The sequence below is a fragment of the Panicum virgatum genome, chromosome 1N, assembly GCF_016808335.1.
Source record: "Panicum virgatum strain AP13 chromosome 1N, P.virgatum_v5, whole genome shotgun sequence".
Taxonomy (NCBI): Eukaryota; Viridiplantae; Streptophyta; class Magnoliopsida; order Poales; family Poaceae; genus Panicum; species Panicum virgatum.
The window spans coordinates 33,206,524-33,278,612 of NC_053145.1; the positions used below are offsets into that span (position 1 = coordinate 33,206,524).

At 45.0% G+C, this 72,089-nt stretch overlaps 2 protein-coding genes across 7 annotated transcripts in view; one reads left to right on the forward strand and one right to left on the reverse strand.

Moving 5' to 3' along the window:
- The first annotated feature begins 15,303 nt into the window (after positions 1-15,303).
- On the forward strand, positions 15,304-42,936 carry LOC120655641 (synaptotagmin-2-like). 6 transcript variants are annotated; one of them, XM_039933562.1, is made up of 13 exons: positions 15,331-15,833; positions 16,817-16,915; positions 17,017-17,067; positions 17,159-17,282; positions 29,305-29,464; positions 30,181-30,299; positions 30,439-30,540; positions 30,619-30,693; positions 37,059-37,135; positions 37,223-37,469; positions 37,546-37,899; positions 38,064-38,192; positions 42,544-42,936. In XM_039933562.1, exons 6-13 carry the CDS (start codon positions 30,183-30,185, stop codon positions 42,670-42,672), a joined length of 1,230 nt encoding a protein of 409 aa, XP_039789496.1. In that variant the 5' UTR covers positions 15,331-15,833; positions 16,817-16,915; positions 17,017-17,067; positions 17,159-17,282; positions 29,305-29,464; positions 30,181-30,182; the 3' UTR covers positions 42,673-42,936. The 6 variants fall into 6 exon arrangements, with proteins under 6 accessions (XP_039789494.1, XP_039789496.1, XP_039789499.1 ...); XM_039933561.1 differs by lacking the exon at positions 29,305-29,464 and having other exon boundaries at positions 15,400-15,549; positions 15,660-15,833; XM_039933560.1 differs by lacking the exon at positions 29,305-29,464 and having other exon boundaries at positions 15,304-15,833.
- A 27,575-nt stretch (positions 42,937-70,511) lies between these two features.
- The window catches only part of LOC120655642 (AT-hook motif nuclear-localized protein 24-like), a 1,804-nt gene continuing 226 nt past the window's right edge, over positions 70,512-72,089 (reverse strand). The window contains exon 1 of the mRNA XM_039933566.1: positions 70,512-72,089. This exon is cut by the window's right edge and continues 226 nt beyond it. Within this exon, the coding sequence (XP_039789500.1) occupies positions 70,806-71,759 (954 nt within the window). The 5' untranslated portion in view covers positions 71,760-72,089 and the 3' untranslated portion in view covers positions 70,512-70,805.

A 72,089-nucleotide genomic window follows, 5' to 3' on the forward strand; every position in this document is an offset into this window, starting at 1 on the left:
TTAGAACTGATCATAGGAGCCTGGCATACTTAACTGAACAGAACTTGCATTCTGAGTTACAGAGAAAGGCAATGACTAGGCTGATGGGACTTCAGTTTAAGGTGGTTTATCGTAAGGGCAAAGAAAATGTGGCTGCAGATGCCTTATCTAGAGTGGGTCATATGTTGGCAATACAATCTGTGTCTTCTGTTCAACCTCAGTGGCTCCAAGAGATAGTGAACTCTTATGTGACAGATTCCCAAGCTCAGTCCTTATTGGCCAAACTCAGCCTATCTAGTCCTGATGAGCAGGGGTTTTCTTTGGATAAAGGTCTGATTACACAACATGGAAAACTATGGGTGGGTAACAATTCAGCCATTCAGACCAGAATTATTGATGCCATGCATGCTGGTCCAGTGGGAGGGCATTCTGGGCAAAAAGCAACATTTCATCGTGTTAACCGAATGTTTGTGTGGAAAGGACTTAAAAGGGATGTGATCACCTTTGTGCAGCAATGTGCCATCTGTCAGCAGGCTAAACATTCTAACAAACACCCTACTGGTTTGCTACAACCTTTACCTGTTCCACAAGGGGCTTGGCAGGACATCTCCCTAGATTTTGTGGAAAGACTACCCAAAGTTGAGGGTTACAATGTTATTCTGGTGGTAGTGGACCGTTTTACCAAATATGCTCACTTTATTCCACTCAAACATCCCTACAGTGCCTTGTCTGTGGCCAGAGTGCTCTATGACAATGTCATTAAGTTACATGGGATGCCTTTGTCTATGGTGTCTGACCGAGATAAGATTTTCACAAGTGCTATATGGACTGAGCTCTTCAAGTTAGAGGGGGTCAAACTGAAACACAGTACTGCTTACCACCCCCAAACGGATGGGCAAACCGAGAGGGTTAATCAATGTTTGGAGATGTACCGTCGTTGTTCCATCAGTGCAGCTCCCCGGCAATGGAAGTCCTGGTTACCACAGGCCGAATTCTAGTACAATACCTCTTTCCACTCTTCTCTAGGGTGTACTCCTTTTAAAGCATTATATGGATATGATCCTATGGTTGGTGCTTTGGTTGATGCAACCATCTGTCCTCCTGCATCTATTGCTGAATTTGTCACTGACAGATAGTTACAGACTAGTTTGTTAAGAGAGCAATTGTCCCGAACTCAACTCTGCATGAAGCAAAAGGCCAATCGGCACAGGTCAGACTTGGAGTTCCAAATTGGGGATCAATTTTTGCTCAAGTTACAGCCTTATGCTCAATCTTCCCTAGTGAATTGTCCTTTTCCAAAGTTGGCACTGAAATATTATGGCCCTTTCTTAGTTTTGGAGCGCGTCGGCCCTGCTGCATACTAATTGGACCTTCCTGAGGAGAGCCGAATCCATCCCACTTTCCATGTTTCCCAACTGAAACCTTTTCGCCCCGACTTTACCCCAGTTTACTCTGAATTACCATCTCAGGTTGATTTACAGGCAGCGGATGTCGAACCAGAACGCGTTCTTGATCGTTGTCTGGTGAAGAAAGGCAACACGACAATCCCACAGGTGCTGATCAAGTGGTCACACATTCTGGATATGTCAGCGACTTGGGAAGACTACTATGTGATCAAGGCGCGCTTTCCTGCTGCTGCGGCTTGGGGTAAGCCTCGTCTTCAGCGGGGGGTGATGTCATGCACAGGAGGAGGCGTTATCAGATGACAAAGGCGGGAAATTGAAAGTGCGCATGAGTTGTTGTGTGGGCCTGGAGGGTCAATGAGGGAAGGAAGGGTATATGTGTTGATGCCGTGTAAGAACGAGACACTATTTTATTTCTGAAAGAAGAACTCATTGTTCTTGGGTGTCAGGGTCCTCGCCCTGCCCCGCTACCAAATCTGCGCTGTGATTTGTATGATCTCACACCTCGATCTCGATTTCTTGGCCACGGGTAGTACACGAACTTAGGGGGCGGCCTAGCAATCATGGCCCCGCCACCCGTATTTCTGGTATCACTTGTATTGGAACAACTCACTGGTTGAGTAATCCCGGCACCCTTTGACGGGTCCGCTGTGGTGGAAGGTACGGTTTGTGCCACCACAGCATCATCCCTAGATGATGTAATCCACGGCATCTTGGCCGTCGGACCTGAAAAGCAGAGGTCCCAAATCAGAATAAGCAAATCGACAAACTTGGCAAAGTATTCGATTTTAAGTAAACTAGTCACTTACCTGTTACTTGTAGCTTGTGAGGAGCCAAGACGCTTCCTCACTGTTGATCGGGTACCCTTCGGGTGCCCCGCTTGGGTATCCGTGCTAGGACTGGGGCTGTGTTCCCCATTAGAGTCTTCTCCAGCTGCCTCTTCACCTGCACAACCAAAGTTAGACATTAGTACTGCCTACGTAAAATTCCATGAGAAGATTCTTGGACTTGGTTGACAGTATAAGAGCGCTTGGAAAGATAAAAAGGATGATTAGTGCCTGGCAACGAAGGACTGCTCTTAAAAAGCTCCTCGTCCTCCTATAGAAAAACAAACTCTGTCAGAATCCTACTAGATCAAAGTACTCGATCAATACATTTCGACTACTTTAGTCCATACTTGCTTTGTAGGGTTTACAACCGAGAAGGTATCAAGGACAACATGTACATCCTTTACATTTTTTAGTAGTCGCTGAATTGGACTAAAAAATTCTTCATCCGAGATCTCTTCCTCCGAGTCTACAGCGGTTGGATTCTTCTTTTCATCCAGTCAAATACAACAGTTTCTCCAGTCAAATTCTTTTGCCTAAGCTCAGCAATCCTTGCGAGTAGCTTGGGGACTTGGCTGTTATCGTCTTGTTTTTTGTTCCACTCAGGCTGCTGAATTGGATGGCCTGGAGTAATCACTGGTACGCTCTCCCACTGGTTCTCTATGTAGAACCATTTGGGTTTCCAGTCGATTACCTTGCTACTAAGTTTATAGGGGATATACACTTTGTCCTTCCCCTATCTAAGCTGGTGACCCGCACCTCCTACTACATCTAAATCATAGGAATCTGGATGCGGCTTAAGATGAAAAAGAAATTGAAAAAGCTCAAAATGGGGCTCGATGCCCAGAAAAGCTTCTCACAAATGCACGAATATGGAAATATGAACAAATGAATTGGGCGTCAAGTGGTGAAGCCGGATCCTGTAGTAACGCAGGAGCCCAGAGAAGAAAACCGAACAAGGGAGCCCCAATGCCCGTTCAAAACAAGGGGCAAAAGATATAATTTTGCCTGTATTTTCATACGGACGACCCTCACCCAAGGCAGGACACCATTGAATAACGGATTTATCCAGAAAAGACTAGCAGAAACTAGGGTTTCTAGGTTAGATTCAGAACACTTACTTGGTACCCATCCCTCCTCGCGGGTTGGTTCCGTAGCTATGCCCTTGCCTTTGCTCGACTTCTTGGGAGCCATCCAGAAATTCACAGGGCGCTTCACGTGCATACACTGGTTAAAACCCTAATGGATTTGGGAGTGAGAGAGAGAGAGAGCAAGGAGTTTTTGATCTGGAAGTTTGAAGCAAAGAACAAGAACAAATCTAAACAGTAAAAGGGGGAATGGCGGCCGGTGGGGTAAAACCTAGTTACCATTCTATTTTATAGTAGCGGTGGCAACATGGTAAATACCCAGAAGGGTAACAGTCAGTTACCAATTGTGGAAAATACGGGATTTTCTGAGACATTCAGGAGGGCGAGAGCAAGAACACCATATGCAAATCATGGCTCTGGATCGCTGGTGCTTCTGGCAAAGCCTCTCACCCATGGTGCTCCACTGGAGGACAGCCTATGATGATACAGTGCCAGCACTCACGGGTGCAATAATGAAGATTCTCCACACAGTGAAATCCCATGTGAGCGTATAGTAAAGAGATAAACATCTCGAGTTTTATTTTTGAGGATATTACGAGTGCAATCAGTGTGGCATATCCAATCGTATTATTTTTCTAGAATTCTACCCGAAAAAGGGGTCTTTTTGGATATCGGATCTGATTAAACCTGCAGATATTCTTAAGAATAAAATCTGATGCCACATCTTAGATCCTTAATTCTAAATCTTTGCTCGGGTGTTACCCGCAAGATATGGGATTTTGATTTAAGGCTCGGGGGCTGCGGGATATGTGCATCAGAGATTTATTTTTCAATTTTTTTTGGAAAATAAAGGAAGAAAAGAACTGAAGTGACCCTCAGCCTGATTCTGCGATTCAACCTAAGCCTCGGGGGCTACTCCATATGGAGCGCGAGTTCTTCGCGCACCATATATGATCAAGATTTCGGGACTTGAGCACCTCACACCCTCGAAGCAACTGCAAGTACTTGAAGAACTACTCAACATACCTGAAGGAAGGCCCAGAAGCAACCAGAAGGATGTTCAGACTACCTGAAGTACTCGAAGACATCCTGCCAAGTACTCGACACCTGCAGGACTCGGCTACGAAGAGCTCGGGGGCTTGTCAGACCCGGGGAAGCGGGACTGCTTATAGACATAGAATGTTCTAGAGAAAGGGATAACCCATGGATGTACCTTACCTCTCTTGTAACTACCCGAATAGGTGTAGAACTAGCTGCAGTACAAAGAAAACTATCTAATTGTGTTGTAGTAGGACTCCAACTGGACTTGGTTAGGACTTTCCATGTAACCCTATCCCCCCGAATATAAGAGGGTGGGCAGGGACCCCCTCGAAACAACATCAACACCTAAGGCAACACAAATAACCACACAGGACGTAGGGTATTACGCAATTCGCGGCCCGAACCTGTCTAAATCTTTATGTTCCTTGCACAATCGAGTTCCAGAGCAGTCGATCCCTACCTACAAACCTTACTGCTAAGTGTATCCCTGAGCAGGCTTGGCGATAAATACTGACAGCGTCTCCACCATATAAGAATTGCCGATGATAACCTTGATAATTTTGTACGGTCCTTCTTAGCTTGGCGACCACTTGCCAAATTTGTTGCTCTTTGTCCCTAGAGGTAGAATTGTCTTCCAAACCAGCTCACCAACCTGAAAAGATGTGGCTCTTACCTTCTTGTTGTAAACTCTAGCCACCCGAAACTTGTCCATCTCAGTTTCCTTTAAATCTTGCAACCGCTTGTCGCTCACCACATCAATATTATCCATCATCAAATTATGGTAATCAACAGCGGAAACATCATTCTATTTAGCCAATCTATAAGCGTCCAGATTCACCTCAACATGCAAATCAGCCTGTTGACCATATACAAGCTCAAAAGGAGTAACTTTAGTAGCACCATGTCTAGTGCGATAAGCCCACAATGATTTGGATAAAACCTCATGCCACCTCCTAGAATTTTCTTCTATCTTCTTCTTGATGAGCTTTAACAAGATCTTATTACTAGACTCAGCATGATCATTGGCCTGAGCATAATATGGAGATTGTGACAACCCAGGTTTTTATGGGCTAAAACCATCTAGTCAAAAAAATAAAATTTTTGTGCTTGTTTAAACCATGTTTATCTTAGCAAGGGTATTTTTGTAATTTTGGAAAAGTGCAAAGTGCTTTTTACAAAATAGTTTTTGCAAAAGGCAAAATTTCAAATTTCATGAGGGGTTTAAATGCGTATTTTGTTTTTTAATTTTACCCTCTTAAAAACAGATATGCTTAAGTCTACCCTTGCAATTTCAAAAACTTAAATTGTGTTGTTTTGTAAATAAAAGTTTTGGCGGATTTCAAAATAATATCAAAACATTTGATCTAGTAAAAATTTGCACAACATGAAAGTTGTAGGTTTTGAAAAACTGAGCAATTTTCATGTTGGACACTTTTTCATTTGAGCCCTAGATCAATGGAAAATTTTATTTTTCAGTTAGCCCCTGGAATTTTGGAAAATCACAAAACCACCCTTCTTCCTCTCTCCTTCTCTCTCTCTCTCTCTCTCTCTCCGAAACAGGGGCGCCGCCCCTAGCCGCCGGTCTGCCTCACCGCCGCTGTTTCCGGCCACCTGCTATCCCGCGCCACCTCCACGCGTCGCCAGGACCCTCTACCGCCGTCTATCTTCTACTCTACTGGCTGTTCACGCTTGTGCCACACCGCCCGCACATGCCACGACCGCCAGCCGCCCCCTGGAGAAGCTCCTCTGCCGCCGTCTTCCGCCCACAGCACTTGGCAAGCCTATCCTCTACTTTTGCTCGCTCATCTTCCTTTCCTTTGGCTATAAATAGCCCGGTCGGCTCCATCTTCGGCATCCACCGCCGCTCCCCTCCCTTAGCGCCGCCACTCGTCGGCGCACGTGGAGCTGCTCCTCCTCCCTTGCTCTGCCCAAATCAAGCACCCCACTAGCTCACCCTTGCCTCAGTGAAGCTCACCGACCCTTCAATCCCGCCAGTTCTCAACCCGAGCACCCCCTCCGATGAGCTTCCCCACCACCGCTTCCTGACCTACGCCGGCGAGCATCATCCGGCTTCCAATCCTCCATCCCAGCTCTCCCAGTAGATTCACCTCGACCTCCTCGTGCTCCCTAGCCCCTCCGCCCATGCCGCCGGTGAGCTACCTCATCAGAACGTCGCCTCCGCCAGCGCAGACCCGCCGCCAGCCGTCGGAGCTCGCATAGCCGTCGCCTCCGGCCATCCCGAGCCACGCCACCAGTACCCAGAGGTGCGCCTTGACTTTCTGTTTGTTTTCCCCCACCGGCCCCTCGCTGCCGGCAACCATACCCGCCGGAATCCGGCCGTCCTTCCCTCCCCTGTTTTGCCTGGCCGGCAAAGGACCCAGATGTGAGAGACCAGGGACCTTATTGCTTGATTTCAATTCTTTCAGGGACCTTTCTGTAATAGTTTTAGTTCTTTTTGTTGTGAACTTTGAAAAATCCTAGAAAATAGTAGAAAAATCAGAAAAATGTGAAATTAATTTTGTTGTGTTCTTCTTAACTAGCTCTATAACATAGGCTATTAAAGTTTGTTTGAAACTTTTTATTGAATGCTCTGGTTTAATTGTTAGAAAATGAGTGTTTTAATTTTATCTCTTGAACCATAGCTGTGCTAGACTTCATCTTTGAACCATGTAACCTATGTGTTATGCATGTTCTTGTGTAAAAATTGTGGCCCTAATACCTGATTTGTACTTGTTATTTCATGTATTTTATTAAAAATGTTAAGAAATGCATGTTTTATTTATATCTCATGCTCCAATAATGTGTTGTTTGTGATTTTTGAACCATGTGTTGTTCATGTCATGTGTAGCATTGTATAAATTTTGTAGGACCAATATTAGCCTCTAGCATGAGTTCTTAAATATTTTGATACTTAATGCTTGATCCATGTTTACTTTGTAAAGTACTACAACTACTCCATCAATGTTTGTTAAATTTAAATAATTGAATGTTGGATCATGCCATGTTTGTAATTAGGTCTAAGTTGTTTGTCTACTCTTGAATTCAAACTTTAGATTTGAATGAAACCATTCTTTGATGTTTAAAATAGCCAGCCATATTATTTTATGGAGTTCCTTGTGTTTGCTTATACTCCATAAATGACTGCCCAGTAAGTAGAAAGTGAAATGGTTGTTTTCTTGGTTTAAGTTATTTTGAAAACCAACTATTTAGTGAAGAAAAGCTATACTTAAGCACTTCACTAATTTCAAATATTACATTGCATATAGAAATTATATTGTTAGTTGACGGAACATACGAGTTTATCCAGGAACCAGACGAGGATTTCTCCGAAGCTCAGGCCAATATTGTTGAATTAAATGAAGCCCCGAACTCTGTTTCGGAAGGATCAAACTTCACTGACTTTGTAGACGTCACTAAAGGCAAGCCCCGGTGCATAATCCTATTATTTTATGCAACTTATTACTATTTTCTTGTGCATTTAAGTTATTGGAGTTGAATGAAAACTTAGATGCATAATCTTAGGTACCTATTGTTTGAACACTAGAAATAGAGTCCGACTAGATGCTTTGCTAATAGAACCGGTAAAAGTCGGGTGATTTCCTATCACTCGCGAGATTTATAGGAGTTGATTGTTTACTTTATGCAATCACTATAAGGACCATGGACGGATTGGGATATAAGTTTCATGGTGGTAATCCGTCTGTGTTGATAAAACTTGATAAGGCCGTAGTGTGTGGTAGTGTCCGTTAAGCGTTTGAAAGTACTAGCCACATGCTGTAAATATGGTACGCGGCAAGCCTAGTAACTTCTCGGCCTGGCAAGTGGACATACCTCTCACTCTCTCTTAGGGATAGAATGAATAAAATGAATTAGATGGAACTTGTAGCGCTACACTATGACTATGAGGGACGAGGTGGGTGCCCTATAGTCGGGGAGAGTGGCCCTATCCATGAATCAGAATGTGAAGCCAACGGTTGCTTGGGAGTGAACCAACGGTGCTCCAAGCATGTGTGTTAGGTTTACCTTGCAAGGATGAAATTCAATTCGAACTATTCTGCCGCTCACGGATATTGAGACTGCTTAATCTCTTTGCCACATAGAGTAAGAAGTTTAACAAGGATGATTCTCAATTTTGTTGGATGCAAATAATTCTCTACCATGCTTGTATAGATAGGTGCAAATTTAGAATGGTTAATGAAACTAGAACCTGAAAGCTAAAATATTGAAAATAAGGATCAACTATTAGTAGCTTTCAGCAAAGGAAACCCCAGAGCCTTCACAAACCTTGCATCCCTTGAGACGGGTCAGTCTTGCTGAGTATTAGTATACTCAGTTTTGCCTGTGGCTTTGTTTTCAGGAATAATTTTGGAAGATCCAAACACTAGTTGGATTTGGCCTAGTATTTTACCTCCTGGCTGGTATTTGGAATGGGATTCATCTTCAACTAGCTATAACTTGGTTGAATGATGTCATGCTTGGGCTTACCATGACATCAACCCTATGACATTTGTGTATAATCGTGTTTTACTTTTCCGCTGCAGAACTTCTCTTTTACACTTAGTTGTTGAAAAATCTTTTTAAAGTTCCTTTTAGTTAAGCTAGAAGTTCAACTTTCTAGCTTCACTCTGGTGTAAAGTATACCTTTATCTATGTAATGTAAAATATTGTGGGATTGTTGTATCTCTGACTCGCCTTTGTGCGGGATGTATACTTGTGTTATGATCCGATATTCAAGTGGTTTTATCGGGATTTTTACCCGACAGACCAATGATTATACAAGTCGAGGTGCAATTAGGTGTTTAGTGCACTTAATCTGGTGTAATTCAGACTGGTTCTGCCACAGAGATGAATTGAGTATCTTAATTTTGTAAGATTCGGCAAAATCACACACCTCCTTTGAAATAAATTATGAACCTTGATCCATTGTCAAAGTTTGTGAAATGTCGAATCTATGAATAATATGCTCTGTAATGAACTCAATCACCTCTCTATGTGCCATATTTATTCAAAGGAACCGCTTTCGGTCCACTAGGTGAAGTAATTCATAGCAACTAACACGTAGCGATGCCCCTTTGAAGAAGGAAGATTAATCTGTCCAATAAAATCCAACCCCCATCCTTTGAACGGCCATGGTTTGATAATAGGATGTAATAACGCAGTAGGCACCAACTATATATCACCAATTCGCTAACATTCTTCACACCCTTTATAATATCTGAAACAACTACTTCATTTTAGGAGCCGATTGATGTATACCACAGATGCCTTCATGAACTTCCCCCATCCCAACACGAGCCTGATCAGAATCTAAACACTTGAGAAGCAAATCTTCGGTGGTCCGACGATAAAGCTCATCGTCAATCAAAATATATTTAAATGCTAACTGCCGAATATTTCTCTCTGCACCATGACTAGAATTTCTTAAATATGTTATGATAGGCACCCTCCAATTACCAGCTTTGGCCTTATCCTTTAAACCAAAGTTATTGGCTGAACTGTTACCTTCAGCCATGTCGGCGCGACCAGTTGGTCCAGAACCAGTAACTCGGCTGTTGCTCGCATCAGCTTCCTCATGTTAAAATATCTTTTGGTAATATTGTATCCAGATGCTTGCTGAGCCAAAGTATTAGTCTTTCTATTATCTTCTCTCGGAATATGTCGAATTACAAATTCATCAAAGTAAGAGATAATATCAAGGCATCTATCAAGGTATGCATTTAAAGACTCATTGTAGCATTGGCATACCTTGGATACTTGCTGCACCAGAAGTAAATCTCCATAAGCTTCCACATGTTTGACGCCCATAGATTCCAAAAATTCCAAACCAAATAGAAGTGCTTCATATTCAACTTGATTATTCATGCATTCTTCTTCCAATCGGTTTGAGAATTCAAAAATTGTGCCAATCGGAGAGATAAGGACAACACTAATTCCTTGACCATCATCACAAGCCGACCATCAAAGAACAACTTCCATGTTGTGCAAGTAATATAGCCGACTTACAAATCATGCTCATCATTAATCCGATGTTCAATAATGAATTCCGCTACAATTTAGCCTCTAACAGCTCTCACAGATTCATAGGCCAAATCATATTCAACAAGTGCATAATCTCACTTTTTGATTCTACCACACAAAATCTGCTTTTGAAGCATATGCTTAATAACATCAGCTTGACAGTAACTATGTAAATACTAGAAAATAGATAATGCCTCAATTTGGTACAAGCATAGTACAAAGATAAGCACAACTTCTCAATAAAAGTGTACCTTGTTTCTGCATCAATAAGTCGTCGACCTACATATGTAATAATATATTCTTTGCCTTCGATTTCTAAGGTTAAAACAACACCAATAACTTTATCTTCTGCAGCCACATAAAGCCTAAAAAGAGTACCTCTCCTATGTGCCTTGAGAACTGGTGGTGAAGATAAATATTTCTTGATCTTCTCAAAAGCTTCTTGCTATCCTATCCCCCAAGTAAATTCATCTTCATCCTTTAACCGAAGAATAGGATTATAAGCCTTTATCTTCCCAGACAAATTAGATATAAGCCGTATTAAGAAATTCACTTTACTAAAAAACTTCTGCAAATCTTTCTTGCAGGTAGGAGCCTCCACTTTCTTCATGGCTTCAATTTGCTTCGGATCAATCTCTATGCTTTTCTCATGAATAATAAAGCCCAAGAATTTTCCAGCCGATACACCAAAAACACACTTCAGGGGATTCATCTTCAAACCATACCGATGCATCCTCTCAAGATCAAGTTTTAAATCAGTAAAATGATGACTCAATTTGTCCGATTTAATCACAATATCATGAATATAAACTTCCAATATAACACCAAGAAAATCATGGAAGATCAAATTCATAGCTCTTTGATAAGTAGCGCCAGCTTTCTTTAAACCAAAATTCATAACAACCCACTCAAACAAACCAACAAAACCAGAACATCTAAAGACTGTTTTAGACGTATCTTTTTTGGCCATAAATATTTGATTATAATTTGCATTACTATCAAGAAAACTGATAACACGATGTCCAGAAGCTTCATTGATCAACATATCGGCTATAGGCATAGGATATTCATCTTTGGAAATAGTTTTACTAAGATCTCTAAAGTCAATGCAAACTCTAATCTTGCCTGAATCTTTATTTTCAACGGGCATAATGTTAGATATCCACTCCGCATAACGATAAGACCAAATAAATTCAACATTTAACAAATGATTAATTTCTTCTTTTATTTGGTCATACATAATAGGATTAAAATGCCTTGCAGGTAGTTTATAGGGTCTAAAACCGGCCTTAATCGGTAGCCGATGCTCAACCAAATCACGACTCAATCCAGGCATCTCAGAATATTCCCATGCAAAACAATCAACATATTCTTTTAACAACTTTATTAAATCGGCTTTATAATCAATCGATAAATTTGCATTTACAAAAGTCGGCCTAGGAACGGTACCGTCTCCAATATCTACTTTTTCCAAAGGATCAGCCGACGTAAAACCTTGGCCTAATTTATCTATGTCACCGAAGTCCTTAGTGGCCTCGCACATATCGTTCATCCTTGCCTGATAGTGCCCGATGTGTTGCTGCAGCCAATCTATGCTGGACCGATCTGATACACCGATCTGACCGGTTTGCCGGTCTGACCGGTCAGAGGCTGCGGTCTGACCGGTCGTCTCTATGTTGCTGACCTGATGCATCCCAACAGTAAGTGTCGCCGATTTAATTTTCCATCGACTTTAGGATAACAGATACAAAACCCTCCTTAGTGCAGCTGATCAAGTCATAATCGGTCAGATCCAGACCCGATAAACACTTGATGTCGTCGCGAGCACCACTAAACTTAGAATCAGCAGTTGTAATAAAAGAAGAGGTGTCACCATGTACCACCTCAATTTCATCGCCAATCCACTAAATAAGAAACTGGTGCAAGGAAGATGGTACACATTGATTGGCATGAATCCAATCACATCCAAGTATAAGGTTGAAGTTACCTCGCACCTCGGAGATGAAGAAGATTGTCGGGATCATCTTGCTCCCAATGGTCAACTCCATCGAAGCAACCCCCTTGGCACCAATGGGGTCGCCTCCACCGATGCCGCTGACCGTCATGTTCGTCTTGATCAGCTCTTCGTCTGTCCCGCCAAGCTTCTTGTACAATGAATATGGCACCAGATTTACAATTGCCCCTCTATCCAGAAGCATACGAGAAACTCGCTCCCCGTTGATATGCCCCCTCATGTAGAGAGCCTTCAAGTGATTGTATGACTCTTTGGGCTTCTGAAATATAGCCTCACATGGCCAGGAGTCCATATGAGATGTTTCCTCCTTCGAGATCGCTAAATACTCTTCAGAGAAGTGCACAACATTAATCTCCATATTGGTGTGTTCAGGAGAAGCTTCATAGTCTACCAACTCCTCATCTCAAGCTCTATCTCAGGCTCGACCTCTATCTCAGGCTCGACCGGTTAGACCGGTCCGGGGTACCGGTCAGACCGGACGGCTGGGGGTGGTCGGACTGGTCCTGTTGGCTGGTCAACTTTCTTGACATGCAACACCTTGCCCTGAGGGAAGTGTTCATCCCTCAGGTTATCAGCCTCCTTCTCCTTCTGCTCTTGGTGGCGAAGGTGCTGCATCATCCTCTTACGAGTATGTGTCAACCCCGGCGGGCACCACCTAGGTTGAGTATACTTGTCCTTGTCCGTGTCTTTGGAGTTGCTGCTGTTGGCTTCATGGACATTAAGCAACACAAGTTTTTGAGAAGTATTGACCGATTTCTCAAAAATCATCGGTCCCTTATACGCGTCTTGGATTTTAATTTCAACATCCCCAACTTGCACAGCGCCACTGACTGAAGCCTTCCCAGAATCCACTTGCATTGGTTTAGTTTCCCCCTTCTTCACCTTAGGGCAATATTCTTGGCGTGGAGGATGAACTTGGGCCGGTCCCTGCTGAGGTCGATCTGTCTAAACCGGTATGACCGGTGTGGGGTTTTGCCCCTTACCAGAGGGGCGATGTCCCAATCGGCCGTGCACCGGCTGTCGCAACCTGTCAAATATAGGTCCTCTGGAGCTTCCCTTCGCCTAGAACTGTGGCGGATACGGCATTGGATAGCATTGCATCCAAAATCCTCCATGCTCAATTTGATAAAGTCCAAGACTTTAAGATGGACCCTCAGCCTGAATCTTTTAATTCCACCTAAGGCTCGGGACTACTCCATACGGAGTGTGATTATTCATCGCACACAATATCTAAAAATATTTTCACCCGAGGGTGTCAAGACTACTCGAGCAAGAGCACCACGCAGCCTCGGTGCGACTCAAGAAATACTCGGAAGACATGATCTACGCGAAGGCCATGAACCACTCGATGTCGGCTTCATAAGTACTTGAATATTCGCAAATACTCGGGTATGTAGAGCTCGAGGGCTTGTCAGACTCATGACCACGGGATACCTGACGTGGCACAGTTCTGTACGAGATTTAGGGTAGAAAATATCATGTATAGATACGCCATGTAACTACCTGTATCATATCTTGTGCTAGTCGGATCAGATAGAAATCACCCTAAAAGTATTCGGGATAGACTCTAGATGTTGAACTGACTTAAAGTTCCCATGTACCCCTGCTCCCCCAGCCTATATAAGGGCGCACAGGGACCCCTCCAACCTATCAACCCTCTAGGGACACCAAAGCATTCCTCCTAAGCAATACAAATCACACAGGACGTAAGGTATTACGCAACTCTCGCGGCCCGAATCTATCGAACCCCTTGTGTTGCTTGCACCATCGTGTTCTTGATCTCACCACCTTCCCACGACCATCCATGTACCTAAGGGTATCCCTAGTAGACATGACGGTAAAACACCGACATATACGTCGGGTGGGTAGAGGAGACCACTGTGATAAAAAAATTATTTTAAGTGGAATCATTCTTCTTCATTCAGTTTTTGGGTTTGCCCAAGCACTGGCAAACATTTGGCCTTACATGACATGTAGGTCTTAAAGAGGTGGTTTGTGAGAGAGCCTTACTGTCAAACTTGGTGAGAAATATATTAGAACATTTCAACTTTTATAGTATAGATGATTGTGACCGTCACTCTAAAACTCTAAAAAATTCTTGCAAACAAAGTTGCACTTTTCTTTCTGTTGAGGGACAAAAAGATTGCACATCTTTTAGTATCATACCAATACCAGTGATAGGAAAGGTAACTTGGAGATGAATCGTGAAAATTTTCCATTTAAGCAACCAAATTTTATATTGCTAGTGGAGATGTGCGTGCTATAAGCATAGCACGTATTTTCCTTTTAAAATAATGCACGTCTTTCCTTTTTTCCATAAAATAATGATTTCAATTATTATCCATCCAAAATAATTAATGATGTGAATTATGAATGAATGCATGATGTTATTTATTTTTATGCTAAAATTACTTTTTTCTTACATAAAATGATGATATCAATTATTTTTCACAATTAAAATAATGATGCGAATTATGAGTCCCTCTATAAAATAGTATTATCCTTTCAAAACAAATAATATCAAAATTATGAGTGAATGCATGTGCAAAGAAAAGTAAAATATATGATAAAGGACAATAATATGCGTGTACATGTGTTGGGTAAATCAATGTTTGGTGTAAAAGTAATTAGGATTTTGGTTTAATTATTTTTCTTCTATTAATTTTGTGGATCTACACACTCTTTCGTCAAATCTTTGATCTGACAAAGTGGGATCTTTGTGAGAGGCATGGTGAGCTTAATTTCAGTAAAAAATATTTCAACTTTTATAGTATATAGATATGATGATCAAAACAGATATTTTCAAATAATAAACAGCAACACTGGACTCCGAAAAGCATAAAAAATGATGACAGAAAGTTTGTGGAAAGAGACCGGACTCGGATCCTAGCGAAACGTAAAGACAAATGGCCGAATCTTGTGGCCGTTATACAGGGAGGCGTTGCCTTCAACGTGCTCCTCTGCCGACATCGCCAGCGAGCGGCTGCCCCCCTCCTCATTATCCCCGATGGGGCAGATAATCAAGCCCCATTCTTGCAGCATCCGTGGTGTTGATTTCCTTCCCCTTCTACTCTGTCCATTTGGCCTGACAGTAACCTCCAGCGGGGCACCATTATTAGGATGATAATGATCCTCCTTCCCACTAGTGGCATGTCATTGATGCCATCTTGACTGTTACTGTACCCTCCAACCTCTTGCCCCCGTTTGCTCTTCCAGATCTCATCCACTTCTCATCCTGTTTCTTGCTGCTCCTCTCCGCGTGTGATTTGAGTCTGACATCGTTCTGTAGGGCTTCTTGCTTTGTTTCTTGGCTGCTCCTGCCCGCGTTCTTGGGTGCGGTGGAAGAGCGGAGATGGGTTTTTTCAGCACTGTGCTGGGTTTCTTTGGGTTTGGAGTCGGACTGACCTTGGGGCTTGGGATTGGGTACTACATCTTCATCTACTTCCAGCCCAGCGATGTGAAGGTACGATCTGCCTCACTCCCCTGATTTTTTTTTTCTGGGTGATTTGGGTGTCTCGTCTCCTCTTCTCGGAGTGGCCTCTAGGATGTTTAGGAGAATGGCGGCGACCGAGAGAGAAATTGTGATGATTTGTGGGCTTGGATTTCAAATCGTAAAATGCTGAGCTTGCCTGGACCAATAGTTTAGTTGTTCAGTTATGTTGCTTGCCCGCATATTTGTAACAAGAATTGCTTGTATTGAGCACGCGAGAGTATGGCCATCTGATTTAATGGTCTTGGAATTCGCTTGTGTTAGTCATATAAGAGGGTTGTCTGTTTGCTTTCTCATGCTCTTATTCAAGTGCAGTGAATACTGACTACACAAGAAGAGGAATCTGGCAGGTCCAGAGTGGTGAGGTGATGAATAAATCAAATGATTAATGCAATTTAAAGGGGATAGATGGTAGAAGTTCGATTTTTTAATTTGCCTTAAAGATTTCAGGTTGAATTCGAATGGTTTAACTCTGTCAAATGCAAATTAGATGCTTGATGCATGATGTTTTATACCACATAAGAGTGTAGCTATTCAGTGCTCTGTTATTGTTTCCTGTTTCAGATTGAAACATTGTTCGGGATCACATTGTTTTAATTCATGGCCATATGAAAATTAGTTATTGCCATCACAACTGTTTTTGCCATCACAACTAGTGATGCATAGGTGTATCCTCTTTGCTTGGTTGAGCCAGTGTTGTTCATTCAATCATCTCCTAGTTTCGGGATGTGCATCACTATAGTTTATTTTCTACTGGAAGAAGGCTGAAATATTTATAAATAGTCATTATGCTTTCTTCCTAAGCCCACTTACTAGACTGCAGTATCTGAGATATTATGTATTGGAGGTGTAAAAATAGATTGAACTCTGGTATCTGGTATCTGAATGCCTTACATGCATACACTTATGTTCAATACCAGCACCCAAATTTATCATTTTTGATGTTGCTTGCGCAGCACCCTGTGATCAGGCCACTTGTTGAGCTTGATACAAAATCACTGGAAAACATGCTTCCTGAGATTCCTCTTTGGATAAAAAATCCAGACTTCGATCGGGTACGATTATCCTCTCAGTAAAACTTCTATGCCCTTTCCATGGTATCTTATATTTGACTGCTGTAACATAACACAAGCACTTTTCTTTTTGTTAAACAAAGATTGATTGGCTAAACAAGTTCATTGAGACTATGTGGCCCTATCTTGACAAGGTATGTACTACCCTCAATGTTGTAAAAAAACCACAATATGTTTTTTCAAAGTATTTTCTGCTTTATTTTTTTTGAATGTCTTCTTTCCTAGGCAATCTGTAAAATGGCAAAGGAAATCGCCAAACCAATTATTGCTGAGAGCACTGCAAAGTATAAGATTGATTCAGTTGAATTTGAGACATTAACATTAGGCTCATTGCCGCCAACATTTCAAGGTAAATTATTCTCTGACATTTTAATTAAAATGAATATTTGAGAATTGAGTTACGTGATGTAGCTTTTGGATGGTACAACTCCAACAGAATGTTTTTTTTTCAGACTTATACTTTATTTTGTTTTTCTCGAACACGCAGGAGAGCTGCGTATCAATATATTAAGAAGAAAAAGGGTTTTAGAAACCCAGGGTACAGACATGTTTTATTACGGAAAAAACCTGGACAAAAACCATGCCTTACAATAAGAGCCTAATCACCTGTTAAATAAAGGAAGAAAGGCCTGACCCTAACTAGCCCTAAGCTAGATCAACAAGGTGCCAGAGCGAGGAGATGAGAGACTCCTCTAGCTCCAGCCCAACTTCATAAATGCATCTCCTCATCTACAGCTGATAGAACACCATTTAAGTTTGGAAAGATTCCATCGAAGACACAGTGATTTCGGTGATTCCAAATTGACCAAGCACCAAGAACGATGATGGAATTCAGACCCTTTTGAACCTGTCCTTCAACTCTATTGCTTGTTGTTTCCCACCATTCATCAAAAGAAACAGTTTGTCGGGTGAAGATACAAGACCAAGCTTGTCGGGTGAAGATACAAGACTAGTAAATGATCTATCGTTTCCTCAGCTTGGTCACACAGTGGGCAACGTTCTGGATGTGGCAAATTTCTTCTAGAGAGGCGGTCAGCTGTCCAACATCTGTTATCTACAGCCAGCCACATGAAGAATTTGCATTTATTTGGGGCCCAACTTTTCCAAATTCTTTGCCAAGGCCGGAAAGAAGTGGCTCCGATGAACAAGGACTCAGGCATATTTTGCTGAATACTTCTCTGAGGGGGAGAATTGCCACACATGAGTATCCTCAATATCTGGGTGCACCACGATGTTTGAGAGGAGGTCCCAAAGGCCAAGGAATTCCCTCAGGACAGCCAAAGATAGAGCCCCTCGAATATCTCTGACCCATATCTGATCAGTGAGAGCATCGTGGACAGTCTGTTTCCTTGCCCTTGATGAGATTGCACCAAATAAATTCAACACAAGATTATCGAGCCTCTGTCCTTGGAGCCACCTATCTGTCCAGAACAAGGTATTCCTTCCATTACCTACCTCTGATTTTATGGCGATAACACTCGAGCCAGATCGACTTTATCTCTGCTAGGAGGGAGGATAGACGTGATTGCTTAGATTGTAAGGTGATACCTGAGGAGTGTGTTGTCCCTCAACACAAGCTTGTGGTGGCGGACTTTCGTCTTCGGGTACGTGTCCACCGGGACAAACGTGCCAAGATTGCGAGAACAAAGTGGTGGAAGCTTAGAGGGGAAGTGGCACAAGCGTTTAAGGAAAGGATGCTAGGTGAGGGGCCTTGGGAAGAAGGAGAAGACGCAGATGACATGTGGCTAAAGATGGCAACATGTGTTCGGAAGGTGGCCTCAGAGGTGTTTGGCGTGAGTAGGGGAGGCAAATAAGAGGGGAAAGACACCTGGTGGTGGAACGACGAGGTGCAAATGTCTATTAAGGAAAAGGAGTGTTTCAAGCGCCTCCTCCTTGACAAGAGTGCAGCCATCATCAAGGGCTATAAATTAGCGAAGAGGGTTGCAAAGCGAGCTGTGAGTGTAGCAAAGGGTAAGGCGTATGATGACCTGTATCAACGGCTAGGCACGAAAGAAGGGGATACGAACATTTATAGGATGGCTAGGATCTGCGAGCGGAAGACAAGGGACATCAACCAAATCAAATGCATTAAGGATGGGACAGATCGACTGCTAGTGAAGGATGAGGAGATCATGGATAGATGGAGAGAGTACTTCGACAAGTTGTTTAATGGGGAGAGTGAGGGCCCTACCCATGAGTTAGATGATTCTTTTGACGATACCAACAGATGTTTTGTGAGGAGAATTCAGGAGTTAGAGATCGGGGAGGCTTTGAAGAGGATGAAGGGAGGTAAAGCGATGGGCCCTGATGATATCCCCATTGAGGTGTGGAGATGCCTAGGAGATAGAGCAATAGTATGGTTAACTAAGCTTTTTAATCTCATTTTTCGGTCAAGCAAGATGCCGGAAGAATGGAGGAGAAGTATATTAGTACCTATTTTCAAAAACAAGGGCGATGTTCAAAGTTGTACTAACTACCGTGGGATTAAGCTGATCAGCCATACGATGAAGTTTTGGGAGAGGGTTATCGAGCATCGCCTAAGAAGAGTGACAAGTGTGACCCAAAACCAATTTGGGTTCATGCCTGGAAGGTCAACCATGGAGGCGATTTTCTTAATACGACAATTGATGGAGAGATATAGGGAGCAGAAGAGGGACTTGCACATGTTCTTCATTGACCTTGAGAAGGCATATGACAAAGTACCGAGAAATGTCATGTGGTGGCATACATGTTCTTGCATATGTACAAGGATGCGATGATGTTTGTCCGGACAAGTGATGGCAACACCACTGACTTTTCTATTAACATAGGCCTACACCAGGGGTCTGTATTGAGCCCTTGTTTATTTGTTTTAGTGATGGATGAGGTCACAAGGGATATACAAGGTGAGATCCCTTGGTGTATGCTCTTTGTTGATGATGTGGTGCTAGTTGACGAGAGTAGGGCAGGGGTTAATAGAAAGTTAGAGTTGTGGAGACGCACGTTAGAGTCGAAAGGGTTCAGACTTAGTAGGACCAAGACCGAGTACATGATGTGCGATTTCAGCGCGACTAGGCATGAGGGGGGAGACGTTAGTCTAGATGGGCAAGTGGTGGTCTAGAAGGATATTTTTCGGTATTTAGGATCGGTGCTACAAAAGGATGACGACATTGATGAAGATGTTAGGCATAGAATTTCAGCTGGCTGGTTGAAATGGCGGCAAGCTTCTGGCATCCTTTGTGACAAGAGGGTGCCACAAAAGTTAAAAGGCAAATTCTATAGGACAGCAATTCGTCCGGCGATGTTATACGGTGCTGAATGTTGGCCTACAAAAAGGTGACATGTCCAGCAACTGAGTGTAGCAGAGATGCAGATGTTGCGGTGGTTTTACGGGCACACAAGGAGGGATAGAGTCCGGAACGAAGTTATTCGGGATAGGGTCGGGGTGGCACCAATTGAGGAGAAACTTATGCAACATCGGCTGAGATGGTTTGGACATGTCCAACGAAGGCCTACTGAGGCGCCGGTATATAATGGGGTTCTTGAGCGGGTCGATAATGTAAAGAGGGGTAGAGGTAGACCTAAACTGACGTGGGATGAGTCGGTTAAGAGATACCACCTTTAGGATTGGAATATCTCTAAAGAGATAGCTTTGGATAGTAGCGCTTGGAGACTAGCTATCAATGTGCCTGAACCTTGAACTTTTTTCTTTCGGGTTTCATCTCTAGCCTACCCCAACTTGCTTGGGAAAAAAAGCTATGTTGTTGTTGTTGTTGTAGAGAAGAAGGAAAGAACTGCAGGGTGGACCTGGATGGCAAAGTAAGCTCAAGGTTTGTCTGGTTCTGTCTTCTGTAGCCAGAGCTAGCACATTCTTAGAGCCCAGCCAAGTTGTTTTAAACTGGAAATGCCCAAACCTCCTAGCTCCTGTGGTCTTGCAACCTTGGGCCATGCCAACAGACAGTGCCCAAGGTGGAAGGTCCATGTCCATCACCAAATAAACTAGCATGGATGTAAGCACAAATTGAACCAAGACTTTTCTCCCTTCTCTTGTTAGCAGATCAGCCTTCCAACCTGGAAGTTGATCTGCTATTTTATCAATGATTGGCTGAATTTGGGCTTTTGATAATTTGCGTAGAGACAAAGGTACTCCTAGATACTTATAAGGGAAATCAAGAATCTGACAGGGTAGCTGCTCCTGAATTATTGCATTGTCATCCTCTAAACACTGTATTGGTAGCACGCTACTTTTCTGAACATTTGTATTTAGCCCTGATGCTTCACCGAAGAGCTGTAGCAAGTCCAACATGATTTCCAGATCACTAGCAGAAGGGTGGAGGAAGATAACCACGTTGTCCGCATATAGGGAAATACGGTGCTGGAGAGCTGTTCTAGCTAGGGGCTGTAGCATGTCATCATTTGCTGCCTTCTTAACTATATAGCATAGGACATCCATCACCAAAATAAATAACATCGGGGACAAAGGGTCGCCCTGACTGAGCCCATGCTGATGTGAAATTTTTTCCCCTGGAATGCCATTCAATAACACCATAGTGGAGGAGGAAGCTAGTAGCCCACTTATAATATCACACCAAATAGGTCCAAAACCCAATTTCCTCAAAACTTCCAACAAAAAGGGCCAAGAAACGGAGTCAAAAGCCTTAGTGATATTCATTTTAGAAAAATTCGAGGCTGTTTTTGCTGATGTAGGAACTGTGCAGTTTGCTGAACCAACATGAAGTTTTTTTTTTCTTCTCGAATGCGCAGGAGAGCTGCGCATCAATATATTAAGAAGAAAGAAAAAGGGGGGGAAAGAGCCCCAAAACAAAAATGTTACAGGGATGAAGGATCTGTAACACACCCTAGGAAGAACACACTCTCTTAGACACACTAAACACTTAAAGGACCAGACCACCTGCACAGGGCAATTAGGAGGTGGGAGCTAGGGCAAGGAGATAAGAAACTCCTCGAGCCCCAGCTACAGACCACAGTTGGACCTCTTCTCTAAAGGCTGCCATGACCCGGGATAAATTAGGAGTTCCTCCATCAAACACACAGTAATTCCTGTGCTTCCACACTAACCAAGATCCTAGAATAATGATGGAATTGATTCCCTTTTGAACCTGACCCGAGAACCTGCTGCTAGTTTCCCCCCACCAATGAATAAAGCAGTGATCATCCAACTGTGGCGCCAAGGTTTGCAGCCCAAACTGCTGCAAGGTGTGGACCCAGAACTGTCGGGTGAAGACACAGGAGACCAATAAGTGATCAATTGTTTCTCCAACCTGATCACAAAGTGGGCATTTCGGTGGGTGGTTAAGGCCTCTTTTAGCAAGTCTATCTGCTGTCCAGACCCTATTGTGTGCCACCATCCACATGAAGAACTTGCATTTCCCTGGAGCCCAACTTTTCCATATTCTCTCCCACGAACCAAAATGAGTAGCTCCAATGAAAAAGGCCTCATAGGCTGATTTAGTGGTGTATATCCCAGAATTTGAAAACCTCCAAATATGTATGTCCACTTCTGGCTGCAATTCAACAATAGAAAGGAGGTCCCAAAGGTAGAGATATTCCACTAGAACCTGCACACTTAAAGCTCCTCTAATGTCTGAAATCCATCTTCCACCTGTGAGAGCATCATAAACCGTTCTTTTCCTTGCTCTTGCTGGTATTGCACTAAACAAATGTGGCAGGAACTATTTTAAGCTTTGACCAAGCAGCCAGCTATCTGTCCAAAAACGGGTAATTTTTCCATTACCAATTACCGTTTGAACAGCCATTTCAAAGAAAGAGTGGACTTGGGGCTGTGCTTGGACGGGGAAGAGTACCCATGCCTTTTCAGGCTCTGTTTTCTGCAGCCAAAGCCACCTCAATTTCAGGGCCCACGCCAATTTTTTAAGATCAGAAATACCAAGCCCTCCCAAGCAAAATGGTCTTGTGACCTTTGGCCAAGCAAGCAGGCAATGTCCTCCTCTAGCATCTTTTCTGCCTTTCCACAAAAAACCTCTCCTTATTTTGTCAATTGCCTTTAAAACACAAGGTGGTAACTCAAGAGCCAATAGAATGTAAATGAGCATTGAGGTAAGCACAAACTGTACCAAAATCATTCTACCAGCTTTGGTGAGCAGATCAGCCTTCCAACTTGGGAGTCTATCTGCTAATTTGTCAATAATGGGCTGTGCTTGTGCCTTAGTAATCTTATGAGGAGAGAGAGGAACTCCCAGGTACTTACAAGGGAATTCAGAGATCTGACATGGCAGGGCTTCTTGCAAGAAAGCTTTGTCATCTTCAGCACATTGTATGGGAAGAACACTACTTTTCTGGAGATTTGATGTGAGCCCAGAGGCATTACCAAAGAGCTGCAAGATATCAAGAGTAGTTTCAATATCTCTTGCTGAAGGTCTCAAGAAAAGCACAACATCATCTGCATATAAAGAGATCCTATGTTGCAGCGCCCTTCTAGCAAGTGGTTGTAACATATTCTCATCCGCAACTTTCTTTATTAAGTGACAAAGCACATCCATGACTAAGATAAAAAGCATGGGAGACAAAGGATCTCCCTGTCTTAGGCCGCACTGGTGATGTATCCTTTCTCCTGGTGAACCATTGAGTAGTATCTGAGTAGAGGATGTTCGAAGCAGCCCACTTAAGATATCACACCAACATGAAGTTATCTTGTATGAAACGACCTTTTATGAAAGCACTTTGATTGGGGGAGACCATAGCGTCCAGCCTGCCTGCCAATCTGTTGTACTTGCACTTTATTTCAGAAGAGTATTTTAGAATGTCATGTTTTTAGTGTCATGTGTTGATAGTATAGCATAACACAAAATACTTTATCACAAAAGAAAAAAGAAGACCTCCACTATAGATTTTGTTACCCATGGTTCAAAATTCTCGATTAGTTTCCAGGTTGTCTAGATGTTCATGCTATTACAGAACAATGACTCAATGGATTGACTCAGAGTTAGGGTTACATATACACAGGTTGGGCCTATAGGCCAAAAGGCCTACATGGGCCAGATACACTACTCTAACACCCCCCTTCAAACTAAAGGTGGCTGTGAAATTATAGATTCAGATACATTTAGTTTGAATACATGAAATTGATGTTGTTCCCTAGTCTGAGCCTTGGTAAAGAAATCAGCAAGCTGAAGTTCAGAAGGTGTGTACTGAAGGTCAACAGTAGACAACTGACAATGTGATCTTATGAAGGAGGCATCAACACCAATATGTTTAGTGAGTTCATGCTTGACTGGATTGTTGGCAATTTGAATAGCACTAGTGTTGTCACAGCGGAGAATAGTAGGATGAGCAGAATCAACACCAAAATCAGCCAACAGCCAACGAAGCCAAATAATTTCTGCAGTTGTTGTGGCAAGGGCTCGTAGTTCAGCCTCAGCACTAGACCGAGAAACTGCAGTTTGCCGCTTGGACTTCCATGCCACTGGCGAGCCACCAAGAAAAATACAATAACCAGTGACAGATCGTCGATCAACAGGTTCACTTGCCCAAGTAGCATCTGAATAAGCATGCAGTGTTGGTGGACTGGATGTGGCATAAAAAAAACAATGAGAAGCTGTACCTCTCAAGTACCGCAATACCCTAAGCAAATGAGCATAGTGAACTGTGGTAGGACAACTCACAAACTGAGTGAGAATGTGGACTGCATAGGCAATATCCGGTCTGGTAGCAGTGACATAGACAAGACTGCCAACTAGATGACGGTACCTTGTCGGATCATCCAGGGGAGAACCATCTGATGACTTCAAATGAAGATGAAGTTCCATAGGAGTAGCAGCAGTCCGAGTATCAGTGAGGCCAGAACGAGTACGAAGATCTCGAATGTACTTGGCCTGAGAAAGATAATAACCAGCAGCAGTTGATTCAACCTCAAGGCCCAGAAAATAGCTGAGAGGGCCCAAGTCAGACATCATGAACTGGTCACAGAGGCGTGCTTTGACAAAAGCAATGTAGTCCGGATCATCTCCAGTGATCAGCATATCATCAACATAAAGCAAAATTAAGGTACGTCCCCGAAAAGAGGTGTGACAAAGAGAGCAGGATCATGGTCACTGGGAGTGAAACCTGCAGCAATAACCACTGAACTGAAACGTGCAAACCATGCACGAGGGGCTTGCTTGAGACCATAAAAAGCACGCCGCAAATGACAAACATAGCCAGAAGGAAGTTGAACCCCTGGTGGTGGATGCATATAGACATCTTCTTGCAAATCACCATGAAGAAAAGCATTCTTAACATCTATTTGAGAGATTTTCCATGAACGACTGGCAGCCACAGCAATGAGAGTACGGACTGTGGTCATGTGGGCAACAGGAGCAAATGTCTCCTCATAATCGCGACCATGGGATTGCTGAAAACCTCGAGCAACCAGACGGGCTTTGTACCTTTCAATGGAGCCATCAGCTTTGGTCTTAAGTTTGTACACCCATTTACAGGTGATGGGAACGACATGAGAAGGTAATGGAACAATCTCCCAAGTACCAGTGCGGTGCAAAGCTTGTAATTCAGCAGACATAGCATCACGCCAAGCAGGAAGTTGATGAGCTTCCTGATAAGAAGATGGCTCACAGACTACACCAGCAGTGGGAAAACCATACCGATCAGGGATTTAAATAGTAGAACGATCCCTGAGATTATAATGTGAGCCAGAAGAAAAATCATCAGCTAAGAGAGGAGTGGTGGTAGAAGAAGGTGCACGGGGACGACGACGATAATGAAAAGGAAAAGGAGTAACAGAGGGAAGTGGAGGTGGTGCTGTTGATTCAGGTGGACTTGATGGTGTGGAAACAGGAGGTGGAGTTGGTTCATGTGGATTGACAAAGTCACAAGGTGGTAGAAAAAGAAAGGACGGAGGTGCATTACATGATGACGGAGGAGGAGTGGATGAATGAAAGTAGGGTTTGTTTTCAAGAAAGGTGACATCACGAGAGAAGCGAATACGGCGAGCGGAGGGGTCATAACAGCGGTAGCCCTTATGTTCAAGACTATAACCAAGAAAAACACACTCAACAGACTGAGCTGTCAATTTTTTGGACTGAGTAGAAGGAAGAAGAACATAACAGGTGCAGCCAAAGACACGAAGATGAGCATATTTAGGAGGTGACCCATGCAAGATTTCTCCAGGACTTTTTCCTTGAAGACGAATGGAGGGCTGAAGGTTGATGAGATAAATAGCAGTAGAAACAGCTTCAGCCCAAAAGTGAGTTGGCACAAAAGAAGAAAGGAGAAGAGTCCGTGAAGTTTCAAGAATATGGCGATGTTTACGCTCAGCCACTCCATTTTGAGCATGGGCACCAGGACAAGAGAGCTGAGGCAAAGTTCCTTCAGAAGAAAGAAATTCACGAAAAGCAGTGGATAGATACTCCCCCTTGAATCAGATTGAAAAATGCGAATAGAATAGGTAAACTGGGTATGAACCATTTGAGCGAAGGATTTATAAATAGACAACAGCTTAGAACGATGCTTCATGAAATAAATCCAAGTATAGCGAGAATAATCATCAATGAAAATGACATAATACTTGTGACCACCTTTGGAAACAAAAGGAGCAGGGCCCCATACATTAGAATGTACAAGAGCAAAAGGCTGAGTAGTCTTAGAATCACTAGATGGATATGGGAGTTGAATCTGTTTCCCAAGTTTACAGCCAGTACATTCAAAAGAAGAATCTACAGATACATGACCAAGGACCCCCTGCTTAACTAAGGTAGACAGACGTGAACTACACAAGTGACCTAAACGGTGATGCCATTGAGGAAAGGTGGCTGCAGCAGAAGCGAAGAATGATGGTGGAGAAGATGCTGGTGGCGATGCAAAAGGTGGCAGCTGAAGATGATCAAGGATGTAGAGACCGGATGAGCTCTTATGGCGACGGCTAGTACCAAGAAGAGCTCGGGTGAGCCGATCCTGAACACAACAAGAAGTGTCATAAAAAACAATGACACAGTTCAGGTCAGCAAGTTGGCCAACTGAGATTAGATTCATGGAAAGTTTTGGCGCAAGAGAAACATCAGAGACAGAAAACTGAGAGCTATTCAGATTGCCTTGATGGGTAACATGGCAAAGGTTACCATCAGCAGTCTGAACAGGACGAGAATGTGAAAGAGGCCGACAAGAATCCAAGACAGAGGAATTGAAGTCATGTGAAAGGAGGCACCCGAATCCAACACCCAAAAATTAGTACCTGACTGTGATGTCGATGACAAGGATGCTTGGGACGTATAAGCACTGAGTGGAGCAGGCATAGTACTGTTGGGTTGCTGTTGGAATTGAGGAGCACTGACTGCTGATTGTTGTGGCACTAAGTGTTGGGGGAACAGCTGGTATTGGGGTTGTAGACACTGAGGCATTGCAGCTGTTGCTAAGAACTGAAGTGAAGACCCCGGTGTGCTGGAAGATGCTGCATGTGATCCTCTACGGGAAGCAGCACGTTTGTCTCTCATTTCAGCAAGGAGGTGAGGATACTTTTTGAAACACCTGGAATCTGGATGAGTGGTCTTCCCACAGTGACTACAGGGAGTCTTCTGAGAAACCTTCTTAGAGGAGGTTGCAGCGGCAATTTCAACTTCAACAGGTAAAGGAGGAACAGCCAGAACAGAGTGCTGCTCAGACACCATGGAGTGTGCAGCAAGAGACTTAAGCCGGGTTTCCTCAGCCATGAGAGCAGATAACGTCTCAGAGAGAGTGGGGTTGGTCGCCCCAAAAGTTGAACACGGATAGGTTCAAAATCAGATCGCAGACCCATCACAAAATCAAACATAGTGTCCTGCGCATCATATGCCTCCCTAGCAGTCCAGGCTGGAGTACAAGTGGTGCACAAGGAAGAGGGCTTGGGTACCATGGAGGCAATTTGACTTGATATCTTGTTGAAGGCAACATAGTACTCCTCAATTGACATGTTCTGCTGCTGAAGATGCTGAAGATTCTGACGAAGTGAATAGCGAAGGGCTGAGCTGCTTTGTTGGTAGCGACTCTGCAAGTAATCCCACATTTCTTTGGCAGTCTTGTGGTCCTCAAGACAAGAGCGAATACTGAGATTAGTACTCATGCAGATGATGGCCATCACACGGTCATCAGTAAGATTCCAAGCTTGTATCTCCTTCTCATTGGTAGCAGTAGCTGCAGGAGGAGCATCGGTGAGATGAGAAGCAGAACCACCCCATTTCAGCAGCATCTTGAGGGAGAAGGCCCATTCTCTGTAGTTGGAGCCATCTAGCTTCACATCCAGACTGGGAGACCCAAACGAAAGGCCGCTGAAAGGAGCAGCAGCCGCAGAGGACCCCATGGCAGCAACACAGAAGAAGGAGAGTGTACTCAACGACCCGGAGCAGACAGATAGACGGCAGCGGAAAAAGACGGCACCTGGAGCAGACGGACACCGCCCCAAGCGGCGGTGCGAAGCAGGGGAGCGCTGCCCCCAGTGCCTTGCTGCAGAGCAGAGGCGACGAGCAAGGACGGCGAGGTGCGGACGGCGGACGCACGCGCGAACGGGAGGTCGACGGCGGCGCTGGACGGCCTCTGCGACGTGCGGAGATGAGGATGGGCCGCCGCGCGCCGATGGATCCGCGACAGCGGAGACGAGGATGAACGGGCGGAGGAGAGCCGGCGGACGGACGGCTCCGCGGGCGGCGGAGATGAAGACGGGCCCCCTCGATCTGCGGCGCGAAGCAGGGTAGGGGATGGAGGGATGATGCCGACCCGCGACAGCAGCAACGGGCTGCGCCGACCTTGAGGAGGACGAACGACGCCGACGGGGGGAGTCACCGCCGCGGCGGGCGGACGGCGGCCAGCAGACGGACGGCAGCGGAAAAAGTGGATCTCGGCTCTGATTCCATGTTACAGAACAATGACTCAATGGATTGACTCAGAGTTAGGGTTACATGTACACAGGTTGGGCCTATAGGCCAAAAGGCCTACATGGGCCAGATACACTACTCTAACACATGCATGGTGACTTGCTCAGGTGTTCATACACTAAATAGGGTACCCTGAGCTGTTATATTGTTTCCTAATTATTTCCTACACAAAATTATACAACTCTTAACCTCACCACCATTACACACACTGATAATCCAATCAAGCCTCCACTAACTGGCCATGGCTTTTCCAAGATAATACCTGAGTTATTCACTACACATCATTCAATGGCAATGGTCCAATCATCATTTCAATAATACCTGAGTTATTCACTGCACATCTTCCAATGATCCACTCATTTCCTAATATTTCATTGTTTTCATGTGCTCTAAGTTCTGGTATCAGAGACATTTGGCACATTTTATTTTTTGAATACTTCTGAGCATTACAGTTAAGGCCGTGTCCCCAATGGTAGAGTCAACCACTATTTATAACTTTTTTTTTTGAATGAACAGCCACAAGCTGCGCCATTTCTATTGATATAGAAGAAGGCTACAAGCAATGATAGAATAACCTATCCAATGAATCAACTGTAGCACTTCCTCAAATGTTGGAGCTGTGTTAACTGCATCCAAGTTGGAAGACGTGACTAACTAGACTGTCTATTAACAACTAGTAAGGTGTTATCTCTCCTTATTAACTTTCCCTACCACATTGTGAAATGTTGATGTAAGCGCCCTTATATCTAGCTGTGCTTGTGACTGTTGGAGATGCAACCTCATCTATCTATAGTGCATCCGTTTCAGATGTCTGCTTGTGTGGAAAGAGAATTGAGAGAGAGAAAAAAGATAACTCTTCAACTAGAGCTAGTCTATACCTATTTCTAAAGCACATAACGTTTTCACCTAAATTTTTAGTTTGGTCCCCCTTGTGTCATTGATAGGTGGCCTTAGTTTATCCTGCATGCGAATCGGACCAGCCCTTCATCCATGACTCGATCACGTAGATCCTAACAAATTAACGCATGGGCAACTATGCGAATCCGATACTTATGCCAATTTTGTCCGTAGCAACACACGGGCATATTTGCCTAGTATATAGTATAATCTGAGGTACTTGTGGGGCCATGCACACCTTTCCTCTCCTTCCCACAACTACTTTGGATAATGTGATAATGTTAGATTGTTGGAGGGCTAGCCTATTGTGCTATCCATAGACAAGCTGGCAGTCATATAGTTTAGAATGGATGGAGCAATAAATTATAGCAAGCAACTGTTGGAGCTTCCCTCATTTTAAGTCATTGTCTCTGTCATTAAAAGCAGATCCTATTGTAGACCATAGGTTACTTGATGCTGAGCTAATATGACATTTTTCCTGACACTCCAATGAAGGGATGAAGGTCTACACCACTGATGAACAAGAACTTATAATGGAACCTTCAGTAAAGTGGGCTGGGAATCCTAATATCACTGTTCTAGTCAAAGCATATGGGCTAAAAGCAACGGCACAGGTACATTATATGTATGTGGGTTGAATTAGATTGTAGTTATACATGCTGCAGCACTTTATGTTTGAGAGATGAAGCTAATTTGAACAAACTAGTTTTCATTGTAAGATTATACTTTCGCATATCATATTTACTGTTACAGGTAATTGATTTGCAAGTATTTGCTCTACCACGCATAACCTTGAAGCCACTGGTTCCTAGCTTTCCATGTTTTGCTAAAATACTCGTTTCACTTATGGAGAAGGTAAGTTCTGAAGCATGTATTAATTTTGGGTATTTTCCAATGTATCAAGCGACTTATATGTTGTTTACCTTTCTGCAGCCCCATGTTGATTTTGGTCTGAAACTCTTAGGAGCAGATCTCATGGCTATCCCTGGCCTTTATGGATTTGTCCAGGTCCGTTCTGCATTAACAGTCTAGTCATTTAATCCATCTGATAGCATTTCTGGTATTCATAAATGTATAGTATACAGCTCAGTGTTTTCTATTTATTAATTAGTTAATCTGTGTGTCAATACCTAAATCTAATTTCTCATGTCATCTACCATACATTGTCAGTTTAGATCTCCTTTGAAACTGTGTATGGCTGGGAAAACTGATAGATTAATTGTCAGGAGTACAAGGGAGTACAATATATAGGCAAGGATCCATAGTCCATCATATACCTATGTATATTTGTAAGAAAATAGAAGATTTAGGGATTAAAATGTGAGAAAATAGATGTTATAGGGACTAGAATGTGAGAAAATAGAAGTTACAGGGACTAGAATGTGAAAAAATAGAAATTTCAGGAACTAGAATGCGTCACAATGCGTCACAAAGTCATAAATTCATATGTTCTATAATTATTAAAAAATGAAAGGGGCAAAACGAAAAATAACCAAATCTTATCTCTTCCAGACTTCCACCGGTCGTCTCCTTCCCATCCCCATCCTGAGCGCTCTCTCTTTCTCTCTCTCTCTCTCTCTTTCTCACACTCCCCGGCGGCAAATCCTAGCGCCCGCAGCTCGTGCTCTCCCTCCGGCAGCCGCAGCTCCTCCTCCCCCTCCCCCTCCCCCTCCCCCTCTCCCTCTCCGGCGGCCGCGGCTCGTCCTCCCCATCGTCGGCAGCCACGGCTCGTCCTCCCCATCCCCGGCGGCTGCGACAGCCCATCCAGCGGCGGCGCATAGCTAGGCAACCCCGACGCCTAGAGTTCTTCAGCGCCTGGACACCTTGGCGTCGCCTAGGCGACGCCTTTAAAACCACGCGAAGATCACCACCAACAACTCACTCTCGAACGAATTGAAGATCAATCTCGATGTGCTTGGTGCGCTGATGTTGGACTGGATTGGAAGACATGTAGACTGCATTGATGTTGTCACAATACACCAGTGTGGCGCGGTGAAGTGGGGCATGAAGCTCATGCAAAAGCTGGCGCAACCAAGAAGCCTCGGCAATACCATTGTGCTGTGCGACGAAGGCTTGCTGAGGACGAGGCTGCTGCATGGCCGGCATTGGAGGACGAGGACCAGGCCACATTTGAATGGTCCCTAAAAAGGACATACCCAGTGCTTGAATGGTCCCTATCCAGGGGTTTTAGAAGGTGGGCCATGAGGGCCCAGAGGGCGTGTTGCCCTGGGTGCCGGGTGCAGGCTGGGCGCTACCAGCCTGCTGCTGCTGGGCGCTGGTGATCTAGCACTAGTTTCTTCCCCCAGTGCCACCACTACCACGACTGCCACAAGCGTTGCTGCCACGCTTGCTACGGCGGTTGTTGTTGCCGCCTTTGGAGAGGTGCCAGCGCCCCTGGTGCCGGCACCTCCGGTGTCTCCGGGGCTGGTTTCGACTTGCTGGGGAGCCGAAGACTTGGTAGAGGCGGCGAGAGCGGTGGTAGGGCAGGGCTGTCGATCCTCCAGGGTGAGTTCCTCAAGAATGAGGTCGTCACATGCCTCGAGGAAGGAGGGGAAGGGCCGACTGCGCCGAAGAAGGGCCCTGACGTGAGCGAAGCGCTCAATGAGGCCGCGGATGACGTTGAGGACGAGGGTGCACTCGGTGATGATTTCGCCGAGGGCCCCAAGGTCGTTAGCCATCTTATTGAGATGGCGGCAGTACTCGTTGATGGAGAGGTCGCCTTGGACAAATCTTCGAAACTTTGTCTCAAGTTGGATGGTGCGTGCTTCCCGGTTCCCGAGAATCTGGGACTCGACGGTGAGCCAAGCTTGCCTAGCGGTGGAGCCCTGGGAGGAGAATACTTCGGCGAGGTCGTCGGCGAGAGTGCCGAGGATCCAGGACTTCAACACACAGTCCATCCGTGTCCAGTCCGGAGAGAGGACCGGAGTATCGAGATGAAAGTGATCCTGGAGGGAGAACTTGCCGAGGGTCAACAAAAATTGATCACGCCAGTGGTTGAAGTTACTAGAGTCGACGCCGAGGACGATCGGGACGAGACTCCTGATGTTGGAGACGACAACCGCCTGGGCGGGGAGCTTCAGGAGGGAGGTGGCCTCCTGAAGGAGCATGGTGGCGTGGAGATCCGTCCGTGCGATGTGGGGGCCCTGACTGGAGCCAGAGGGCTCTAGCGGGGCGATGGACCCTAGTCTGCTTCTCGTCTACCTCCCTCTCCTCTGCCAACCCTAGTCTGCTGACGGCGCCCAAACGCAGAGGTCCTGGGCCTCGTCCTCCCACTGCACACAACTACGATCTTCGTAGTGCTCCTCCATCAAACATTCCACCACGTGACAATCTGGTATCAGATTGCTCGGGTTTCTCATCCATGGCGACCATGGTCTCCGTGTTGAAGCCGTTGGAAGACATGAACATGATGAACCAGATGCACTCCACTCTGAAGACTCTGGCGCCCTTGGCCCCAAGTGTCGCTGATCTGGCGGCTCTACCGGGCAAGGTTTTGTATTTGCAGAAGAGTATGAAGGATGCGGGCGATCACCTACAGTCCGTCAGTGTCGCGGTGAAGCGACTAGAGTCCGGCGACAGTTCTTCAGGGTCCAGCAACCAGAATTACCGCTCGCCTCCGATGTGGGATCCCAAGCTCAAAGGGGCCGCAGGTGATGATGGCATCTTGGGGACATCGCCGCCGGCGTTCTCCACGCCCCCAACCCAACCCTTGCACCAGCAACGTGTGGAGTAGTACGAGGACGACCGTTTCCTTAAACCCAAGATGATGTTTCCGTCGTTCGACGGCACGAGCGACCCACTTCCATGGTTGAATCGCTGCGAACTATACTTCCAAGGCCACAACACACTGGAACACCACAAAGTTTGGATGGCATCTCTCCATATGATTGATACTGCGCAGCTGTGGTACTATCACCTAGAGACGGTCAAGCGACGAACCCGATTGGAGGCGTTTCAAGCAGCTGCTGCATAGACGATTTGGCCCTAGCCTCACAGAGTTGCCGCTGAGCGAGATGGCTCTGTTACGCCGCATAGGGTCGGTGGAGGAATACACTAAGCAATTCATGTCGCTGGTGTGCCACGACGCATGGCATGCCTCCACCCCGCAAGATCGAGCACAAGATTCGTTTGAAACCCGACACCGAGGCAGTGGCAGTCCGGCCCTGTCGCTATGCTCATCGCCCAGCTCCTCAGCATTCTACTCGTCAGCATTGCTGGTCCGCAAGCTAGACAATTCATGGCGACTCTGCATTGGTTATCGGGCCCTCAATGCGTACGCATGAAAGATAAATTCCCAATACGGTCGCTGAGGAACTCTTCGATGAGCTACGAGGAGTCAAATATTTCACCAAGCTTGATCTTCGGTTAGGATACTATTAGGTGCAAATGTATCCTAGGGACATTCACAAGACCGCGTTCCGGACACACCAAGGCCTGTTTGAATTCTTGGTGATGCCGTTCGGCCTCACGAATGCTCCAGCGACCTTCCAAGCCTTGATGAACACTGTCTTAAAGCCGTTCTTGCGCTGTTTCGTGTTGGTTTTCTTTGACGCTATCCTGATTTACAGTCAGTCATGGGCTGAGCTCTTACTCCACATCCGGTCAGTGTTTGAAGCATTACAATAGCACGCTCTATTTTTGAAACAATCCAAGTGTTCCTTTGGAGAACAGTCAGTTAGTTATTTGGGGGCACGTAATCTCTGCTCATGGCATGGCCATGGATGAGAACAAGGTCGGGGCGGTACTCACCTTGCCTATTCCTAAGTCAGTTTGGGCACTCAGGGGATTCCTAGGTCTAGCTGGATATTGTAGGCTCTTCATCAAGGATTATGGCCTCATTGCAGCACCGCTGACTCGCTCGGACGGTTTCTTATGGGATGAAGCAGCCCTCTCGGCGTTCAGGGCGCTCCAAACGGCTCTGTCCACAGCACCGGTACTTCATTTGCCGGATTTCAGCGCCCCCTTTATTGTGGAGTGCGATGCCTCCGGCTCGGGATTTGGGGCAGTTCTGCACTAGGGCAGCGGACCCATAGCTTTTTTCAGCCGCCCCGTTGCCCTGTGACATGCTAAGCTCACTGCATACGAGCAAGAGTTAATTGAATTGGTCCAAGCAGTGAAGCATTGGCAGCCGTATCTTTGGGGCCGGGAATTTCTCGTTCATTCTGACCATCATAGCTTGAAGTTTCTTCTAGATCAACATCTGTCCACTATACCTCAGCATCATTGGGCCACCAAACTGCTCGGGTATGATTTTCGCGTCGAATACTAGCCGGGCACAGCCAATATAGTGGCAGATGCGTTGTCCCGCCGGGATGAGGGCCAGTCAGCAGAGCTCACAGCATTGTCCACCCTGGCCTTCTCGTTCTTTGACGAACTGCGTACACAATTACAAGATGACGCTGACCTGACCAACATCCAAGATAAGGCGGCTAGGGGCGAGGATGGCTGGACCATCGTTGATCAGCTGCTGCTAAAGGATGGGAAGGTTTTTGTACCGGCGTCGTATGCTGCTGTTTCATCGTTGCTGGAATTTGCTCATGGCATGGGCCATGAAGGTATTCAGAAGACGCTCCATCGCCTACGCTCAGACTTTTATATTCAGGGTGATCGTCAGTTGGTTCTCTATTTTGTCAGAAATTGTGAAGTTTGCTAGCGAAACAAGAGTGAGCACCTGCGGCCTGGAGGTTTGCTGCAGCCACTTGACATTCCATCGGCCTTGTGGGCTGATGTAGCCATGGATTTCATTGAAGCTCTACCTTGGGTCAATGGCAAAACCGTCATACTCACGGTAGTGGACAAATTTTCAAAATATACACACTTTATTCCATTGAGTCACCCATATACTGCTGCATCGGTTGCCAAAGCATTCTTCCAAGATATTGTGCGCCTACATGGTATGCCCTCTTCCATCGTGAGTGATAGAGACCCGGTTTTCACCAGCGCATTCTGGAAAGAGCTGTTTGCTTTGGTGGGTGTTCACTTTCATTTCACGTCGGCTTTTCACCCACAGTTCGACGGTCAATCGGAGGCCACTAACAAGATTATTGCTATGTACTTGCGCTGTTTAACTGGAGATTGGCCATGGCAATGGGTCCGTTGGTTGCCTTGGGCAGAATTCTGTTACAATTCGTCATATCAGGCCTCCTTGTAAACATCACCCTTCCGTGTGGTTTATGGGCGCCACCAATTCTCAGGGCATATGAGCAAGGTGAAGCTCAACTTCCAGCAGTGGAACAGCAGCTGTTGGAGAGGGATGAGTTCTTGGCCGAGGTGAGGGATTGGCTCGAACAAGCGCAGCAATATGCTAAGGTGCAGTATGATCGGAAGCATCGTGAGTTGTCCTTTGAAGTGGGACAGTGGGTCTGGCTTCGGCTTTTGCATAGGCCGATTGCATCTCTTGGAGTACAGGGCCACGGCAAGTCGGGGCCTCGTTATTTCGGTCCCTATAAGGTGACTGAAAGGATTGGTGATGGCATACCGGTTGGACCTTCCAACAGGGGCTCGCTTACAGCCTTACACAATGTCTTTCATGTGGGACTACTAAAGCCATTCCGGGGTATGCCACCTGATGCTCCTCCACCTCTTCCATCGATTCAAAATGGCCGTACTTGTCTGCGTCCAGCAAAGGTGCTTCGGGGACGCCTTGCTCGGGGTAGTTATTAGCTGCTGGTACAGTGGCTTAATCAAGATGCTGCTTCTGCTTCGTGGATACCTCTGGACGATTTTCGCCGTTCTTATCCAGATTTCCAGCTCAAGGACGAGCTGTTGCTCCGGGGGGGGGGGGGGGGCAATGTTATGATGGGAAAGTATTATCAAAGGCGCAAGAAGAAGGAAATGATGGATACAGAGGTGCACGGTGGAGGGGATTAGTTCCCTTGTAATCAGATTGCTTAGTTAATTTCCTTATCAGAAATCTCGTTTACCTTAAATAGAGGATTGATGTAATCAGGAGAACACTAAGAAGGAATTGAGTCTATCTTCCCTATCCCTGCTTCTCGTCTACCTCCCTCTCCTCTGCCAACCCTAGTCTGCCGACGGCGCCCAAACGCAGAGGTCCTGGACCTCGTCCTCCCACGGCACACAACTACGATCTTCGTAGTGCTCCTCCATCAAACATTCCACCACGTGACAGAAAACTGATAGATTAATTGACACTTTGACAGGAGTACAAGGGAGTACAATATATAGGCAAGGATCATTTAGGGTTTGTAGAATACACCCAATCAACGGAGATCCTTGCCTAATCCATATCAACTACCATAAACCAGCCCTAGCCCTTAGGCTGGGCGCCAAGGCCCAAAGGCCAGTCCACTAATAGCCTTGCTAACATCCTCTATCCATAGAAACTTACAGATCATGTATGAATCCCACAGGAAACTATCAAGACCCAGGTAGCAAATATGTACTTGTGGCCCAAAGTACTCGAGGTGCAAATCATGGATCCTGCAAAGTAATGCCATAGTTCAATTAATTGTTTTGTTTATAAATGTCTGTGTTAAGTTGGTTAATTCAGTATCTTTTTTGTTTATACATGCAGAGCACAAAAGAAGCCTGTTGGAATTCTCTATGTTAATGTAGTACGGGCTGTTAAACTCACCAAGAAAGATCTGTTGGGCAAATCAGATCCATATGTGAAGTTAAAGCTAACAGAGGACAAACTTCCGTCGAAGAAAACATCAGTGAAGCGAAGCAACCTGAACCCTGAATGGAATGAGGAATTCAAATTAGTTGTTAAAGACCCAGAGTCTCAAGCTCTGGAGCTCACTATTTATGATTGGGAGCAGGTAAACATTAATTTTCCCGTGTCTTCGGCCTTCTCTAATTAGGCTTATATATCTCAACCTTTTATGACTATATCAGGTTGGGAAGCATGACAGGATTGGAATGAATGTTATCCCACTGAAAGACCTTACTCCAGATGAGACAAAATATGTTACACTTAACCTGCTGAAGAGTATGGATGCAAATGACCCAGCAAATGAGAAGTTCCGGGGACAGCTCACCATTGATGTAACATATAAGCCGTTCAAGGAAGGTGATTCTGATATTGAGACGACTGATGAGTCTGGTGTCATTGAAAAGGCTCCTGATGGCACACCAGAAGGTGGTGGCTTGCTGGTAGTTATTGTCCATGAAGCACAGGATGTTGAAGGAAAGCACCACACCAATCCATATGCACGAATTTTGTTCAAAGGTGAAGAAAGGAAGACAAAGGTATGCAATAAAACCTTTAGATATGGAATAAATACTCATGCAGAAATCACAGTAGTAAATTTTAATGTTTGTTTTGTCTACAATGTTTTAATGTAACAAATACTTCCATTATCATAGTTTGAGTCACCATGTTAAAGATGTAATGCATGAAATAATTTTTGCAGCATATTAAGAAGAATAGAGATCCACGATGGGAACAAGAATTTGGGTTTGTTTGTGAGGAACCACCTATAAATGAAAAAATGCAAGTTGAAGTCATTAGCAGGCCATCAAGTCTTGGCATACATTCGAAGGTATTAGTTCTCTGATTTTACCTTTCTTGTTATTGTGATGTAGAGTAATAGGCATTTTGAATTTACGTGTTATGGACAAGTTCTTTGGTGCCAAGTTCAGGCGCAGGTCCAAGGACAAGAGTCCTGGTTCGGTTTAGATATTTGTTTTGGTTTATTAGTCGATTGATAGTTTCCTTGTGGAACAGGTTAGCCAAATTAGGGAGGTTTGTTAGTCCCGGGCTCTTATAAGGAGCACGGCAGAATCCTTTGTAATCAAGGAAGAAGTAGATCAGAATTCTCTGAGCCTCCAGCGTGAGGGCGAGATTCATCTACCTCAACCTATTTCATCATCAATAAAGCCAGCAATTTAGCCATAACATTACGTGAGTTGATAGAGTAAAATTTTAAGCACTATTTCTAGGAACATGCCTCATCAAGACTGCATGGCAGCTGTTGCTCCAGGAGTACAACCACATACTTGGTGATCAGAGTAAAGTGCTCCCACGGTCCAAAGCCTCTAAAATGAGCATTTGGTCCAAATGAGCATTTGGGCCTTTAAACTTTTTCAATGGTTCATAATCGGACCTAGAGTGAACGACTTGACTTAGATGCTCACTTTGATAGTTTATGGACCTAGGTGAGAATCCGGGGAATGTTTATGGACCCCTGCTGCTTTTTACTCTTAGTGGTCATATTATTCCATTAACCCATTTCCTCTAGAATTGCTTAAGGCGATTCTAGTTACATTACTTGTGATTAATGAGAAGGGACCGCTGGGAACTACTAGTACTAATTCATGAATTTATCAACATGGTCCAGAGTTTCCAAACTTGAAACTCTATCAGTCTTAGGTGTTTTCGTTAATATTCACTATTTCTACTGACTTTAGGTGAAATGGCAATGCTGTGAACCTTTTTCATAAAAAAATTGGCAATCTCTAAATCTAAAGACAAATTTAAGACCTTCAAGAAAGGTCGTAAGTTGATTCTTTGTATAATTCTACTTGTGATCTGAAAGTTGCTATCCATTTTGTGACCATGTTCTATTTGGTTTTTGTTTTGAAGTCTGACACTCCTTGGCATTAAGTAGCTTATACCTTCTTGTAAAACTTGAGCTCCGTTTCGTGTCAGAGTTGGATTATAATAGTTTTATTTTACAAAAGTGCTTTTACAAATTTTAATATATGGTTAACCTCTTGGAGATACTAATGGATTTCAAATTACAAACCATGTATGACAGAAATAATAGTTGAACAACATCATTTGTCTAGTCTTAATATGTATAAAGAGAAAATGTAGTATTTTTACAACTGCTTTTCACAGCAGTTCAAAAAATCTAATCAGGAATTGTTCAATATCAAAAGAAAAATGAACCAAAACATTACAGTGAACCAAAACAACCAATCCTCAGTTGATCACATTTCACTATGGCCCCGAAACATTTACATTTTTCTATTAGTTCTATGTTTTTTTTAATCGAATACGCAGGAGAGCTGCGCATCATTGTATTAAGGAGGAAAAAGGATCCAATTACAAAACCAACTCCCCACCTTGGATCAGAGTGACAAGAGGACAAGTTATGCTAGAAAAAACTGTTACATAGGAAATTGAATAGCAGGACCTGACCGAAGCCTAAACAAAAAGCTAGGAAAACCTTCCAAACTCCAGGGCAGCAAGGCCTTTTGCGCCTCCTACTATCCACAAGTGACCTTCCTCCTTGAAGGCTTGCAACGCAGTCTGAATGCTAGGTGCAGATCCATCAAACATGCAAGAGTTATGGTGTTTCCAGAGGATCCATGCCCCATGTATGACCAGCGAATTGAAACCTTCCTTAGCATGTTTCTGTACTTTCTTCAAGGACTTCCTCCACCAAGCTGCAAAGGAGATTGTTCCCCGGGTTGGTACCAGACTAGAGAGGTTCAGAGGCTGCATGATGTTGAACAAGAATTGCCGGGCAAAGACACAAGAAGTGAGAATATGTTGAATGTTTTCGTTTTCTTGGTCGCAGGGGGGCAATGAGCAGTATGTGGCAGGCCTCTTTTTTCAGACGATCTGCTGTCCAACAGCGATTTCGAATCGCAAGCCAGATAAAAATCTTGCATTTGTTAGGTGCCCATGACTTCCATTAGTTCTATGTTTGAAAAATGGTAAAAGTTACTTGCTTGGTTAAGAAACCTACTCCAAGAATAAAGGTAGAAAATAAGCAATAGTTTTACAAGACCAGAGTTATTGCAGACTGTAGGAATGATAGATTGTGTATGAATTGTGGGTTATATTGCATTGAGGCCCGAGGGCGAATATATAAGGGTACAAGACTTGGAGGGCCCGAAGCCTCCCCCGAGATGTTTTCTATACTACCAATATACTCTAACATCCCCTACAGTTGTATTGGTTGCTCGTTTGCAACACGAATGGACAGACTGGAGAACAATGGAGACATCCCCCGTAGTCGGAAAGCCAGTGCGAATGTTATGCAGATGATAGCCTCTTAGTGCTGAAGTAGCCAAGGTCGAGGTGGACGTGATCGAAGTCGTGGAGGAGGGCACAGGTCCGAAGAAGCAACGTAGGTGCACCAGCACACAAAATTAGCAGCTGACATGTTCAGCAGGTTGTTGTTCCGACTGGATGGTGATGGTAGGCGGTGCAGCTAAAGAGCGCAAATGCATCTTCCTTCAACAACATCAACAGTGATGTCTGCGAGCTTGCAGCAGTAGGTGCGTACTCGGACCGAGAGCTAGTGTGATGAAAAGGACTAGTAGCATGGAGGCGGTGACACCAGCGGTAATGGCCCGATTATGTATGTTGGCACTGCAGCCTGGGAAGGCGTAGCGACAACTTCAACCTCGGGAGCGTCGACGATGCAGCGGCGACGAAATGGTAGGATGACGCAAACCCGATCTTTGATCAGGAAAAAGAAACACAGTGGCAAGATGAACCTTGAGTACGGAGCCCCATGACGTCGCGGCCCGCTAGCAATGGCGGTGAAGTGGCACAGTGAAGGGGAGACACAAGATGGCCTCAACGGAGCTCGTCTGGCGATGGATCTTGACGAGGGCGATGACCCGAGCGGCGCATAGTAGCCCAGTGACAACGTCAATAGGCAACCTTTAAAACATTGTGTCCTCAAGATATGTCTTATACTACCAAGTACCAAATATACTTTAAGACAGACAAGCTTTATGGCTCATGAGAAACTTTTTTTCCCTGGACCCAGGATGTTACTTGGCATATAAATCTTTTCGGTACTGATTGCCATGATCCTTGAGAACACCGTCACACACATGATAGGAAAAGAATTGCTACATGAGCTTAAACACAAGTATAGCCATACTTGCACAGTTGCACACATTGCCAACTACATAAGATCGTGTTTAGCGTTCTGAGTATACATTGCCAACTACGTGAGATCGTCTTCATTATTTTGAGTATACAACAAAAAACTTGACTAGATGTGTCAGCCACTTCGTCATTGTTCTATTTTTCATGTCTGAAAGACAGTTCTACCTACTGTTTAGCACTCCCTCTTTGAAAATATATGTTGTTTTAAGATTTCTGCTGGTCCACCTTTTCCAACTTTCACAATCAATGTGTCAATATAAAGAATTATGTAGACTGGCATGAAATATTGCTAGATTCATCATGGAAATGTTCTCATAATGCTTAGTTAGCTTGATTTGAAATGCCATATTCTCAAAGAAATATATATTCAAATTTTTAACTTTTACCATGCCGACATTGTTTTGAACTTTGGGGAGTGCATGGTTTAGAAGAATATATGCATGAAATCTACGATTGCTAAATTTTCTGTAATTTTTACTGCTGCTGAAGTAACTTGGATATTCTAATTGTAACCTTTTTTGCTGATATTGTGTTCGAGAAAATAGGGGCCTAAAGTGAAAAGAAATACTCAACTACCATGTACTTTTGAACTTTGGGAAGTAACTTGGATATTCTAATTGTAACCTTTTTCCTTGATATAAAGACCTAGTTGGCAAATATACCGAGTTTGAAACCTGTATCAAATATATGCTTTTTGAAAAAGAACATATAATTATTGAAAATAGGGGCCTAAAGTGAAAAGAAATACTCAACTACCATGTACTAGGCATAGCATATTTTACCAAATACTTATTGTTGTTTACGGACTTGTTAGGACATAGGACTGGGATCATCTGTGCTTTCTACATTGATTCTATATTTAGTTGAGCTATTTTTTGTATGTGTTTTAGTTGTGCTAAGTAATGAGTTAATTTGGAAGTTTTAGAAAGCAGGACACCGCATATAAAATAATCCCTTGAGCTGCACATAACACATTACATTTCATTGTCTGCTGCTAACCATCCTGCTTTCTGTTGTATGTTTTAACTTTTCAGGAAAGTCTTGGCTATATTGTCATTAGCCTTGCCGATGTTATAAACAACAAGAGGATCAATGAGAAATACCATCTCATTGACTCGAAAAATGGCCGCATTCAGTTGGAATTGCAGTGGAGAACATCCTAAAAGACCTCACGCGCTGGAGCCGTGAACCTGTAAAGTTTGTTTCTATTTGAAACTTACCACACATGTAAGCATAAGCATTTGTGGACATCTATTTTAGTTATTTAATATTTCTTTTTATTATAATTTCCAAATTGTTTTGGACATCATGTTTCTCCAGTTTTGGTAGATATGGTTAAGAACGGAAAGAGTTTGTCGAGATGAATAACAGAATTGATATTATGTAAAGTGGTTCTTCGGTGAGTGTCATGGGTCGTTTGAAAGGCACGTCTTTTTGCCTACGTGCTGTCCAAAAATGCTTGCATGCATGGTAATCGTAGTGTTCTTTTCGAAAGAAAATCGTAGTGTTCTTTTTTGAAAGAAAATCCTAGTCTTTTCGTTAAAATTAATTAATAATCATAGTGCTGTTAATTGTTATGCAAATCACACTTTTTTGGAATATTCCAGATAAATATTGGTTTCGCTACTACTTTCTGGATTAGCCCTTGCTTTTGCTGAAACGATTCTCGGAGGAGCTGAAAAGCCAAGGTTAATTATTTTGGAATATTCCTATTATTTTGTGGGGGTCATGTTCTATTAGAAATCAGCATACTCATGATGGACCTGAAAGTTGTTAAGGAGAAATAGTAAAATGACATGGCTACGAGAAGAGACCTCGGGTGGCACACAAGCAAACACCGCAAGCAGAGGCCATCATACAAAGCTCAGGAAAAGCACAACAGCACAGCACACCGACAAGTCTACGCCCCTAAAGCATCTCCAACAATATCCATAACACATTTCCAAAACCATTTTTTGGTAGAAACCAAAAAACCATGCTTCAACCAGATGCCTAAATCACTTTCCTATTTTTCAGCATAACAAAAATCCGTGGCCTTCAGTTCCCAATTTGTCCCATGACCATAGCTGCTGGCCTTCGGAGCCAGATTTCCTCCGTTGTCTTGGGCTCTCAATCGCGAAAGTTTGCTCTCAATCGCGAAAGTTTTCTCCTGCCGTCCAGCGTCAACGAGGGAAGAAAATTCAGTGGGGACCCAGCTTAGATGCATGCCGGCATGCCGCGTGGCCATCCCACTGTTACGAGGACTACTGCTCGCTCGGGCGCGCTCGGCTCGGGGCGAGTCTCGTAGGCTCTCGCAGTGCTCAGCTACGTATCGCTGGCTCACAGCCTCGCTCCAAGAGCTGAACAGTGGCGAATCTAGAATTTGGATTTAGGGGGCTATTCTTCTTCCTTCCCCCTCTCTTTTTCTTCTCTTCTTCTTCATTTTCATCATCATCCTTTTGATTCATAGTTAAAATTTGTAAGGGGGCTTTGGGGGGCTCCATGGGTTATATAGGACTAGGGGGCTGGAGCACCCCCAGCACCCCCTGGCTCCGCCACTGGAGCTGAAGTAATGCATCTACTTGTCGGGGTGTCGCACGCGATCACTTCTTGCTTGCAGTAATTGACTGACGGTCCCGGCGGCGAGCCAGCACACGTGCTTAATCACTTTTTCGTCATGACTACTTTTATTCAATATTTATTTTATCCTTATTTTATGCACTTGAATATACCATTAGAATCAATTCATTAACCTGCCTACACAACTTAACCGTCTCCTTCCCTGCGAAAATATAAATGACACCCAGAAATATTCTCGGGTAAAATGCTACTTTGGTAATTCTGTGCGCTTGCGGAATGAATCATGGTTCATGACTGACCCCATTCCTAGTGATTACCCCAAGAAATTTCACAAGTATTGATGGTGTCATTACCAGGACAGGTCTAGTAACCTTGTATCTAGAAAAGATGTTACAAAATACCGACATTCACTAGCGTCTCGGTCGCTTTTTGCACGTGAGGCACCTTGAACCGCCTTTAGGGAGCCACCAGGAAGACGAAGCGATACAGAATATCACAAATGAAATCGACTGCCTAGTCTGCCGAGATCTTGGTTTGGCTTGTACTCAATCCACCTTGTGAACTTGTTTACTACCACCAACACTTGATTAAATCTTCCTGACACTGTTGTCAGAGGCCCAATCATGTCGAGGCTCTAGCAAGCGAATGGCCAGGATGAAGGGATTGTAATCAGGTTCTGATCTGAAACAAGAGCTTGTTTGCCAAAGTATTGGCATCCTTTGCATCGTCCAACGAGGTCTTCACTACTATAGTAAACTTAACTGAGGCAGTCATAATGCATTTACTGAGGCGGGCAAAGCAAACACCTCAGACTTAACGTCACTGTTAATTCAGGCATTTATAGAGGCAGTCAGGCAACCGCCTCAGTTAAACGTTTAACTGAGGCGGTTTCTTTAGGCCAACCGCCTCTGTTTTTCGGTATTAACAGAGGAGGTTCCTTTACGAAGCCCGTCTCTGTTATTCAGCACTAACTAAGGCATTCACATTATAAGTGACCGCCACAGTCAAGATTTTTCAAAATAAAAAGAAAGCTTATTTCATTTCTAATTTGAATTTGAAACACATACAAATCAGGAGACACACGTATAAAAGGGTAAACACATATTACATCCATTCATGTGTCGATCTACGGTCCATGCATGCATGTCACACAGAAAGTTCATATTACATTCATGTATGTTCACATAGTTCACAAAAAACACAATTTCACAAAATTCAAAAGAGATCCGGTAACTTGTAGTCATTCATGTCGAGGTCGGTTCTCCAGTTGCGTAGCTTCGCGTACTTCGCCTTTGTTGCGAGCTCGCTCTTGTTATATATAAAAGAACTTTCCGTCAACATGACAACATTCGTCTGTAACAAACTTCAAATGTCAGCTATTGTTTGATCGATGATTATTCTGTTCACCTTTCACCTTTTCCACCACCCCGTAGATTTTTTGAGCTGCCGCCAGCTGCGGCTATAACTTCCGCAATACCTGAGGTAGTCACAAGTATAGTATCCACACAAGACTAACCCGTCAGGTTGCTTGGCGTACTACATGCATGTAACACATAGTCATTAGGACACATATATCATGCACGATGTTGTAGGTCATACGATTCTTCATACGTACCGAGAATTGTTGCCTAATGCGCAATTTTATGCCATACTTCTGCTTCTTATGGTCGGACCTCCGATCATAGCATTTGGGGTCTTCTGTGTATTTCCTATAAGCGCTATATGCAGACCATTGGTGTCAACAACAAATTTGATATGTACTTCAAGTGCATAAAAGAATGTGTCGTCACTTACTGTCACCGACATTGTTCGAAATCCCTGTACCCTTGTTTGTTCGTCTCATGCAAGGAGTCGAATATGACAGTCTTTCCATCCTGAGGATAGATCATAAATACAATCTAGTGGCCCATGAGGCCCAAGCTACACAAATGAAACAATATGGATCTCAAATCTTGAAACATAAAAAACGGTGAACCCAATAGCTATTGCAAGTTTCGTTTTAAAGTTACGTGTGGCACCTCGGTTAAGATTTTAACGGAGGCGGTTAGCGTTACCAAACCGCCTCAGTTAATACTTGCTTAACTAAGGCGATTTCCTTATGGTGACCACCTCAGTTAAACTATTAACTAAGGCGGTTGTACGATCGGCGGCCCGACCACCATTAAAAGATGCGGGCCGCCAGCCTACCCGCCCCAGAGACCTTTTTTAAAGATCGCTGTTACTCCATTTTTGTAGTAGCGCATTGATATCCGTTAGAGCTATTGGCTAGAAAATTCCTAATATGTATGCCTTGCCGACCAGAATTCTTGATATAGCGTAGTTGCCACAGGATCCACCGTGGATTTTTCGTAAGATATCCTTGCCTTCTTCAGCGGATACACACTTCATGAGTATTCTAGATGCAAATCGCTTGTACAGTTTCTCTCCGACCAAGGGGTAGCCTTTACTGCACCCACAACTACAGAACAAACCTTTATTCCAGACCATTTGTCCCGGCAGCCTTTGGGCCCGGAACAATAGGTGGCTTTTGTCCCGGATCCAACGGCTAGCCGGGCCAGCGGGGGACAGGGGCCTTTTGTCCCGGTTGGAGCCACCAACCGGGATAAAAGGCTCCCCTTTTGTCCCAGTTGGTGTCTCCAACCGGGACAAAACTCCTTGGCCCCCTTATCCCCTTCCCTCTCCCCCCGCCCGAGCCATTTAGCTCACATGTTCTTGCTGTACTTGGCTCGGGAGAGAGGAGTTCTTGCTCATTTCTTTACCACATTTGTGAAGATCTTTGATTCCCCGTCCATCCATCGGCGCTAATGGTTTGGGGCTTGTTTTTCTCTTCTTCCTTGGCTTGTATAGCTCATTTCATGCTTTAGAAATAGAGAAAATGTGTAGTTAGCTCATTTCTTGGACATTTTCATATGTAAAGGAATTCACATGTATAGATATGTGTATACATATATATATAAGTGAATTAATTTATATATGAAAACTATCTAGGACAAATATTATATATATATATTAGTGGAGATCATATATACCGAATTCCAATACATAAGTTTAATTGAAATGTAAAAGTATAATTGAAATAGAAAAAGAATTGAGAAAAGGAAAACAGAAAAAATGGACCTTTTGTCCCGGTTGGTAACACCAACCGGGACAAAAGGTGCTGCCAGCGCCACGTGGCTGGCGCACCCTTTTGTCCCGGTTGCCAGACCCGGGACAAAAGGACCCCCCTTTTGTCCCGGCCTAGCGTTCCCGGTTGGGAAACCAGGACAACAAGGGTTTCCCAACCGGGACAAATGAGCATTTCTGTAGTAGTGACCGTACAATTCTTGCTATTTGGATGCCTTTTGGATCAACGTCTGGTGGTAGCTTGAATTCATTGATGAAGTCTATCAGTGTTACCATCACGTCTACATAGGGATACCCTTGGGTAGATAGATAATCTTGGGAAATCGCCAAGATCAAGAACATGATGGTGCAAGCAACACAAGGGTTTAGACATGTTCGAGCCGCGAGTTGTGTAATACTCTACGTCCTATTGAGTGGTTTGTATTGCCTTAGATGGTTACGATGTGCGTAGAGATGTTGGAGGGGTCCCTGCCCGCCCTTATACAGGCCGGTAGAGTAGGGTTACATGGAAACCCTAGATCGATACAAGCCTAGGAGCTTATCCGAGTACTACTTGGGTTGTTTCTATCCATTCCCACTAGTTCTAAGTCTATATGGGTATGAGATATGCCTCATCTCACACATGGTACTGATCTGTGCTATGTCAGGTAGCCCCCGGCCCCGGGTCTGACAAGCCCTCACTGCTACAGAATAGGCCTTTGTTCCAGGCCATTTGTTCCGGCAGCCTTTGGGCCTGGGACAATAGGTGGCTTTTGTCCCGAGTCCAATGGCTAGCCGGGCCAGCGGGGGGGGGGGGGGGGGGGGACAGGGGCCTTTTGTCCCGGTTGGAGCCACCAACCGGGACAAAAGGGTGGACTTTTATCCCGGTTGGAGCCACCAACCGGGACAAAAGGCCCCCCTTTTGTCCCGGTTGGTGTCTCCAACCGGGACAAAAGGCCTTGGCCCCCTTATCCCCTTCCCTCTCCTCCCGCCCGAGCCATTCAGCTCACTTGTTTCTTGCTGTTCTTGGCTCGGGAGAGAGAGGAGTTCTTACTCATTTCTTCACCACATTTGTGAATATCTTTGATTCCCCGTTCATCCATCGGCGCTAAAGGTTTGGGTCTTGTTTTTCTCTTCTTCCTTTGGCTTGTATAGCTCATTTCATGCTTTAGAAAAAGAGAAAATGTGTAGCTAGCTTATTTCGTGGACATTTAGCTAGATTGCATATGTAGGTGTGATTTTCTTTTAGATTTAGATGAGTATGTAGATAGTAGAAATTTTTAGAATGAGTGTAGACACTTCATGTGATGTACTTGTATATATGACCATATTGTGGATAGTTGATTTTTGTATTCATGAATGAATTAATGAAATGAGTATATTAGAATTTTTTGTATTATGAATGGATTATTTTGACACTCTAGTGATGTATTTATTCAGGCTCACATTGAAACCATCTAAAAGCTAAAAAAATCTTTATTTCGAAACAAGTATACGTCGTTAATCTCCATTCAACGGTGATGGCACTACCTTTCGGGGATACACGATGTGCTATAAGGACGTCCCGAATCGGCTAGTCACATCACCAGCACTTCCGATTGATAAGAAGACAGCATTTGACGTAGTCAGCATGGCCGTTGTTGTACTGAGAGCATATCAACGAGCACGCTGCCTGTGCCAAGTGTTGTGCCTATTAATCGTAAATATTGGTGCTGCGACTGGCCGATTGGTGACATCCTTGTACCGCACCGTGTCCCCCCGAAAGGCAGTGTCATCACCGTAGGGTTGAGGTTACTGACGTATATATTTTCAGAAATAAAGGTTTATTTTTCTTCTAGAGGGTTTCTGGATATTGAAAAGAATGTACTCCTGGAACAGAAGGGTGTCAAAGTAATTAGAAGTTATAGAGATTTCTTTCAATTAATTAGAGATTTCTTGAGGATTAATGATACATTTCGTCTTTTTTATATGATTTCATTGTTATTTGCAAGAGTTATTAATCTGATCATTGTAATTGTAATAGTAAATAATTTTTGCATTATAATGGTAAGAATTTATAATTTTGTGGAAAATAAAGGTATTTTTCAGTAAAATATGGCTTCAGCAGCTGGAGGGAGTGGCGGCGGTGGGGGTGATCGTTGTCCTTCTAGAGAGAATGGCACAACTCGAGTAGGTCGTCGGTCCAAAAAACCTAGTGCTTTTCATAGGGCAGCGCTCCGTTAATTGGAAAAAGAATATAGAGAATGCATGGCAAGGGCCGAGGAACCTCCGTTTGATCTTGAGGATTTATTGCGGCGTTACGGTTCGTCACCACCAAACTCGGAGGTTTCAGCTCCGCCATCTTCTTCTGCGCCAGCAAGAAATCCGTTAGAGCATTCTGCGCTCCAACGCAAGGATGGTTGAAAACCTATGTATTGTTGTCCGAATTTTTAAGTTTCATGTATAGTACTCCTTTGTTAAGTTCTGTAATGGATTAAGTACTCCTTTTAATTAATCAAGATGTATGATGGATATTGCAGATCTTTTAATTATTCATATTATGTTACATTTAGTTTAATTTAGGTTTGATATATTTTATTTATTCGATACATGTAAAGAATTCAAATCAATTTATTTAAAATGCAGATGGACCGGCAATGGATGTACAATGCTGACCGACGTTCGAAAGAATTCATTGATGGCCTGCATTATTTTTTGTCTGTGGCTGAGGCAAACAAGCAGAATGGTTTTATGTGCTGCCGGTGTGTTCATTGCAACAATAACAAGGATTACTCATCTTCAAGAATCCTACACAGCCACATTTTTGCAAATGGTTTCATGGAGAAGTATGTTTGTTGGACGAAGCACGGAGAACAAGGGGTTACCATAGAAGACAATGAAGAAGAAGATTTTGACGACCACTTTCCCGGGAATGCTGGAATCGGTGCATTCGATGACGATATTCCCATGGAAGAGCCCGAAGTAGATGTAGCAGAAAATGATCCCAGCGACGATCTGGGGCAGGCATTGCACAATGTGCAGGCAGACTGTGAGAGTGAAACGGAGAGGTTGAAGTTCCAGAAGTTGTTAGAGGACCACCGTAAGTTGTTGTACCCAGATTGTCAAAATGGATTGAAGAAACTTGGCACCACCTTGGAGTTGCTGCAATGGAAGGCGACAAATGGTGTATCCAACAAGAGATTTGGTGAATTACTCAAACTTGTTAAAAAATGCTTCCTAAGGACAACGAATTGCCTGCCACAACTTATGAAGCTAAACAACTTGTTTGCCCTTTAGTATTGGAAGTGCAAAAGATACATGCATGCCCCAACGACTGCATCCTCTACCGAGGCGAGTACGAGAATTTGGATGCATGTCCCGTATGCAGTGCATTGCATTACAAGATTAGAAAAGATGATCCTGGAGATGTCGAGCGGGAGCCTCCCCGGAAGAGAGTTCCTGCAAATGTCATGTGGTATTCGCCTATAATACCATGTTTGAAGCGTCTGTTTATAAATAAAGATAATGCTAAGTTGATGCGATGGCACAAAGAAGAACGCAAGAAAGACTCGATGTTGAGACACCCCGCTGATGGGTCGCAGTGGAGAAAAATAGACAGAACGTACCATGAATTTGATTTGGATGCGAGAAACATAAGGTTCGGTTTGAGTACGAATGGCATGAATCCTTTTGGTGAGATGAGCAGTGGTCATAGCATTTGGCCTATGACTCTTTGTATGTACAATCTTCCACCATGGCTCTGCATGACACGAAAGTTCATCATGATGCCAGTGCTTATCCCGAGTCCAAAGCATCCCGGAAATGGCATTGATGTGTACCTAAGACCATTGGTCGAAGAACTCTTATTATTCTGGGGCGATGAAGGTGTACGGATGTGGGATGAATACAAACAGGAAAACTTCAACCTACGAGCATTGCTGTTCGTAACGATCAATGACTGGCCTGCTCTTAGTAACTTGTCAGGACATTCGAACAAGGGATACAAAGCATGCACACGCTGTTTAGATGATACCGATAATATATGGTTGAATCACTGTAAGAAGGTTGTATACATGGGTCATCGTCAATTTCTTCCCATCAGTCATGCGGTACGAAAGAAGGGCAAGCATTTCAAAGGCCAAGCGGACCACCGAACAAAACGATGCACCATAGTGGTAAAGACGTCTTCAACATGGTAAAAGATCTAGAAGTTATTTTTGGAAAGGGATCTGGTAGCCAACCTGTTCCGAACGAAAACGGAATGGCGCCCATGTGGAAGAAGAAATCTATATTTTGGGAGCTACCATATTGGGAAGTCTTAGATGTTCATCATGCAATTGATGTGGTGCACCTCACGAAGAATTTTTGTGTCAACCTGATAGCATTCTTGTGAGTGTACGGAAAGATAAAAGATACAGTAGAAGCACGTCAAGAATTGCAACGTATGGAAGAACTAGATGCCTTACATCCACAATAGCGAAATAATGGACGACAATACTTAAGTCCTGCCAGCTATACTCTTAGCAAGGAAGAGAAAGAAACCATGTTTGACTGCTTGAGTAGTATAAAGGTTCCATTTGGATACTCATCCAATATAAAAGGAATCTTAAATTTGGCAGAGAAGAAATTTACAAATCTCAAGTCCCATGACTGCCATGTGCTTATGACCGAACTTCTTCCGGTTGTGCTGCGGGGGATTCTGCTTGATAACATCCGGTTAACCATCATGAAGCTATGTACCTTCCTCAACGCAGTTTCTCAGAAGATAATTGACCCGGAGAATTTGATAAAGCTGCAAAACGATGTGGTGCAATGTCTTGTTGGCTTTGAGCTGATATTTCCACCATCTTTCTTCAACATCATGACACATCTTCTTGTGCACCTTGTGAAAGAGATTGATATCCTCGGACCAGTATTTCTACACAACATGTTCTCATTCGAAAGGTTCATGGGGGTACTCAAGAAATGTGTTCGTAATCGAGCTCATCCAGAAGGAAGCATTTCCAGTGCCTACGGAACTGAGGAGGTCATTGACTTTTGTGTTGACTTTATTGATGACCTTAAACCGATTGGAGTCCCTGAATCGCGATATGAGGGGAGACTAACTGGAAAGGGTACATTAGGAACGAAATCTTATGTCTACACAGATGATTTCTCATTGAAGAAAGTGTATTATACGGTTCTTCAACAATCATCCTTAGTTGACCCATATATCGAGGAACACAAGAAAATTCTGCTCTCCAATTTCCTGGAAAAGTCTGAGGCATGGATTTCACGTGAGCACATGAATACTTTCTGCAGCTGGTTGCGGAAGCATCTAATGCATAACATGGATATAAGTGAACAACTGTTCTTATTGGCTAGGGGACCATCTTGGAATATCTTAACATACCAAGGGTACGAGATAAATGGGAACACATTTTATACGAAAGTCCAAGATAAAAAGAGTACCAACCAAAACAACGGTGTTCGTATGGATGCCACGCACAATAATGGAAAAAAGGACACATATTACGGCTACATTGAAGAGATATGGGAGCTGGATTACAGTCCCAATTTCAAGGTGCTTCTATTTCGTTGCCAATGGGTTAAGCTATCTAGAGGAGGGGTAATAAAAGATGAGTATGGTATGACAATAGTTGATCTCAACAATCTTGGGTATAGAGACGAGCCATTTGTCCTAGCCTAGGATGTCGCTCAGGTTTTCTACATTAAGGACATGTCCAGCAAGCCAAAGAAGGGGATAAACAAGCACAAGGATGAGCCTAAGCGACACATAGTTCTATCAGGAAAGAGAAACATCGTTGGAGTGGAGGACAAGACAGACTTGTCAGAAGAATATAACAATTTTGTTGCCATTCCACCTTTCGAAGTAAATGCTGATCCATGCATCCTGCTAGCCAATGATGATGCTCCATACTTGCGCCGTGATCATAATCAAGGGACATTTGTGAAGAGAAAGTCTGTTACCGCTAATCCTTCATGTACTTGAATCATTTTATATTATTGTATAAAAACGTAATCGCAATTCGAATACTTTTATTATATATGTACTGTACAATTATACTTTATGTGTTATATATATATTATTTTTTATATTTTCACTTAATTACCAGACTCAATTATAATTTTCATTCAATAATGGATTACTCAACTAATTTTATTTATTTCATGAAATTACATTCACATTAACACACTATACTCTCTCACTAACACACACAATCTTACTAACACACACACTATCTCTCAAACTCACACACTACTCATTAATATCATGAAATTGCTTAATTTTATCTAAAATTCACTTTTTAAACGTTAATATCATGATAGAATCCACTTTCTGTTGAAAAGCAACAGTTTGAAAAAATTTGTTCACCTAATATATTTTTGCATGGTAAAAATAACAAATATGATTTCAAAAAAGTTAGATATTTCGTTGACACAATCACTTGAATAAAATTTAATTATTTTTGTTGCGTGTATCAAGTTTATATAGAGATAAGAAATTTTGTTCCATAATTTTTGGAATCATAATTTTATTAACTAAATTAACAAATGAAATCCAATTTTAAAAAAGAAGTAAAAACAAACAAAAACAAACATAAGATTTGGCGGCAACGAGGGAAAATGGGCCCCTTTTGTCCCGGGTGGTAGATCCACCCGAGACTAAAGGTGGGCCGCGGGCTGGGAATTTTCCCGGCCCGCCCAAAAACACCTTTTGTCCCGGGTGGAGCCACGACCCGGGTCAAAAGGCCCTTTTTGTCCCGGGTCGTGGATTCACCTGGGACAAAAGGCCCCCCTTTTGTCCCGGGTGAAGCCACGACCCTGGAAAAAGGGCCTTTTGTCTCGGGTCGTGGCTGCACCCGGGTGTAACACCCGGTTTATAAAAGAACATAAACCGAGCAATCATATACGTGCCAGGATCAAGTCACACGTATATACAACAGAATGAACAGTATATCATAGCACATATCACGTAAAAAGATATAATAAAGCGAATACGAATGTTATTTATTACAATAATGACAAAAATGTCTGATACAGCGGAAGCGAAGTACAAAAATACGAAAAAAAGCTCTCCGAAGCTGAAGCAGGGCGCCACAGGGACGTCGACTGGGAGACGAACACCTAGAAGTCCTCGTAGTCCTGGTATCGCTGGACGAACTCCCTCGTGTCGACAGGAACTGAGCAGCAGTAGCGTAGCCAAGAGGAAAAAGTAGAGAAGAGGCAAGAGTGAGTACACAACTTGTACTCAACAAGTATAACACAAACTATGAGGCTCTAGGCTGGCTGACTCAACTGCATTAGCTTTTAAGTGTTGGCAAAATTTTATTGAAGCTATTTACTACGAGTTGATGAATTACCATTATCCCAGTTACATAGTAATTAATCAGAATTAATTATGATACTACTGAAAAACAAACCAAACCAAGCCACCAAGGAAAACCCCGAGAAGCACCTCCCTCGTCGGAAGGAGATAACTTCACTAATCAAAAGGAGGATCTGGGCCGCTCATAACCGTGAGCACGGCTAGTATACCAGTTTTACACTCTGCAGAGGTTGCACATCTTTACCCACAAGTCGTGAGCTACGCCAGTTGTTCATCACACTTCCTTAGGTGAGATGGCCAGCGACTCACTACGAGGCCTTTAAAAAGAATCTCGTTGGTAAGGCGTAACCGCGAGAGTTAGGTCGGCGACGATGGGGCCCACCTCCAGGGGTACAAGCACGTAGCACAGACCAGCCGGAGGAGCAGGGACCATTGAAGCTTGCTACTCTTGCCCCGCAGGTAAGTTACTCCAAACCAAAAAGATCTAATTATTACGCCAAGTCTATCCCATTCTAGCCTTGTGGTAGCGCTGTTGTCCCAGGTTGTCGCTCTATGAACCGGTCCTTATGGAGAGTGGCCAACCAGGCAGTAAGCACCGTGCTGGCCCCCCTAAACCATGTTTCTAAAAAAACATCTTTTAACGAGAAGTGAGCCACTCAAGCCACACAGAGTGCCACTCTCAGAATTAGATTCAAGTAAACCATTAATCAAATTAATTAAAAAGGACCAGAGTGTGTTGTAGCGCAGCAACCTAGCACAACTAACCAAAATGCAACCCAAGGATATATATAAAGGATATAAAGTGGCTAGGAAATCCTTAAAGGCATACAGTATTAAAATGCAGTATGAAATTGTGTTTAAAGATGATAGGTTGTTCATGTTATACTTGCCTTCCTCGTACTACTCCTGCTGCTGCTCAAAGGGCTTGGAAGACGGCTGCTCCTGGTACTGGTACTGGGGCTCCTCAGATGGATCAACGTCTACTCACGAACACATGGCCAAAACAACGCACAACAATAAGCATGCAAGCAAACAAAAGCTAACACTAAGAAATAGTACATCAATTCATAAAAACAGCACACTAAACTAGTCTAGAACTATTCTACGCGTTACAACGATCGTGTGGACATAAAGAACGCCTAAAACGGAGCTAAAACACATAATCTAGGCCAAAAACAAGTTCTAGGGGCTTATCTGCGAGAAAAACTAAGTTCCAGGGGGTTTTCTGCAAAAACCAAGGACTAAAACATAATTAAACTAAAACTCTGGGGTCTAACTCATGAAAAGACTAGTGCTAGACTGCGGGTTCGATATTCGACAAACTCAGGGGGTTCCTTGCAAGAAAACAGAACTGATCTGCAAATATTTCTGAGTAAAGATGGACCCCGGGTTGATTGTGGAAAACCTGAGGGGTTCTTTAGCAAAACTCCCAGCCCGAACCGGTATCCTAGGATATTGGCCGTTGGATCTAGATCTAATGGTGTGGATCAAAGGGTAAGCTGATCTAATCTTGGCCGTGCGTCTCAGATCGGACGGCCAGAAACAGATCACGCGAGGGCGGCGGCGGTGCTGTCGCCGGCGAGCTATTTCACGGCGGCGCACGGCTGGGGCTCACCGGACCGGGCCGAACTTGGCCGTCCGGGCACGAAATCGAGCGCAGCTTGGCTCTAGAGACTGCGCGCGGAACGGGTAAAGCTCCTAGGGCAAAAGCGGGGGCTGGCGTTGCTTAGGGCGGCGGATCCAACCGCGGCGGCGGCTCTGCATGGCGAGACTCGTCGGCGCAGGGCATTCTGGCCTCGGGGGAGGTCTACTGGCTATGAAACCTAGCTAGAAAAGAGAGAGGAGATGGAGACGGTTCTCACCGTGGCCCGAATCGGGCGGAGATGAAGTGCAGAGGGTGTCAACGGCGAGTCCGGGAGGAGGTGGCGCGGCGGAGCTCGTGGAGTGGGCACTGGAGTACAGGTCCGAGCATCCTAGTCCCTCGGGCTGGTGCGTGAGCGCGCTGCGAAGCCAGGAGACCGGTTAGCAAGGCCGGAGGATCACCGGTGGTGAACAATTCCGGCGAGGCCAGAGCTCACCTGCTTGGCGGACCCGGCGAAATTCCGCGCACACCAGAACTGGAAGTGGGGACTGGGGGCTCGCAGACCTTCCTGGCTCCAAGGCAGGGCTTTTGCGGCGACTGGTGATGGCGGGGGAACGGCGGAGCATCGGGGACACGACGGCGTGGGTCCTCTGCCCCAACGCCAGGAGCGCGGTAGGGCTGGGTTAGGGTTGTGGGGCGGGAGATGGGAAGGTGCGGGTGCAGGGAAGGCCGGGGTGCTAAATATGGAAGGGGAGCCGGGATCTCGGCGTGTGTGCCGTGGAGGGCGCGGGCGAGCGTCACGGCGAGATTAGCGGCGGGCGTTTGTTGCACGGCAGGGTAAGGCGGGGAAGACGGAGCTGACCAGTGGGCCAGCATTGGCAGCGATTGAGGCGGGGACACGGTAGGTGGGACCGGCGGGTCGGGCGACGCGCGAGTGGCCGAAGGCGCCGACAGGTGGGTCCGAACGGGTAGACTCAGAATGAGCGCGCGGTGCTGAGGGAGCGGAGAGAGTGGGAGTCGGGCCGGCGGAGCGCGAGGCGTGGGAGTGGGCCATGCGCGCGGAACGGGCCGCTGCGCTGGACGTGAGCGAGGGGCGCTGGGCCGCTGCTGGATCAGGCCATCCGTGGGGGAAGAGGGGAGTGGCGTCGCGGGCCGGATGCGGGGAGCGGGCCCCAGGAAGGAGGCCGCGTTGACTGCTGGGCTGAAGAGGGAAGGAGCTGGGCTGGTCTGCTGGGCTGGGAAAAAGGGAAGTGGGCCAACGGGTTGGGCTTCCAACTGGGTTTGGGTTTGGTTTCTTCCTCTATTTCTTTCTCCTAATTCAAACCAAACTAATACTATTCGAATTCAAATTCAAATTTGAATTCCACACTAACACTCAAACAAATAAAAGAGATGCTCCAGCATGAATGCGACAAACATTTTAACCCTAAGATAAATTTTAATTGCTTATGGAACAAAAATTAGATTAAATGCAAGACTAAGCAAATAAATTCCTAGAAAATTAAATAAAACCAAATAAATTTATTATTAACTAGGAAAACTAAGTTAGGGTGTTACAAATCCTACCCCCTTACAGGAATCTCGTCCCGAGATTTTGGGCTGGCTAGCAAAGAGATTCGGGTATACCTTCATCAACTCCTCTTCCTTCTTCTGGCAAGTCCTCCGGAAAGACATCCGGGAATTCAGACACCACGCGAATACCATCCGTGGGTCTAGCCTCCATCTGATGAAGAAAACCAGAAGGCTCTGTAGCACTGACTGTCATCTCTTGGCCATCAGATGCTGACAAGTGAACTGTCTGCTGGGCACAATCAATACGGACTCCCCATCTGGTAAGGGTCTCCATGCCCAAAATCACATCTATCTCTGAGGAATCAATGACGATCAAACCAGTGCAGAATTCTGCCCTCCTTATAACAATTCTAACTCTGGAGCATATAGAGCATGTGTGTATCTGGCCCCCAGGTGAAGTAACTATCATAGCTGTCCTCATACAAGAAATTGGTATACGATGCTGCTCGGCAAATGACTTGGAAATGAAAGAATGGGTAGCACCGGTATCGAAAAGCACCATAGCTGGATAAGAGTTGACCATGAATGTACCAATAAACACATTAGGAGCCTCAGCAGCTGACTTGGCCGTCACGTGGTTCACCTTCCCCTGTCGTGGTGCCCTGGGTTGGGCTGGGCGCCCCTGCTGTCCTGCCTGCCGTGGAGCCTGAGGTGCTGGACAACTTTTAGCATAATGGCCTTTTTGCCCGCATTTGTAGCACATGCGGTGGCGGTGAATGGCGCTACTTCGTTGACCTCCCTGTGAACTTATCTTCACATCTTGCATTATTTCTGCTGCTTGCTCTTTGGACTCCTTGCGACCGCGTGGCTGGATCACATTCATAGTGATAGTCAACCCATCAACATAATCATAGAGTGCTTGGTTCCTGACCTGTGTATCTCTAGAGCATTCATGATCCTTTCTCTTCTGGATGGTCTGTAGCTCATCGACCGATGGATTATCGAGGAAAAGGGAATTCTCTACCAGCTGCTCTTGATGAGACCTCTTTCTCTTCGTACCGGAGAACAACCTCTGATTCCTCCTAATTGTAGCTTCATCTTCAGTCGCACGAGCTTGACGACAAGGAACGCCATAGAATTGACAACACGGGCAAGCTTTCTCACCATCACCCATTGCACTGACTCCAAGGTCTTTTTGTTCTGCCGACATCTGAGCTGGGATAAAAGGAAAACACAGATGGGTAAGGTCAAGGAAGAGAGAAAAACTCCATTATTTAAGGTTCTATCCTATTTAGATAACACTGCTCAGGCATTACTGCTGATAACTCCAGATAAATGTCACATAAATCCGGGAACTAGGAGCTAAAGCATAACTCTTCGGTTTCGTCTGAGAGATTCTCAACTTCTCTTGTACCAGTTGTAGGCCGGGGTGTCACATCCCTACCCCCTTACAGAAACCGACGTCCTCGTCGGTGACGTCCTTGTCGGTGATCCCTGGATATCACATTCTCTTCGCACTATCCTTCTTCTCAACAAGTAAGACAGAAGAAACCCAAGGCAGGATAAGGTAGAGAGGGTAGAGTGGATGGTTTTACCCCCAACGATCTAACTCATTTTATTAATTAGTTAACTTTAACATAAAAGTGATTTTCTTTAAACAAATTTAAACTACTAAACTATGCAATCAGTCAAAAATCCAAATCAAACATGTAGCATAATAACAAGCAGACAATTTTCACGACTTAGCCGAGTTTAGCAAATAGACTCGACTAACACAACGCGTCGAAGAACGTGCTATCGTATTATTATAGAAGGTCAACTACCTAATACTTATGGTGGTCAGATGACTGATTCAGGCCAAATCTACGAAAACTATTCTTCAGAGAGAGAAATCAAGGCAAGACGGGTAAAAAGTCATAGAAGTCAAGGGGTATAATAGTAAAATAGTTTCAGCAGACAAGGATTGGTGAGAAGAAGTCCTAAAACTCGACCAGTTCTATCTAGGCTTCGTCCTACAGTCGACATGGCTCTGATACCACTCTGTAACACCCGGTTTATAAAAGAACATAAACCGAGCAATCATATACGTGCCAGGATCAAGTCACACGTATATACAACAGAATGAACAGTATATCATAGCACATATCACGTAAAAAGATATAATAAAGCGAATACGAATGTTATTTATTACAATAATGACAAAAATGTCTGATACAGCGGAAGCGAAGTACAAAAATACGAAAAAAAGCTCTCCGAAGCTGAAGCAGGGCGCCACAGGGACGTCGACTGGGAGACGAACACCTAGAAGTCCTCGTAGTCCTGGTATCGCTGGACGAACTCCCTCGTGTCGACAGGAACTGAGCAGCAGTAGCGTAGCCAAGAGGAAAAAGTAGAGAAGAGGCAAGAGTGAGTACACAACTTGTACTCAACAAGTATAACACAAACTATGAGGCTCTAGGCTGGCTGACTCAACTGCATTAGCTTTTAAGTGTTGGCAAAATTTTATTGAAGCTATTTACTACGAGTTGATGAATTACCATTATCCCAGTTACATAGTAATTAATCAGAATTAATTATGATACTACTGAAAAACAAACCAAACCAAGCCACCAAGGAAAACCCCGAGAAGCACCTCCCTCGTCGGAAGGAGATAACTTCACTAATCAAAAGGAGGATCTGGGCCGCTCATAACCGTGAGCACGGCTAGTATACCAGTTTTACACTCTGCAGAGGTTGCACATCTTTACCCACAAGTCGTGAGCTACGCCAGTTGTTCATCACACTTCCTTAGGTGAGATGGCCAGCGACTCACTACGAGGCCTTTAAAAAGAATCTCGTTGGTAAGGCGTAACCGCGAGAGTTAGGTCGGCGACGATGGGGCCCACCTCCAGGGGTACAAGCACGTAGCACAGACCAGCCGGAGGAGCAGGGACCATTGAAGCTTGCTACTCTTGCCCCGCAGGTAAGTTACTCCAAACCAAAAAGATCTAATTATTACGCCAAGTCTATCCCATTCTAGCCTTGTGGTAGCGCTGTTGTCCCAGGTTGTCGCTCTATGAACCGGTCCTTATGGAGAGTGGCCAACCAGGCAGTAAGCACCGTGCTGGCCCCCCTAAACCATGTTTCTAAAAAAACATCTTTTAACGAGAAGTGAGCCACTCAAGCCACACAGAGTGCCACTCTCAGAATTAGATTCAAGTAAACCATTAATCAAATTAATTAAAAAGGACCAGAGTGTGTTGTAGCGCAGCAACCTAGCACAACTAACCAAAATGCAACCCAAGGATATATATAAAGGATATAAAGTGGCTAGGAAATCCTTAAAGGCATACAGTATTAAAATGCAGTATGAAATTGTGTTTAAAGATGATAGGTTGTTCATGTTATACTTGCCTTCCTCGTACTACTCCTGCTGCTGCTCAAAGGGCTTGGAAGACGGCTGCTCCTGGTACTGGTACTGGGGCTCCTCAGATGGATCAACGTCTACTCACGAACACATGGCCAAAACAACGCACAACAATAAGCATGCAAGCAAACAAAAGCTAACACTAAGAAATAGTACATCAATTCATAAAAACAGCACACTAAACTAGTCTAGAACTATTCTACGCGTTACAACGATCGTGTGGACATAAAGAACACCTAAAACGGAGCTAAAACGCATAATCTAGGCCAAAAACAAGTTCTAGGGGCTTATCTGCGAGAAAAACTAAGTTCCAGGGGGTTTTCTGCAAAAACCGAGGACTAAAACATAATTAAACTAAAACTCTGGGGTCTAACTCATGAAAAGACTAGTGCTAGACTGCGGGTTCGATATTCGACAAACTCAGGGGGTTCCTTGCAAGAAAACAGAACTGATCTGCAAATATTTCTGAGTAAAGATGGACCCCGGGTTGATTGTGGAAAACCTGAGGGGTTCTTTAGCAAAACTCCCAGCCCGAACCGGTATCCTAGGATATTGGCCGTTGGATCTAGATCTAATGGTGTGGATCAAAGGGTAAGCTGATCTAATCTTGGCCGTGCGTCTCAGATCGGACGGCCAGAAACAGATCACGCGAGGGCGGCGGCGGTGCTGTCGCCGGCGAGCTATTTCACGGCGGCGCACGGCTGGGGCTCACCGGACCGGGCCGAACTTGGCCGTCCGGGCACGAAATCGAGCGCAGCTTGGCTCTAGAGACTGCGCGCGGAACGGGTAAAGCTCCTAGGGCAAAAGCGGGGGCTGGCGTTGCTTAGGGCGGCGGATCCAACCGCGGCGGCGGCTCTGCATGGCGAGACTCGTCGGCGCAGGGCATTCTGGCCTCGGGGGAGGTCTACTGGCTATGAAACCTAGCTAGAAAAGAGAGAGGAGATGGAGACGGTTCTCACCGTGGCCCGAATCGGGCGGAGATGAAGTGCAGAGGGTGTCAACGGCGAGTCCGGGAGGAGGTGGCGCGGCGGAGCTCGTGGAGTGGGCACTGGAGTACAGGTCCGAGCATCCTAGTCCCTCGGGCTGGTGCGTGAGCGCGCTGCGAAGCCAGGAGACCGGTTAGCAAGGCCGGAGGATCACCGGTGGTGAACAATTCCGGCGAGGCCAGAGCTCACCTGCTTGGCGGACCCGGCGAAATTCCGCGCACACCAGAACTGGAAGTGGGGACTGGGGGCTCGCAGACCTTCCTGGCTCCAAGGCAGGGCTTTTGCGGCGACTGGTGATGGCGGGGGGAACGGCGGAGCATCGGGGACACGACGGCGTGGGTCCTCTGCCCCAACGCCAGGAGCGCGGTAGGGCTGGGTTAGGGTTGTGGGGCGGGAGATGGGAAGGTGCGGGTGCAGGGAAGGCCGGGGTGCTAAATATGGAAGGGGAGCCGGGATCTCGGCGTGTGTGCCGTGGAGGGCGCGGGCGAGCGTCACGGCGAGATTAGCGGCGGGCGTTTGTTGCACGGCAGGGTAAGGCGGGGAAGACGGAGCTGACCAGTGGGCCAGCATTGGCAGCGATTGAGGCGGGGACACGGTAGGTGGGACCGGCGGGTCGGGCGACGCGCGAGTGGCCGAAGGCGCCGACAGGTGGGTCCGAACGGGTAGACTCAGAATGAGCGCGCGGTGCTGAGGGAGCGGAGAGAGTGGGAGTCGGGCCGGCGGAGCGCGAGGCGTGGGAGTGGGCCATGCGCGCGGAACGGGCCGCTGCGCTGGACGTGAGCGAGGGGCGCTGGGCCGCTGCTGGATCAGGCCATCCGTGGGGGAAGAGGGGAGTGGCGTCGCGGGCCGGATGCGGGGAGCGGGCCCCAGGAAGGAGGCCGCGTTGACTGCTGGGCTGAAGAGGGAAGGAGCTGGGCTGGTCTGCTGGGCTGGGAAAAAGGGAAGTGGGCCAACGGGTTGGGCTTCCAACTGGGTTTGGGTTTGGTTTCTTCCTCTATTTCTTTCTCCTAATTCAAACCAAACTAATACTATTCGAATTCAAATTCAAATTTGAATTCCACACTAACACTCAAACAAATAAAAGAGATGCTCCAGCATGAATGCGACAAACATTTTAACCCTAAGATAAATTTTAATTGCTTATGGAACAAAAATTAGATTAAATGCAAGACTAAGCAAATAAATTCCTAGAAAATTAAATAAAACCAAATAAATTTATTATTAACTAGGAAAACTAAGTTAGGGTGTTACACCGGGACAAAAGGGGGCCCCCTATATATGTTGCTCAACCTCCGCCTTCCTCCAACACTTGGGCATTTTCCTGATCTACGCCGCGCCGCTGTTGTCTCGCCCATCGCGCCTCCTGCTCCGCCGCCGTCCCCGAGTGCCGCCCGAGCTCCGATGCCTCCACGCCCCAGCCGCCTTGGACGATGACCCCGCCAGGCCGCTCACCGGTGCGCCGCCGTCCCCGGCCCCGTGCCACCTCGTCTTCGCCGCCCCGGCCTCTACTCCGCGCGCACGCCCTCGTCTTCGCCGCCCCCGGCGGCCTCCACTGCACGCCGCCGCGCCGCCACCCTCTCCGCTGCGCGCCACCGCGCTGCCAGCTCCCCGCCTCGTCGTCCAGGGCCGCCGCCCCTAGGTTTCCACGCCCTGTGTGAGTAGTGTGGCCGCCGGCATTTTCTTTTTTCTTTTCAAATTTTATGTTTATGTAATTCTGTTTTATATTAACTAGAATTCAATTATGCATATAGATATTTTTAGAATTATATTATGGATATAGTGTTTTATTTATTATATATTAAGTAGAATTGATTTATAAAGACATTATTAGAATGCAATTATGGATATAGTGTTTTCTTTATTTATAGAGATATAGTGAGAATTAGAGAGAATTTATAGAGAAATAGAGAAGGAAATAGAGAATTAGAAAGAATTTCTTTTATGATGTATTTATTATTTAATTATGTCATTCAAAGACTTTAATTATCATATATTCATTATTTAATTATGTCATTCAAAGACTTTAATTTATCTTGTATTTATTATTTAATTATGTCATTCGAAGCCTTTAATTTATCATGTTTTTATTATTTAATTATATCATTCGAAGCCTTTAATTTATCATATATTTATTATTTAATTATGTCATTTATATTACTTCTCGACCGAATCGTTTCCGATCCCGACCGAATCGTTTCCGATAGTTTCCGATCGTTACCGATCCCGACCGAATTGTTTCCGATAGTTTCCGATCGTTACCGATACTGACTGAATCGTTTTCGATAGTTTCCGATCGTTACCGATCTAAATATGTGGATTATTTAGAGAATTTTTTAAGGGTTTTATTTGTATTCATATTTTAGTTACGATGGACCCGCGACACACAGACGCGGAAGACGAACAGTTCCTGTTGAGTATGATTGGCGAAGGTCAAGGAGATGTCCCTGAACAAGCTGATGATGGCAGCAATACCGACATATATTTGAATATGTCCGGTGATGGAATTGAGCCACCATCTATTTAGGATGACGCTGCTGCTGAACAAAGTGCTAATGTATATATCATAACTATACTTATTTGTAGTGACAATCATATTTTCATCTGAATCTATATGAATACTATGAATATTTTTTTATAGCCGTCTGGATCATGGTCGCAGCAGAAAAAGACGAAGCGAGGCCCAACAAAAAAACTGGAAGGGCGGTTCATTATAACGGAAGTTGGTCCAGATGGTGAACCGGTCGCTCCAGAAGCTGCCGCCAAAAAATTAATAAGACAATCCGGATGTATTGTCAGGGACCACATCCCGATCAGCTTCAGGCTCTGGAAAGCTTCCAATCCAAGCGAGGAATGGGATGCGGTACCCGAAAGAGAAAAAAAATGGCGCTGGCGGGAGCTTAAGAAAAACTTCACGGTTCCAGCTGAATCCAAAGAGATATGCAAGCGCTAGACCCTGAGTAAGATGGCCGAACAGCTGCAATCATTCAAGAAAATTTTGACGAAGAAATATATCAAGATTGGGACCACACCCGTATTTACCAACGAGCTCGAAAAGCTCAGGGGTCACTGGGATGCATTTGTGGAATATAAGTCTTCAGAGCTTGGGCTTCAGAAGGTGCAGAAGGCCAAAGACAACGCCTCGAAGAAAGTGTACCATCACACTCTAGGCCAAGGAGGCTACAAGCTTGCAATACCCAAATGGGAGAAGATGGAGCAGGATCTGCTTGACAGAGGCATCCAACCTGCGACCATGAACTGTCTTGAAAAGTCAAGGACCTGGTTTTATGGTCACGGGGGAAGCTTGGACCCATTGACTGGTGACTACATCTATGGGCCAAACATCCAGCGAGCAGCCCAGAGACTACAGGAGGCCATACAAGTAGCGGCCGAGGGAACATTCCAGCCGGATAGAGAGAGGGACGAGCTGACTTACGCCCTTGGGAATCTAGAGCATCTGGGCCGCACAAGAGGCAAATGCGTGGTTCCGTGGAACTATGGGTTCAGGGATTACATTGAATCATATAGAAGCCGGCAAAGAAGAAAGAATGATGAGTGGGAGCACTTGCGAAGGCTAGAGGAACAGCTCATGTCACACGATCAAAGACTGGAGGAAGAGGTTCAACGCCAAGTGGCCATAGCAATGAGCCAGCAACAGCAAGCGCAAACGGTGCCTCCAGAGCCTAATGTCGTAGCCGATCATCTGTCTCAGCGAAAAAGCAGCTGCGCTTCCACAAACATCGCCGTCACCGAGCCAACGGGGATCCAGGCCGCAGTTGAAGCGACGGCCCCGCAGCGATTTCCAGTGGATCGGATGAGATCACCCAGCGGACACCTTGTGACCTGCAGACTTCCGTTAAGAACTTAATGTTCACTGTTGCGTACGGTACTGCCATGCCAACCCAACCAGGCGACGTGTACCACGGGCAGCAAATTCCGCCAGGATACACAAGAGTTGGCGTGGAGCAGGTGTGCCAGGGTTGGGAGACGCTCGAGCTTGATATTCCTAGAGGCGATGGGGAGAGGACACTAGCAAAAGCCATTCATGGCTACATCCTATTAAACCAAGGGACATGAGCTTTGAAGAATGCGATCGGATAACTCAAGAAAGAGTTAAAGAGCACTTCAAGCCGAAGCCGAAGCCGGAGCCCGAGAAAGTGATAAATCCGATATATTTGAAATTTTTTAAGGGAATGTGCGAAGCAAATAAGAGAAAATTCATTCCGAGAGACCCCCCTTCAGACTACGAACGCACAATTATCAAAACTACTGAGAAAAAGAAGAGACAATCAAAGTCGTCGTCGTCCGACGTTCCACAGCTCGGAGCCCAAAAGAAACAATCAATAGAGCCTCTCGTAGTGGGACAGATGACGCAATAACAAGACTTTGTTACATTTTTGAAAGAATCAAACCTGACGGCGGCGTAGATTGCAGGGGGAGAAGATATTCCAAAGGCCGATGTGGTCGTCAAATGGACGTATGAGATCAGCAAATCTCTTGTACCCCCCCGAAGTAGTGTCCGTGCTTCCAACGCAAATGTATAAGCTGCACCAGCACTACATGCGTGCGATGGCCGATTGCATCTTCATGCAGGGCACAAAGATAGATGACGATTTCTTATGGGGGAGGCCATTATATGGATAAACTGGGAAGAAATTTACCAACTATTCCCTCAGGAGGCCCTCGACATCTCTATGGTCGGCTTGTGGGTTCTGTAATTATTTTACTCTCCTTATGTATTGTTTTGCATGATCTCAACATATTGATCTCTTGATTTATTCAGTATCATGTAGAATGGAGATACCAAAACTTGTTCAAGTACATAAGCGTTCATCACAACAAGCAAATGATATTGTTTCCTTACAAATTTGTGTGAGTGATTCCTTCCATCTAACTCTTTCTATTCTGTAATCAAATTGTTTAAACCTTAACTACCAAGAACTGCCTCCATATAATCTTGCAGTGAACACTGGGTCCTAATTGTCATAATTCCCGAGAAGAGCCTACTCGTGGTTATGGACTCATTGAGGAGACCTCCAGAACAATACGAAAATCTTCTTAACATGATAAAAAAGTAATTCTACCACTACTCCGTTGATGACCGATAATTTGAATCACTTTGTTACTTGACTATAATTGTTCTAATCATGCACAGGATTTGGAAACAATTTGCTAAAAATTATCCAGGCAAATTTGACAAGGAATTGAAGATCAAGACAGATTTTGCGGTACGCACTTGGATGATTCGTTGCACGATTCATTAGTTTTATTATATATTCATGTAAATACCTGATAATTTCTTCTTTCTTAAAGTGTATGAGGCAGAAACAAGGCACTAATTTATGTGCATACTATGTATGCGAGAACATCCATAGTCTGGTAGGTCCTCCAAAGGGCTGGACAGATTGAGAGGAGGAAGTAAGTAAAAAACTTGTTAATATTTGAACTCGTATTTTAATTAGTCGAAATTAATTATCCCCTTTTTCCATAGGTCGAGGAGATTCGCGATAAACTCATACCGGAGGAAAAGATTATGGCGATACAAGAACAATTGTCCGGATTTATTGTTGAGCAAGTCCTCGATCGAAAAGGCGAATTCTACTATGATGGACTATCTAATATTGACAATCGCAGCAAATATGATAATATACGCGTATATATATAATTAAGAACGAATATACCTATGTAAATATATATGTGTGTGTATGTATTAAATTTCTATTTATGAGTATGTATGTATTATATATATAAGCACTCCAATAATATATGTGTGTATATATATATTTATATAATATTGGTCCTAGACATTTTCCTATGTAAAGGAATTCACATGTATAGATATGTGTATACACATATATATATATAAGTGAATTAATTTATATATGAAAACTATCTAGGACAAATATTATATAAGTAACTATATATATATATGTATATATTAGTGGAGATCATACACACTGAATTTCAATACATAAGTTTAATTGAAATGCAAAAGTATAATTGAAATAGAAAAAGATTTGAGAAAAGGAAAACATGAAAAAAAAGGGATCTTTTGTCCCGGTTGGTAACACCAACCGGGACAAAAAGGGTGCGCCAGCCACGTGGGCGCTGGCAGCACCTTTTGTCCCGGTTGCCAGACCCGGGACAAAAGTGCACCCCGTTTTGTCCCGGACTGGCGTTCCCGGTTGGGAAACCGGGACAACAGGAGTTTCCCAACTGGGACAAATCAACGTTTTTGTAGTAGTGCCTCGAGCTCTTCGCTGCCGAGTAGTTGCAAGTCTTCGGCTACTTCTGAAGCTGTCGTCGAGTACCTCCTAGATGCTATGTGGAATGTGTCTTCCAAGTACTTCTTGAGTTGCACTGAGGCTGCGTGATGCTTCTTCTCGAGTAGTCTTGACACCCTTGGGTGAAAATCTTCAGATATGCAGAGTGCAATGAACAACCAGACTCCATATGGAGTAGCCTCCCAGCCTTAGGTTGAATTCAAGAATTCGGCCTTAGGGTCTATCTTGAATTTAATCAAATATTTTTGAAAAACAAAATCATTTTTCCACATGTCCAGTAGCCTTCGAGCCTTTTGCCGAAATCTGCGATTTGGATAGAAGGCTCAAAGACATGGTGGCATATGAATTGATATGTTCCCATGAATATGATGATAGCCTCTTTTTTGCGGGAGCAGATCCCAAAAAAATGACTTACATGTATATCGGGCCCCTTGGGCTACTAAAACCGCCTGGCAAACATTAATTTGCATAGTGGAAGATGTTTCAACTTCTCCCAAATTAGCCTTAATGCCATCCTACCGAGTATTTAACTCAGTGGTGACCTAGGGTTAAATTCACTCGACTCTTGAGCTCTTGACAATTTCTTCTGCGTCGCCAGTTGTAGATCCAATCCGATATGCACTCCTTCTCTCGCGCCTTTCATCAAGGGCCCCCAAGAAATAAATCTACTCATGGCAGAGGAGATGGAGGAGAAGACAGATGCTCCGAAGGGCAAGGCGCAGGAGTCGTCACTGCCCAAGAGCAAATGGAGCAAAAGTACGTGCATTGAATCCACCCCGCTTCAGCTTGTGGAAGAGGGTTTACTTCAGTTGAAAGAAGTAGTGCAGTGGAGAGCCCCCGAGTCTGATTCAATGCCTTATCACCCGGGCGGTGATAAGGTGTTTGGGTACCTAATTTCGAAACAGAAGACGGCCAGCCACATATATTTCTTCATGCTAGATCCCCATACCCATACCGTCCAAATGGACCAAACCAGATCAGGAAGAGAAAGACATGAGATAACATGGCATCAAATAGGGGCCAGATCTAACACCTCGTGTGCTCCCTTGTTTGGTGCTGCAGGCATTAAAATCTTGCAATCTGCCTCGAAAAGGTACGACTGCCACTGATCCTCTACCTGCAACGTGCAGTTCTCACATTCATAGATCCCCGGCCGGGAGACCTGAGGAACAGGATCAGATAAAATAATTTCCCTAGTCTGATCTCTCACGCATGGGCTACTTATTAGGCATGACCCGGATTGCCATTACCATTTAACTCGATGGAGGGGGGCGGGGGGGGGGGGGGGGGGGGGGGGGGTTGAATATTTTAGTGGCAGCGCAATATGAACACTGGAACAATGAGGCACCGAGGTCGCACAGAGGAAGCTAGCATTTCCTTAGAGCAAAGGCAACATGAGGGGCTTAATTTGAGCTCATTCCATGTCATCTAGAGGTTCGTTTGTGAATGATCAAGGCCGGAATTATTCCTTAGTCTAAAAAAAAGACACCACTTGGAGATATATACTACAATAATCTGTTTCTTAAACTGTCTCCTATGGGGTATATGAAAATTAAATGTTTACATACAAAAAAATGATTGAAAGCTCATGAGACGTGTGCGCAAGACACGGGTTTGGCTTCAAAATCGGCTATTGTGCTTTGGTTCTCGTGTTGGAGGTGTCTCTTCTATAAGAGGCCGCGGCACTCTCTCACCTCATTTCTCTCTAATCGACGGATGCTGATATGGACAAGCTAATAAACTCTTATTGTACCTGCTCTTAAAGAAATGGAACCGTAAAGGTGCGTTGGATTGAAGTTACTTCACTGCTACTTGGCCTGCAGAACATGCATGATGGTGCATGGCAATTGGGTACTGCTACAGAGTTTCAGTTATTCTCGGAGTCAGTGTCCATGGGAGTGTGGGTAGCGATGCAGGAATTGTAGCATGCGATGATGATGGTGGTGCCGTCGTGGTGGTACCGGTGTCAGGACTAGGCACTTCTCGTACCGATCAAACCTTCACTTCCAAGACTTGGAAGTAAGGGAAGTTTGCACAGCAGGCAAGGGTAAAAAAGTACACACATCTCTTTCCACATGCCCCCCAGGCTTATCTCATCATTTTATCCCTAGCTGCTTTGTTCCCAGCTTCCTAATCTCCCTCTCTTGTTCCTAGCTACTACCTTCTTCCAAATCGTGTGTCGATCAAGCAAGGGATAATGTGGCAGTTCATGAAAGGAAAAATGCTAGACTTAAACAATTAGCTTACTCCGTACTTATGTACTATGCAGGAAAGAAATAAAAAGATCATTATATGGGTACAAAAACCCCGGCCTCAAGTCAACAGCAAGATTAGTTGTGACACAAGAAATAGCCAAAGCAAATGATAGGGATCGAGCTACATATTCTGAAACAATCTTAAGATAACTTCTAATAATTAACATCAGAAATCGTATGCATAATTCCCACGGAAATTCTCCACGATGCGACTCCAAGTGAAGATGTAAGAAAGCTATCACTTAACCTTCTAAGTTGCCCGGACTACCAGATTCCGAGAATTCGCCGTGTGCCTCATCAATTATTAGAACGGCGCCGGACGGCCACCAGTGGCGCCCGGGTTCCATCCGTAGGCTGCATCCGGTGGCAGCTGGACGTTGCCCAGCAGATTCGGTGGCAGTCCCTGGAAGAGGCTTGGGTCGACAGATCCGGCCAGCTGCGCTGCTTGCTGCGCACCGGCGAGAATCCCGGCGCTGTCGGCCTGTGCTTGGGCGGCGAGCATGTCGTCCTCCTCCAACGGCAGCCTCTCGTATACGGCGTTCGCGAAAGAGGCCGCCATTATCACCACCGGCCCAGCTGCTGTCAGCGCGCCCACGACGCTGCCACCCACCACTTGCCCCTGCCCCCCGGCAAGGTACACGGTGAGCCCTGTGGCTTCGGGTGGCGCGGGCGGCGGGAGAAAAGAGCCGGAGAGGGAGAGGATCTCAAATCGGCCGTGGAGGGCAACGACTGCACCTTGGGAGGCCGGCTGCCGCAGGGTGACGTTGGTCACGGTGCCCGCGCCACTGAGGACGCAGACGCCACGCTGGCGGCGGCGCGCGAACGCCGTGATGCTTTCAGAGATGTCGCAGCCGCCAGCGACCTCCATGACGTGCGTCCGGAGCGTGTTGGCGCTGTCCCTCGTGATGATGATTGGTGGCTTCGGTTTGTTCTTGGACCCCGCCGGCCGGCCCCTCGGGCGGCGCGGGGTGGTCTCTCCGCCCTCTGGCCCGCCACCAGATGGGGGAACCAGCGCCAGCTCGTCACCTCCGCCGCCACCGCCACTTCCGTTGCCGTTGCCGCTGTTCTCGTCATCCTCATGGTCTCGATTGGTGCCGCGGCCGCCGAACAGCCCCGGCGTGCCGCCACCCTGGTCATCCTCGGTCTTGAGCTGCAGCTGGTGGTGATGCTGCTGCTGCTGGAGATGGTGATGGAAGTCACGGGTGTTGAACGGCGGAGGAAGATGGTGACCGTGCATGGATGCCGCGACCGGATCCATCCTCGCGGGCTAGCTTGGTTATTCTTTCCCTCCCGGCTATAGCTCTCTCCTCTCGCGCCCTCTTTCTTTTTCTTGCGAGATCTTTTTTTTTGGTGCCCTCAATCTTATCTGCTAACAAATCTCTGAAGTGGTAAGGAACGACGAAACCTACGAGATGGAACAGTGGCAACGAAAGCAAAGGGAGGAGTAAAGAAGGAGGCCTGGGAGGAGCAGAACAATTAGCCAATTATTATGGGAGGAAAGCCAGGAGAAGGAGCTGAGTGCATGGCTGGGCTATGGTGGTGTGGTGTGGTGTGTGTGGGAGGGCTGCGAAAAGGAACGAGACGGAAA

Excerpts from the sequence above, each read along its gene's own strand:
- LOC120655641 (XM_039933560.1), top strand. The coding sequence starts at position 15,723 with ATGGGTTTTTTCAGCACTGTGCTGGGTTTCTTTGGGTTTGGAGTCGGA. Across the intron at positions 30,694-37,058 it reads GCCTTTATGGATTTGTCCAG|GAAACTATCAAGACCCAGGT; the intron begins GTCCGTTCTGCA and ends TGAATCCCACAG. Across the intron at positions 38,193-42,543 it reads GTCTTGGCATACATTCGAAG|GAAAGTCTTGGCTATATTGT; the intron begins GTATTAGTTCTC and ends TTAACTTTTCAG.